This window comes from Dermacentor variabilis, chromosome 9, assembly GCF_050947875.1.
Source record: "Dermacentor variabilis isolate Ectoservices chromosome 9, ASM5094787v1, whole genome shotgun sequence".
NCBI lineage: Eukaryota > Metazoa > Arthropoda > Arachnida > Ixodida > Ixodidae > Dermacentor > Dermacentor variabilis.
In genome coordinates, this window is record NC_134576.1 from 67,047,466 (window position 1) to 67,108,413 (window position 60,948).

The 60,948-nt window shown below is 45.8% G+C and overlaps 1 protein-coding gene across 1 annotated transcript; it reads left to right on the forward strand.

Moving 5' to 3' along the window:
- The first annotated feature begins 19,713 nt into the window (after positions 1–19,713).
- Positions 19,714–57,477, forward strand: LOC142592774 (P protein-like). The gene is made up of 17 exons (XM_075704440.1): positions 19,714–20,034; positions 25,254–25,527; positions 27,276–27,357; positions 32,574–32,820; positions 33,203–33,362; positions 35,497–35,568; positions 36,490–36,612; positions 40,662–40,786; positions 41,865–42,003; positions 43,217–43,352; positions 45,027–45,246; positions 49,674–49,828; positions 50,847–50,974; positions 52,405–52,569; positions 55,292–55,382; positions 56,314–56,407; positions 56,898–57,477. The coding sequence occupies exons 1-17, from the start codon at positions 19,745–19,747 to the stop codon at positions 56,983–56,985; spliced, it is 2,589 nt and encodes an 862-aa protein (XP_075560555.1). The 5' UTR covers positions 19,714–19,744; the 3' UTR covers positions 56,986–57,477.
- The last annotated feature ends 3,471 nt before the right edge of the window (positions 57,478–60,948 follow it).

Sequence of the window (60,948 nt, forward strand, 5' to 3'; positions counted from 1 at the left end):
ACGTTCTCTATAAAAAGAACTTTTCACCTAGTGGCAGCAGCTACCTACTCGTTATTCCCGCACCTCTTCGCGACGAAGTCCTACATGTCTGTCACAACGAGCCGACCACTGGTCTCTTGGGCAACACCCGCACATTGGCAAGAATTAGGCTAAAGTACTATAGGCCAAGACTTGCGTCGAGCGTGAAACGTTACATACAGACATGCCTGGATTGCCAGCGCCGCAAAGCCCTACCCGGTACGCCAGCTGGACTGCTGCATCCTGTTAAGATACCACAAGCACCATTCGAACAAATTGGCACGGACCTTTTGGGTCCGTTTCGTCTGTCTACTGCCGGAAATAGATTATTAATCGTCGTCATGGATCGTCACGGATTACCTTACTCGATACCCTGAAACAGGTGCTATCCAGCGTGGAACAGCAGCTGAAGCAGCGCAATTTTTCGTCGATACCGTCATCCTAAGGCATGGCGCTCCCGCAGTGGTCTTAACAGACAGAGGATCTGCGTTCAGGGCTGCGCTTCTGGATACCGTTTTGCGACTAAGTGGTACCACTCACCGAAAGACCACGGCTTATCATCCCCAAACCAATGGGCTGACAGAACGTTTGAATAAGACTCTGGCAGATATGATGAGTATGTACATCGACGTCGACCACAAGAACTGGAAACAAATTTTATCATCTGTTACATTTGCGTATAACACAGCTCGCCAAGAGACAACACGCGTGACGCCTTTCAACCTCATTTACGGACGGGAAGTGACAACAATGTTGGACGCAGTGCTGCCACACGAGTGCGGTGACGACGAGACTGGTGCCGAGGAGTTTACGCAACGTGCAGAGGAAGCCAGGCAGCTTGCGCTTTTGCGAATCAACGATCAACAGGAATACGATGCCCGACACTACAATCTTCGACACAGACCCGATACAACGTCGGTTACCAGGTATGGATCTGGACTCCGATTCGTCGGCTAGGGGGTGTCTGAAAAGCTCAGACGAAGATACTTCGGCCCGTACACAGTTCTGCGCCGCATCAGCGATGTGAATTATGAAGTTGTCCCTGACAGCCAAAACTGCTCCAAACGCCGGCGGCATCTGCCCCATGTTGATCACGTGCTTCGTATGAAGCCATACTTTTCCTCATGATCTCAACTTTGTACCGTCTGTGCACAGCCTTCGGGGGCTAATGCATCGTGACGATGCCATTATTTTAAAGGAGGGGCAAATACCACATCCTATATGGTCACCGCGGGTATGTGCCAGGTGATAAAAACGACGCTGAACTAGCGCGCGAGTAGAAAAACAAAGACGACAACGACGTCGCGTTCACTGCTCTGATAAAGTACTTTCACACGTCCTCTGCGCCGGCTTTCCCATCTCCTACTAGAGTGTGACAATATGTCCTAAAATATGGCACACAAGAAAGTTTCTTCCACGATTTATCTACATTGCCGTCCCCATGCTTAGCAGCTCATCTGGTAACCACTACCATATAAGTGCATGCGTTTTGTGCCAGATATGCATTTGCTGGCCAGTAATGTGGCGAATATTTCTCTTCGATCATAGTGTCAATGATTGTGAGTTTGCACACGTTTGTCGTATGTTTAACTTTCCATTGTGTACTTTGTTTTTGAAAAGAATATGCCAATTGAAATTAAAGGATATTTCTACACTGTAATACTGATGAAACTTTAGAGAATATACTTATGTTTTATTCAAAATGTGTTCTTATGTTCATGGGCACCATTGTAATCTGATTTTATGTGCGTGTCAGTATGTTCCTCAAAATATTATTAAATTTGTCTTGTGAGTGATCAATAAAAATTTTGACCTTTGAAGAGAAAAAATGTTTCATTTGAGTAACTCGGCGACTGCAGATTACATCCCGTTCACCAAGCATAATTGCAGGAGCTATTTATGAAGGAATCAAATATTCCCTACATGTAAGTATTGCGAAGCCCTTCTAACGCGACCATGGATCTACATCGTGCTTTCACAATGTTGGAAGAGTACTAGCACTCTGTTCCTAAGGAGTACTAGCACTCTGTTTGGGGGAGTAGAAACACCCGGCTTGGAGGAGTAGCACTCGATTTGCAGGAGTAGAAGCACTCGGTCTGTGCGAGCACCTTTACCCCTGTGGGGAAGAGTATTAGCACTCCGCGGAAAAATACTAGCACTCCCTTGCGGTGCAGTAACAAAGCTCTGTCAGGAGGAGTTATTCTACTCTCTCTCAAAGAGGGTCGATCTACTCTCGAAAAGAGAGTGAAATATGAGACGAGCAGATACTCCCCCAGAGAGAGTGCCCAGAACTCTGTTTTTGGAGTGTAGGCCGAGTGCTAACATGGTGTCCGCATCGTCCTAATAAAATCCACAGGCGGAAGGAAATTAGTCGGGGCGCGTACGTCGGGCTCAGGAAATGAACGGCAGCTCATCGCTGTCATCGAAGCAATGACTGTACAGTATATTCGTGCTGCTGGGAGTAAATTACCGGACACAATTTTTCAACGCACAAATTCAGACAGAACCCATTCCGCGAAGACTGTTCAACGTTCGTGCGATTAGCATTGAATCAACGCAGCAACACCGTACTGCCGATGCCGAAACGTGGATGCAACCGGGCTCTTGGCCAACTTGCGTTGCCGCCGCGAAGGTTCGGCCGAGTACTGGAGAAACTAAACGGGCACTTTTTGTCGTTGAAGATCGGCACACAGCTGGTGCCACTGAGTGCTCTGAATTGGCATAAAAGATGTTTATTGAGCATCAACACATACCCAGTGCCGCGTACCGAGTGACACGAGTTAGTCTGACCGTTGGTTTCGAACCTCGTACCACCGGCACCGCACCCAGACACGCTGCCCAATAGACCACGGAACACGCACTGCCATGTGATCCCATTCGGCAGGAAAACAGTTAGAGGCACAGATAAATAAGCAGCACCTGGAAAATACGGTGAATACCCTAAGAATCTAGATCACATTAAAATAACCCACAAAGTTAGTTAAGTGTCCCAAGAAGGAAATCGCAATAATGAAGTAGAATAACAAGATACATCGGTAATCTGCCGTGTCAGAACATCTAGACAATGTTGAGCCACACATTTCCTTGATTGGGTTTCGAGCTTCGATCTCCGCTATTTCCCTACCTTCTAAATTATCTTTCGTAATTCCACGGCGTTGTGTTTATGTGGATGCTTGCTGGTGGAGTCTACCCTTGAATTTAGTGAAGGAATTACGAAATCTCCTGTCGGAAACCCGCCATTTCGGACAAACATAATAAATGTTGTATATTTCCAAGTAGCATAGTACACTACGTCAGTTTCCTCAGAACTGACTCAACAAATAGCTTTAGCGTGCCCGTAAACGTATTATCGCTTCCTCCAGTGCCCGGCTACCGGATAGGTGTACAGCAGCGACAACGCTGGTAGCGACTTCTCGGGACGAAGTAAGCTACCATATTCTAATAAACTGCTCATGTAAAGCTGTATGAACGAGAAAATTTGTAACGTGCAGTCTGTTTACGATTTTACTTCGACGAGAACATTCGTGGGGGACAAAATTTATTCAAGCGCATTGTAGTTGAAATAAAAGTCACAAGGTGTCGCTAGAAGCTTTGCGAGTGCCATCCGCAGCTATGGTATACTGGTAACCCGTAAATGGCAAGAAGTTTGCGGAGAAACAAAAACTCTCTACCGAGTGGAGCAAGAAAAAGAGGGCATTTTTTAAATTGTGCAACTCATGCACATGTTTTCGAAACCAAATTTAAAAAATATATTGACGTTGCTGATACTATTATCAACACAAAATTATCTGAGGCCTTTCAAATTTGTCCACCTAGATGTGCTTAGTTGGCATATTGTTATTTTACTGGTGTATCTTTCTTAAAGGACCCCTCACCAGATTTGGGCATTTCAAACAAACAAGCTCGTTGCGTAGATCCCGTGATGCAATTCGTGTCTGAGGAGTACCAAACGGCTGCCCACCGCTAAACAGCTGGAAATCATAACAAAAGTCACCAGTCCCCTCTAGAGAGCCACGCTTGCAGCCATAGTCAAGGTCGCACGCCTACGTCAGGCACAATGCTTGCAATGCCACCAATCATAGAGCTTGACTTCGGTAAATCGCCCAAAGCAAAATGCACACTGCCACCCTGGAAGTGCATCACACAACAAGAACCGCAGAGGAAAAAAAAACCGGAGGCAGAGCTTTTCACGTAAGCTGACAAGGTTTCTTGGCTGCGGTACGGGGATACGGCGCAACCCAGCGATATATATGTCGCTTGCTGACCCGAGTCGAGATAAAAGGGGAGAGTGCTTAGGTTAGCACTAAAGCTCGCCTCACGGCAGCCCCCATGTCCACATCATATTTCAATTTCTTCCCCCCCTCCATCTGCGTTCTCTTACAATTACCCAATAAAAATTGTAGTAAGGCGCTCCCTAAACGAGGCTTTACAATTTATTGTCTATAACAGGAAGTCCTGTGGGGCCTGGTGAGGGACACTTTAAATCCAAGGCTCACGTAGAAGTGTTTATTTTTACGGCGCTAGGTTTCCCGCTTCTGTTTATATGCATCATACCTTCGGTCGATCACACCGATATCAAATGATGGTCAATCATGTGGCTCCCGCCGTTTCAAATGAATACCGTTCCTGCCAACCGTCTTTCGGAATGCAAGAGTCACCAAAAGGCAGGAGGTCACCCCCACCAGCTCGCTCCTTCGCCCCTTTTAATCCTTTCATTGTCCAACAGAAGCAAGACACGAGAAAAGCTTGCCCACTGTTACGGATGGCGTGTAGCATCCCGTGCAAAAAGGATGATCGAGAGACAATGCCTAATCGAAACGGAGGATGAATCCCTAATTTGCTATGGGTGTCTCCAGTGTACGCCGGTCTGGCGGGCGCCTCACACTAAGTACGGGCCCCTTTGTGTGTGTGCGCGTGACGGGAGGCCGGGCCGCGTTCCGCGAACTGTGCGACTCAAGGGGAGACTCCTTTCCACGAACCAAACTGGACCCACGGGTTGCTGCCAGCGGAGGCAAGCACGTGAAACGTCGCCTAGGAGATAGGAAGCAGCGGCCCATCACCAACCAGAGTCAGTAGAAGTCACGTGACCTTGACATGAGCAAAAACCCGCCTACAATTTTAGCGGGCCTACTCAAGCGGCCCCGCAATTATTTTCCTTATTATTCTCTTTTTTTATATCCTTCACCTACCATGGAATCAACAGAGCAAGTTTCGCAGTAGAAATCGTCTCGCCCCGGGCTGGTCGCCGTGGTCTACTGGACGCCTGCAGCCTGCCGACAACGCCACGCTACCCAGTAGTAACGCCGGTCGAGGTTCGAGCAACCAGCGTCGCAACACCACATACGCTGTACACATTTCTTACCACAGAAAATCAGAAAAGCTACATTATTTATCTAATAAAATAATTTTCTTCTCCAACATCCGCGTGTCATACCTCTCATTGTGGGATTCGAGCTATAGTCGCCAATTAAATGAAGAAATGAAAAATATATGCAGTTGTGATTTAAACGTGTATACGAATGAAATGTGTTAGCATTATGTCGCTTCCATTTAATATTAAGATATACATATATATTATATATATGTGGGTGTGTATGTGTGTGTGTCTGTGCGTGCGTGCGTGCGTGTGTGAGTGTGTGTGTGTGTGCATGTGTGTGCGTGCGTGCGTGCGTGTACGCGTGTGTGTGTGTGTGTGTTCCTTCAAGGACGGTACGAGTACAAACGAACAGGCAATGCGAGGCACAGTCTCAAACGACACCAGCGACCAGCGGCGCGAGTAATAATAATAATAATAATAATAATAATACTTTTATTGCCAATAATCAAATCAGTACATTCATACAGGCCTGCCAAAGCCTTTGAAGGCTTGAGCGGCAGTGCCTGGCAGGCAGCAAAACCATACACGGTACATTGATATACCAGTTATAAGCAGCGAACTCAAGTATAGAACACCAAAAAAGGTTATTAGAATTTATACAGCGTCTATGAAAAGAAATTTCATTGAGCATAATGAAACACAGAAGTACAGCAATGCGTGTCAACAAAAATTACCGTGAGATGATGCATAACCATATACCAGACTGACCGTCATGGTGTAAAGGAATGGCACAACCACATGCACAAAACACAAGCAGTAACGGTAAATAAATGGAACAAGTACGCCTTTACGAACAGACACGCCTTAGCAGTCTCTATAACTTACATTTCCTTTTTGCACAAAATGTGCTGTGCGGTAATTTATTGAAGTAGGCGGGCACATAATGGTGGGCCCACAACCATTATAACAGTAGGTGGGCAAACATAGTAGAGTGAACCGATAGCGTTGGCAATGCTGCTGGACGTAGGCGCACCTTCTTCTCCATCGTCCCCCGCAGAAAGATAGCCATCCGGGCGACCTAAGAGGTTGGAGGCAGGGGTTTGTGGTAGGGCTTGAGAAGCGCCGCGTGGTCGAGGTCACGTCCACGCCGGCGCATGTCATCATAGGGGTAAGTGGCTCGGCGAGAAAATTCACCGGGGATGTTCGCTCCAAGACCCGCTAGGGCCCTTCGTACTTTGGGAAGAGCTTTGAGGAAAGCCGAGGACATCGCAGGTTAGTGCAAAGAACCCATTTCATTATACGCATTGCTATTAGTCGCTTGTCGCTGCTGCCAAGTGTTTCGCCAACTTTTGCTATTTTGTTCGCCAACTTATTGAGTGTGTTTCTTTGGCTGTAGGGGGAGGGGACACAAGTTCTAAAATGACTGGCAAGGAAGTGGCAAAAATGAAAGAGGATTTCAAAGCTGATTTCGCAAAGTTCAAAGAAGAAACCAAAGCTGAAATCAAGCTATTTCATGAAAGGATGGAGCGGGAAATGCGAAATGAAATTCGAGAACTAAAGAGTGAAAAGCAAGGCTTAGTTAAAAGCCTCGAGTTTGCACATGACTCAATTAAAGAGCTTGAGGGAAAACTAAACGTTGAAATCGCTAAGAGCAACAACCTTGCTGCTGAAAATGAGACGCTTCAATCAATGCACACCAGTCTGGAAAGAAAGGTGCTCGATTTGGACAAGCGACTTGTTCTGTCCGAGCAATATTCAAGAAGGGCGAACCTTGAAATACAAGGAGTCGTCAAAAGTGACAGCGAATCTATGGTTGACATAGTCTCAAAGATAGGAAATGCAATCAGTGAGTCAATTCAAGAATGTGACATTGAATCCTGTCATCGGGTACCAACACGAAAAGCAGATAAGTCAAATATTATAGTTCAGTTCCGGTCTCGAGCCAAACGTGATACTGTCCTGCAGAAAGCCAAGAAGATAAGGCTGAAAAACGCTGACATTGGACTGGAAAATTCTGAACCTGTGTACGTCAATGAGCACCTCTGCCCGGCACAAAAGAAACTGCTTGCTTTCGCTGTTAAAAAAAAAGTATGAGCATCACTGGAAGTCTGTGTGGTCACAGAATGGAAAGAATTTCATGAGACAATCCGATGGCTCAGCGGTTGTGCCGATAGCCAGCGAGAGAGACCTTGTCAAGCTCTTCTCGCTGGAAAGCAGTCGTGCTGAGCCAGTAATAGGTGATGATCATAGCTCACCTGGCAATTGAAATATGTCGTCGTTCTGCTCTTTGATCACAAAACAAACAAACAAAAATGACTTATCACGAATTAGCCCTACCACAACAAGTGAAGCTAATAGACCCAAACTGTGAAACCGCTTTGCACATTAACGCCCGCTCGGTAGGCAACAAGCAAGAAGAAATCGTTCTACTTCTAAAACAATTCTCTTTCGAATTCACGGTTTTTATGATCACCGAAACGTGGTATCAATCTGATAGCAAGATGCTACAGCTGCCTGGTTACGAAATGTTTTTCCTTAACAGATCTAACAAACGCGGTGGCGGTGTTGCTATCTATACTCTCGCGTGCAAACGGTGCCATATTCTGCCTAACCTTAGTGACGTTACCGATGATTATGAAGTTCTAACAATACAAAATCGAAATCAAATCATTTCAGTTGTATACCGCCCCCCAAATGGTAACATGAAACATTTTACGGATTATTTTGACCAAATTCTAGAATATGCGTCACTAAACAAATGTTCGTTTTTGTGCAGCGGTGATTTTAATATTAATATTCTAGACCATAACGCTACTGTACACGATTTCAACACGAAGATTCTCTCCTGTGGTTTTGTCAACTTAATAGAAACAGCAACACGTGTCACATGCGCTACTGCGTCGGCACTAGATCTAATAATCACGAACATTGAAACGAGTGTGCTCTCTGCTGGTACAATCGCTTCTGATGTGAGCGATCACTGTCCGGTATTCGTCGTTTTTCGGCATGAGCATGCTAAGCGAAATACTGTTAAAGAATCTGTTACTGTGCAGCGCATAACTGATGCCTCTTTGGAAGCCTTTAAGCACGACATTATGAACTTCGACTGGTCCTGTGTGCTGCAGAAAAGTGATGCCAATGATGCGTACGACCTTTTTTTTCACCATTTCCTTCGTTTCTATTCCAAGCACTTTCCACTCGAAACGTACACGAAAAATACAAAAAAGATAAGAAAACCATGGGTAACAAGAGAACTTTTCAAAATGATAAAGGACAAAAATCGTCTCTATCAAACGTTCCTTCGAACACGTGCAGGGGATACACTCCTTCACTTTAAAAAATTCAGAAACCGATTAAACTGTGAGCTACGGAAAGCGAAGACATCATATTATCAGGAGCTCTTTTGTAACGTCAGTTCAAGGAGACCAGATATTGCCTGGAAAGTTTTAAACGATGTCCTAGGTCGCCGTGCGAATAACTCTGTCACAAAATCTATGCTAGTAAATGGCAACAAAATAAAAGGGAGGGCACTTGCAGAATACTTTAACAAGCATTTTCTTAATAACGTTTCATCTCATGACCTCAGCGACATTACAATTACCACTTATCCTAGTCAGCTTAGTGACACTATATTTTTCGAGCCTACTGATGCAAATGAAGTTTATAACGTGTACATGGGAATTAGTAACAGTAAAGCCTTAGATATCAACAATATGCAGATGAAACCATTGAAATATGTGCTACCCATAATTTGTCCCTTGATTTCACACATCTACAATCTTGCATTTGAGTGCGGGGTTTTTCCCAACGCAATGAAAACTGCAAAAGTATCAGTCATTTTTAAAGGGGGCGACCAAAACATACCAACAAATTATAGACCGATTTCAGTACTCCCTGTGTTTTCCAAAGGTCTGGAAAAAGACATTTCTTCAAGAATAAGTAAGTTTTTTGACAAACATAAAGTAATATCTGAGTCACAATTTGGTTTCAGAACTGGTAAATCTACAGAAACAGCGTTATTAACAATGAAGGAAATAATTTTGAACAATATTAATAAGAATTTGTATACGCTGGGCCTTTTCCTTGATTTTAGTAAAGCTTTTGACTGCTTAAATCACACTATTCTTGTTAACAAACTTGAAATGTACGGAATCCGTGGTAGACCACTCACATTGCTTGAAGGATATCTCCAAAACAGAAGCCAGTCGGTGTCTTTAGATAATGAACTTTCATCTCTTTTGCCTATCAGTTGTGGTGCCCCACAAGGGAGCATATTGGGACCCCTTTTGTTCAATACGTACATAAATGATATTGTAAGCATAGATCCTTCCACTGATTTTGTAATATACGCGGATGATAGCACACTACTTCTTTCGGGCCCTAACCTTAATGATTTAATGGTGAAATGTAATGACCTACTGATGAAATTGTCTAGGTGGTCAAGGATGAATAAATTAAGAATTAATCCTACAAAATCCAAGGCTATAATATTTCGCGCAAGAAACAAACCGATAGTACCGCATTGCACGCTTCACTTAGAAGATCACCAGGTAGAAATAGTTGAAGTGCACAAAATACTTGGAGTACATTTTTCCTGCTATTTAAACTGGGATGCCCACACTGACTTTGTCTGCAAGAAACTTTCTTCCGTCTGCGGGGTTCTATCGCGATGTCGTGAAACTCTACCTTTAACATGTAAATTACAAGTTTACTACGCACTTTTCTTTTCTCACCTTAACTACTGCAATTTAGTATGGGCCACAATGACCAAAACTAACATAAATAAGATTCTCGCACTGCAGAAGAAAATTGTTCGAATAATCGCCAATATTGATAATACAACTACCTCCAAGTATGCTTTTGAAACACATAACATTGTCCGGGTCAACCATTTGTATCATTTTAAGTTGTTACAAAAAATGTATTTTTCGACGGCATCCATTGCCGATTTTTATTCGACTCTGGCATCTTTGGACATGCGTCATGCTAACATACACACAAGAACTATTAATACTTGGAATATACCACGTTTTCGTACTAACTATAAATTACAAATGTTGTCTTACAACTTGCCCCATGTTCTAAACACATATAAACACACAATAGGATATACTAAAGCTGAACTGCGGAAATATTTTGTTGAAATGTGATTTTATGTCATTTATGTTTTGCTTGATTATTCCTGTTTTACTCTGAACATTTGTATGACCATTTGAGCGTCTCTATTTTCGATTTTATTGTTTAATTTTATTTTTTTTCAATGGATTGTTACACTCTGTATGTATAACTGGTGAATGCTTTCTCTTTATTGACTGTAACTATTGTATGTGTGTCAGATTTCTGTACCACTCGTGTGCTACTGCTTGTAGGGGTTTTCTGGACATAGTCAAGCTGCTCATGCAGCTTTTTGCCAGAAAGCCCTCCAGTTGAACCTGGAAAATAAAATTACTTACTTACTTACTTACTTACTTACTAACCGCCAGCCATACAAGACACCCTGGAAAATAGGTACGACTTCGAAGCGAGTCGGCGCGGCTTTCCTTCTGGCGCTGTTTTTCTTGATATGTGAAGGTGCGCGCGAGCTGGCGGCACTCTTCGGCTTGTCGGGCAGCTTCATGCGCAGGTGAGCGCTCGAAAGCATCAGGACGGTATGGAAGGAGAGTGTCAATGGCATGCGAAGGCTCACGTCCATACCGCAGGAAGAAAGGTGAAAATCACGCAGTAGCTTGTATGGTGGTGTTGTATGCGAATGGAAAGACGGATGGATACAACTTTATTGAACGTTCCGCAAGGTTTAACGCTGCCCGGGCTTAGATCTCTCAAGGAGGTGCGTCAAAGCCCTGCCTCAATGCCACCACATGGGCTTGCTGGACTGCCCACATCTCTATGCCGAGGTCTGAGTTTCGCAGTGCGAATGCTATGGGAATGTTACAAAAGGAAGAACACAGTCCCAGTTATCATAATCAGATGCAACGTATATCACGAGCATGCCACCGAAAGTGCGGTTAAACCGTCTTGTGAGCCCGGTAGTCTGGGAATGGTATGCCGTGATCGCATGATGACGAATGCGGCATTCTGAAAGCAGAGAAGAAACTAAGGGGTTCTCGAGGTGTGCCATGTCGATAGAAGAAGCGATGTCGGATGAAAGAGGCTGCATCACGCACTGTATAGCATTTGGTAAAGCATCAGTGTCGGCGCAGTGTGCCCTATGGTCTGGAGCAACTATGATCCACCGTTTTCCGTCAGGTGTCATTGGAAGCGGGCCGCAGAGGTCACGCCGATGCTGATCGAAGGGTTTGGAAGGGCACGGAAGCTTCTGAAAGCGCCAGACACGCGTAAAGGCGGTGATTTGCGGCGTGGACAGTCAGTACAGCACTGAACAAATGTTAGAACAAAAGCATACATTACGCGTTAGTAGTACCGATGGCCAATACATTCGTATTTCCTAAACACTCCGGCATGGCCACATTGTGGATCGTCTTGAAAGGACGCACAGATTTGTGTTCTTAAGGTGCGGGGAATGACCAGTAGCCATCAACGGCTTTCTTGAGCTTAGTTGCGTCAGTGGAGCAGCCGATCGCGAATGCACAATGGAACAGCATGGCGTTGGAGGGATCGGGATACAGGCATGGTCGATGATCCAGAGAGATAGGCGAAAATAGAAGCTATCGACGCAGGGGTCACGGCGTTGTTTGGTGCCAATAGAGTCAAGGTCGGGAGATGACATGAAGTGTGTGAAAATGGTTCCGCAGGCCGGGTCGTCAAGTAGAGGTGAACGGTCTGAGCCAAGAGCGGTTGCGTCCGCAGCGGTAGACGATGTGAACATCGTACTCCAGGATACGGAATGGCCAGCTACCTAGGGGGCCAGAAGGATCTTTCAACGCGGCGAGCCAACAAAGCGCATGATAATCAATTACTAGGTCGAATGGGCGGCGGTGTAAGCATGAGCGGAACCTACCGAGTGCCCATAGTAGAGCAAGCACTCTTTTTCAGTCATGCTGTATTTGACTTCTGCTTTTGTCAGCGTGCGACTCGCATAGGCGACAAGGTATTATGAGTAGCCGGGCTTTCGCTGCGCGAAGACAGCGCCAAGAACGACACCACTGGCGTCCGTACGTATTTGAGTTGCAGCTGTCGCGTCGAAATAGCAAAGAATAGGTGATAGCCACGATAAGTATTCAGCTCCTTGAAGGCTGTTAAGGACAGCGTCAATGCGCGCCAAAGACCAGGAGGAGAAGTCAGCGCCACCGCGTAGAAGCTGGGTGAAGGGCGACATGGTCGATACAAAATTTTGAGCAAGCCACCGGAAATATGAGCATAGGCCCGCCAAACTGAGAAGTTCTTTGATATCAGTAGGCTTCGGGAACTCAACTACTGCGCGACATTTCGCATGGTCGGATAGAACAGCGTGCCTGGACACGGTGTCGCCTAAGATGGTCAGCTATCGCGCAGCAAAGCGACACTTGTTCAGGTTGAGTTGCAGGCAAGCGTTGGTGAGACATGTCAAAACATGTATACTGAGAAGGAAAATCAGAAGAGAAAACTACATCGTCGAGGTAACGTAGACACATAGGCCACTTGAGTACGCCAAAGTATGGTTCATGAATCGTTCAAACGTGGCAGGCGTGGTGCGAAATCTAAATCACATCAAATTGAATTCATATGGGCCGTCAGGAGCAGTAAATGCAGTTTTCTGGGGATCCGCTTCCGCCATCGAAACCTGCCAATAGCCAGAATACAAGTCTAGCCACGACAAGTATTCAGCTCTTTGAAGGCTGTTAAGGACAGCATCAATGCGCGCCAAATAGACGCCTTTGCGCGTTACCTTACTTATTCGACGGTAGTCAACGTAAACACAAGTAGACCCGCCCTTCTTGCAAATGAGAGTGGCAGGAGATGCTCAGGGACTGTGGGATGGTGGAATAGCGCCACGGTGTAGCATATCTTCGACTTGGTCCTTAATGAGGCGACGCTCTTCGGCAGAGACGCGGTGCAGTCTTTGACGCAACGGCTTGTCTAACCCGGTGTTAGTGCAGTGCGTGACTTCCAACGGCTGAGAAACATCGAACGAGCTTGCAAAGTGGTGTAGAAGCTCGGAGTGTTCGGCTGAGGTTAGCGTGTCGGTGATGGATCTGTAGAACATGTCACTCGACGACCCTTCAAGAGTTTAAAGCGCATGTGGTTCATTGGAGTCAATGTGGCAATATTCGTCTTGCACTTTGACGAAGAATGAAGAGTCGAGGTGTTCCATGCGACCGACACATTCACCGACAAAGAACGTAACAGATGCAGAAAGGGGATTGCGCAGAAAAATATTGCAGAAGCGGTGGCTATGTGAAGAGTTGCGAAAGGCAGTGGAACGGCCTTGCGACTCATAGACATGCCAGACGGTGTGAAGAAGACCGCACCATCGGTGACGGCACCGGAGAAGAATGAGACAAGTCAAAAGAGCAAGGCGTAATTAATGTCGCTATCCCCGCGCACAACCAGTTTAGGCGGCCAATCAACAGCTTCGTGGGATGGCGCTTCACGCAGTGGTGAAAATTCAACTTCAGCGCATGCGAAGTGGAGTACGGCTACTTGACCGCTCCAACCCACAGTCCCTGGGCAACTCCTGTCAGCGTTCTCCAAGGGCGAAAACACTGACAACCCTTGAATAACTGTAAAAATGGAAAGCCTCGTTAAGTATTTCTGAAGACTATGTACTAACCTACGATATGTAAGTCAGGCCACAAGCTCACGTATATTTCTGTCATGACTTCTGTCATGCAACTAGCTCATCGAGATGATCATCGCGTGCGTTTCACATGGCGTAGCACGGGCGCACGCCAGTTTACTTTACGCCAAGGAGGCCGCAATAAAATCTGAAAATATATATTTCAGCTTCATTTCGCATAGATTTCAATATGCGCGTTGTATCTGCGCAATTTTATCGGTGTATTTATATAGGTATTTCTCACTACGTACCATTAGCATTCTCATAGTGGGAAAAAGTGTAAGTGAATATATATATATATATATATATATATATATATATATATATATATATATATATATATATATGTGTGTGTGTGTGTGTGTGTGTGTGTGTGTGTGTGTGTGTGTGTGTGTGTGTGTGTGTCTGTGTATAGCTTCACCGTTTTCTCACACTTCATTCACTTGCACCTTTTTACACTTTGGGAATGCTAATTATCAGCAGCAGCAGCAGCAGCCTGGCTACGCCCACTGCTGGACACAGGCTTCCCCCTTACTTTTCCAACTACCTCGGTCATGTGCCAATTGTGGCCATGTTGTTCCTGCAAACTTCTTTATCTCAGCCTGCCACCTAACTTTCTGTTGCCCCCTGCTACACTTCCCTTCTAGTGGAATCCAGTCCATAACCCTCAATGACCATCGTTTATCTTCCTTCCTCATTACATGGCCTGCGCATGCCTATTTCTTTTTCTTGATTTCAACTGAGATGTCATTCACTCGCGTTTGTTCCCTCACCCAATCTGCTCTTTTCTTATCCCTTAACGTTACACCCATCATTCTTCTTTCCATAGCTCGTTGCATCGTCCTCAATTTAGGTAGAACCCTTTTCGTAAGCCTCCAGGTTTCTGCCCCGTAGTTGAGTACTGGCAAGACACAGCTATTATGCACTTTTCTGTTGAGGGATAATGGCAGACTGCTGTTCATGATGTGAGAATGCTCTTGTTGAGTAGCCTTTACGAAGTCCTGCCTGGTCCCAAGGTTGACAGAAGTCTAAGGTGCTCCTGATTCTATTTGCGATTACCTTAGTAAATACTTTGTAGGCAACCGGCAATAAGCTGATCGGTATATAATTTTTCGAAGTCATGAGGCATAGCGTACACAGGGTGGCCAGTTCCTCTAGAACAATCTGCCCACCATTCTTTAACAAATCAGCTGTTTTTTGATCCTCCCCAGCTCCCTTCCCCCCTTGCATAGTTCCCGAGGCTTCCTTTACTTCCTGCGGCGTTACTTGGGGAATTTAATATTCCTCTAGACTATTCCCTCTTCCATTATTGTCGTAAGTGCCACTGGTACTGTATAAATCTCTAAAGAACTCCTCAGCCACTTGAACTATCTTATCAATATTAATAATGATATTACCGGCTTTGCCACTTAGCGCAGACATCTGATTCTTGCCTACTCCTAGTATTTCTTCACTGCTTTTAGGCTTCCTCCGTTCTTGAGAGCATGTTCAATTCTACCCAATTCTACAACCGCCTCGCGTGCAAAAGGAACTTGGTTCGAATCCCGGTTGCGCGCAATTTTCCACCCGATTAAAAAAAAAAGAATATAATCCGCGTGCTGATAAAACTGCAGTAACAGTCCTTAAGTGCGGCCTGATCACGGTGACGAGAACCGGTAACGCACTCCCTCACCAGAGCAGGATTGGCCACCCTGTTGCAGTACTTGGCCACAACCTCCTATATGAATACAACTATCAAACCCCGGCCCTCAGTCCCCAGCAGCTGCGAAGCAACTGACCACGGTGGCGGTCAGACCTGCGACGCAGCAGAGGGTACTAAGAATCCCTGGTTCCGGACAGGCCGCCATTAGAATTTGAACCTGGCAACGTTTAACGCTAGAGCGTTATCTAGTGAGGCGAGTCTAGCAGTGCTATTGCAGGAATTAGCAGGACAAATGAAGCATATACAGTGCTTAAAAGCGTGCACATCCTGTACTACCGAGGCTTAGCGGAGATACGAGAAGTGTGAGTCGGATTCCTGAATAAGGATACAGCTGGTAACATACAGGAATTCCATAGCGTTAACGAGAGTGGGGCAAGTCTCGTTGTGAAACTTAATTAGAGGCAGAAATTGAAGGTCGTACAGGTCTGAACGCCTACATTAAGTCATGATGACCAGTAAGTTGAAAGCTTCTATGAAGACGTGGAATCGGTGAGAATGGTAATGCTAACACAATCATATATATATATATATATATATATATATATATATATATATATATATATATATATATATATATATGTTAAGAAAAAGACGCGCCTCCGGACAGCAGCATCGCCAACGCTGGCTCGCTCTGTTGCTGGTATCTCCGCCCCAGTCCATCATCTGCACCAGAATTCCCCGGCAACGTGATCCGAAAGTCTTCAGTAGTACAAATGACACTGACCTGCAGCGCTGGCTTACATCTTACGACGTGATTCATAGAGGTGTTTTACACGAGGAGTTGCACCATGGAGCCTCGTACGCGAGCGCTTCCGCCCTTCATGACCGACAACACAGACCCGCTGGTGCCTTCAGCTCTGTCCGTCATCTGCACCTGGGTTCCCCGAAGGTCTTCAGTGATACAAATGACACCGACGTGGAGGAGTGACTTACTTTCTTGCAGCGTAAGCTGAACAAGGACCACGGAAAGTCACATCTGACACACACAACGCTAGTTCGCGAGTTAGCGCTGTGTGTCAGATGTGCCTTTCTGTTGTCCTTATTCAGCTTACGCTACAACAAAAGGACATATGCTGTACCAACAAGCCCCTATAGCTATCCTCGTGGAGGACTGTTGTGCATCTTACGGGTGAGTCAGCACACATATGAGGTGGGACGACGCCGCGATGTTGATCACTGTCATATTTTATCTTACTAGCGTTGCCCAACTCTGGTTCTATAGCAAAGAAAGCGACACCCCGACATGGTCAACTTGGAAAATGTTATTTAGTGAAGTGTTTGGTCGACCTGCTGTCCGCAAACTGCGCGCCGAGCAGCGCTTGCGCGCCCAAGCACTGCAGGCTGCAGAAACGTTTACAAGTTACATTCAAGAAGCCGTTGACCTTTGTAAACGTGCCAACGCCGCCACGGCCGAATTCGATAAAGTTTAGCGCATTCTCAAAGGAATTGATGACGGCGCGATCAAGATGCTTCTGGCCAGGTGTCGGCGCACCGTTTCTGAAGTCGTCACCTTATGTTAGAGCTACGATGAGTTGCAACAGTTGAGGAGCAACGTACCTCGACACGGCAACCCCATTGCTTCTGAAGACCAAACACTTTTTGCACGAGGAAGTTTCCCATCAACTTTCCTTTGTCCTCTTCACTCAGGTGCCGCGCTCTCGTATGCCACTAATGCTCCACCGTGTCATTGTCGTAGAGGTCGCTCAAGCTCTTCCCGTTACCCTCCACCAGAATTCTGTGGCTGCGCATCGTAGGTATGCGGAGGTGGTGGGTAGGTCTCCTTTGCCGCCTTTCTCGACCCTACAGCAATCGCTCCTACTGCTCTGGGACTGGGCCGCGAGTCAGCAATCCTTGGAGGACACGTGGCAATCGTCCCATTTGTTATGCTTGCTACACTCCAAGACACGCCGGTCGCTACTGACGCTTTCACCTTCCAGCTTTCAGCGACGCTGCTCGGCCTTATCATATGGCAATCAGCCCATGCGCTAATCTGCTCCTAGTCCCTCACAGCGGTATGGTTAACCTGACCTTCTTGAATTTCCGTCAGGGTCCCCTCCTGCTCCCTTCCTATTCCTAATATTTATTGACGACCTGTCTGATTGCGGCTCTTGTAACATTCATTTACTTGCTGATGACTGCGTAATTTTCCGTCAAATTGCCAAAAATATAACGGCACTAACGCCCTTCAAACTGATGTTGAGGCCATATGTAACGGGTGTGACACATCGCTTATGCAACTAAATCCAAACAAATGCAAAGTTGTGCGTGTAAATCTAACCTTATCTACCTCCTCCTGTTGTTTCCTCAATTATGTTATCTGAGAGTCTGTTGCTTCCTACCGTTATCTCGGCGTGAACATAACATCAACTATAAACTGGACTCTGCACATCATTATCAAAATTAACAATGCTAACCCCATACTAAGTTACCTCCGTCGAAATTTCTCTGCTCCTTCCTCCCTCAAACTACTTCTCTACAAAACACTACTCAGAACAAAACTTGAGTCCAGAATAACACCGCTAGGTTTATCCCTACCTACTGTCCTCGCACAGTTGGTAGGGATAGGGATTTCACTGAAATGAAAACACTCGAACTCCCTCCACTTGCTTCTCGCCGCAAGCATTTTAGCCTGTATTTGTTTCACGTTTATTATCAAATTCCACAACTACGTTCTCACCTAATGCCCCAACCATCCTGCATGCCTTCACACATCTAGCATGGTAAGAAGGTCGGTATGGCACCTTGCCCTGCGAAAACATGCCTTGGCTCTTTCATACTGCGTACTTATAAGGAATGGAATTGCCTTCCCGGATCAATCACCTGCATTCAAGGCCCTGTTTGCTTTCGAGCACTTGCAGCCAAATCTCTGTCATAAATACTTTTTACTTGAGCTGTTACTTTGACATTGTGTTTATACTTTCCTAATGTACCCTACTAGCTATCTCTGTATATTAAAAACTTATATTTGGTCTCCGTTTTGTTTCCCATCTAATTTACTATGTGATCACGTACCACTTTCCTCTGTGTCTCCTAGCCTTTAGGCTACTAATAAATAAATAGAAAACTGTTAAGATACATACATAGGTATTAGTTTTCGACATCAGATAACAATGAAATAGCTTCCCTGAATCACATACGCGAAGGCCGTCTGCCCGGACCGCAATGATATCGCACCATACGGGAGCGCCATATGCACTGAAGGCCTGTTACCATAATCATGTCAAAAGGAACTTTATCATCATTATCAATAGCTGGGTACTTTAACCCGTGGGGTTCAACAGAAATTATATAAACCTCTATTATGGTGTACGTGTATGTGATGTCGAACTCTGAAAATAAAAAAAAGATATTACTGCCTGTCTCTTATTTCACTGGATTGCTATGCTGGTAGACGGATGTTCAATCCCACCATCAGTGACACATCGTAAGCTTTTAATTATTATATTATGTACCAGCTAATCAGCCTGACAGCATCAGTACTTAATGTTCATGTTCAGTAAAGTACAGGGGTGTTCGCAAAGAATGCATCGCTTTGATAAATTAAAAAATCTATTTCTAGCGATTGTTCCATAAAGTTGATGCTTGCTTCGTTTGAGCCTCATCGGGCCGCACTGCTCCAATGATGTACCTTTGCGTGTTCATTTAATGAGCCAGCCTAGTCTCAAGCGTTATTCTTGAAGATCTGATTTGCACACTATACATGTCCCTTCTACGCAGCACCGATCATTACTTTATCGCAACAACGAAATAGAACGTAGGTTCTTCGCATTTTGTTCCTTCGCGCTTGGCCTCAAAAACACCATTGCACGGCGATTACGCCGCTCCAACGCCTTTAGCTGCTTTAGCAGCGCAAGCGATGAACTGCGATAATAGCGTAATCGCGCACGTCCCAGACTTTGCGCATGCGTAGTTCTCGCGTGCCGTTTTCCGCGGGATGCTCCGCGTGGCCGGATCGGCTGTCAGTGCACCCTCCGGCGGCTGAACGCATCGAATGGCAGGAGCACGGCAAGAGTTGGGGAACGACCCTAGCTACTACAACAAGCACGCCATTGCAGCTGCAATGGCGGCTCCTGCCGGGACGTCCTTCTGGTCCCTCAAGCGCAGCCTCGCACGTCTGGACAGCGACAGCGGGAACAAGCAGTGCGTGGACGTTGCGATGTCCAGAAGCGTGGCCGCACTGTCCTCGGGCGTCAGCGCCCCGACGGTCGACTACGGCAGCGCGGCTTCGACCGCCGTACCCACCAGGAAGAAGAGGGGGCGGTCCGTCCACAGGGTCGACAGGTCAGTCGTGGCTTCTTGTATAGTGTGCCATGCTTTCGCCCGCCCGTGGTCTCGCGTTCTAATTCGCGGTCTTCTTCTAGTTCACTGCAACGTTATCACCATGTTGAAGGGTCTATAGGGGCAACTGTTCAGCCGGCCGAGGAAGCTCCGTGGTCGTGGCACGGCGCTGGCGAGCAAAAAGTCTGCGGTTCGATCCCCGGCTGCTTAGGGCACATTTTCTTACGACGTCGATACGTAGAAGCAACCAGCCGCGATGCATTTGTGGCCATGACATTGCGCTGCTGAACTCCAGGTCGTGGGTTCGGTTTTGACACCGGCGACTGCATTTCAATGGGGAGCATGTCCGAGAAACGCTCTCGTATTTAAATCTATACGTGCACGTTAAAGAACCCAACGCTGATTTTTTTTCCGTAGCCCCCCAGTACTATGCGCCTCATTATAAGGTGGGGGTTTTTTGGCGCGTAAGTGCACCAGCATATAAAATCTGTGAATGCTCGCGTATTTAGATTTTAGATCAACGCGCAGGTTACGAAACCGTACGAGGGGAGGATTACTCTGGATTCTTCCGCTACGGCCTCCAAAGTAACCCGCCATCAGGTTTCTAGACGTTAAATGGCTCCATTCAGAGTAATTTACCAGTTTGTCAAAAAACAACACAAACGCCGGTGTGTTTTTTACAGTACACAATTATCGCACAATGGTGCATGCTAATCAGCGGGCAGTGGTGACAAACGCTCGGAGAAGGCAGTTGTTCGTCACCCGTATACTGTGACCAGCATTTATTAGTGGCTCTTTGTAAAGGCGAGCACGGTTATAGCGGGACCTTCGGCAGGCTTTGTCAAAACGCAGTATGTTACTTCAGTCATTAGTAGATTCAATAGCAGTGAAATGCTACCACTTAAATAGAGAAATGTGTTCTGGCTGCGGAGCCGCGCTCACAAGTATCTCATTTGACATTTTGTTCCATTGATAGGTCAAGCTTGATAAACATAGGTTCTGCTGCGGTTATGAGCATTGCCAATTTGGAGGCAAATTTTCACATGTGCGGAAATCTTGAAAATATTGCCGGTGTCACTTGACCGCTACTACAATTCAAGAGGGCCCTAAACCACCACTGACAGTCAAAGTTAGAGCATGATTAAAGCCCCCCTTTGCTGAAAGTCAGTGCTTTGCTGAAAAAGTCGGATTTCAATATGGAACGGCGTCACTGTGCAGGGCGCACTATCGCTTCGCTCCTCGTGTGATAAGAGTGCGTGGAGCGTGGGGCTGCTGAATTTTTTCGATGCACCTTCGGGATCGCCTAGCATTTTCTATACTGTCCTATAGCTTAAAGAATGACACACAAAAAGGCCAGAAACCCAGATATCCCATGCGGAAAACTGTAGGTAACTTGCTGAGGAAGGAAGTGTAATTTAAGGTAACTTGCTAAGGAAAGAAATTGTGTAATTTTCTCCTCCTCCTCTTCTGGCTTTTCTGGTCCCTTCTACGCGTGTCGCTACGTCAAGACGTCGCGTAAACACGGTCGGAGCTGTCGAATGTTCAGTACGAGTGACAACAGTTTCGAGCCGCCTGCCAGCGCGCCTTTGTCACGTGGTGGCACGACCACTATTCCTCCTCGTGTCATTTTCGTGTTTTGCGCAGTCAACTGATTTCATCTCGTGCAGCTTGTCTTGCGCTCCACGTGGGGAAGCAGCAGCGTGTAACGGAAGAGCTCCAAATCCCGATAAGCGGAAGGCATTGGTGTTATCTAACGAGATAAGCGCACACACGTACAATATTGACTTTTGTTCATGTTAACGTGCATTATCAAATAGTTACTATAGGGAATGCTCGCTTTCTGCAGTTAGGTTCTGCTTATTTGACTGTTCTTGATATTACACTCATTAAAATGTACAGGTACTGACAAAAGTAATTACAAAACGGAAGCTCTGACCACATCATATCCCATTGCGTGCCTTTTAAGAGCCTCAAGGGGAAGCTGCAAATTGGATTACTCATTCGCGCCAGCGGGGGCTCACCACCACTTATCACCATTCTTTTCCTTTTACCTGCCCATTTGCAGTTCTAATGCTGAACACTCGCTATCGGGAAGGCACTGATAGCATAGCTACACTAGCTGCACTCGTCTGTGTCAGGGAGGTGTGTGTAACGCGTGCGACCGGCAGAAACGTCAACGCTGTCAGTCATACTATGCTAAAGCAACTGTTCAACACCAGAAGCTGCGTACGGCGCTTCGATACAGGAATAAAAAGAACACGGTAGAGATCAGTGATCAGGCGGCGAGCGTCGGCCTGGGAAGATACACGGTTTGTTTTCCCAGCCTGATTGAAGGCACACTGATCTATTCGGCCACAGTTCCAGGTTTCCCATTCTTTTTTTTCTCGCACCTGTACATATATCTCTAAGTACTGTGAACTTGCCTTCTTCCATATTTCGCTATACCCTTTCACCTGTGCAGGGTAGCCAACCGAGCTTCGATATGTTGCCCTTTCTACTTTTCCTTAATCACCTCTATCTCTCTCTCTCTCTGCTTGCTCGAAAAAAATTATGGCGTGTGCGCTTTCTCGGCCTTTCCATCATCGCCAAAGCTCAAAGCTCAGCCGTTGCTGGCAGGTTGCAAACTACGCGAAATGGCAATTTGCGAATGCAGCAAAGCACTACAGTAGCGAAGCGACCCCGCTTGTGGTGCTGAGTCCAGCTTGCTAGACTATTTAACGTGCTCTGTGGGTGCACCAATGCTCGTAAACGCAGTCGCTGTGGCCCTAGTTTAGTGGCACGTATGCCTACTGGATAGTGCATAGCATAGTGAATATGCATAGTGGCACATAGTAAGGACGGACTCGTCGCGGTGACTTGGTGCCTGTTGCGTTTCGCAGCTGACCAGGAGGTCGCGTGTTCCATCCCAGCCATCGAAACCGCATTCAGATTGGGGCGGAAAGCGAAACCCTAGTGTACTGTGCCTTTTTTTTTTCAGGGCGTGATTTTTGCAGCATGATGCACTGATCGGCAAAAGGAAGGGTTATCAAAAGAACGAACCCTTCCTTCTTTTTTATATTGTCGCAAAAATCACACCGTCACCTTAGACTAACTCGTCCAATTCACTGTTCTTTGCATAGACTTCGTAAAAGCCCACGTGGTAAAAATTAACCCACAACCTTCCATTACAGCGTCGCTCATGCACTGTGCAGGTTTGAAATAAATCGATAGATTTCGAATGTGCTAAAACCCCTGCGATTTTTTTTAATATCGCGCGAGCACCCACCGGAGAGCCGATCAGCATCTTTTGACGTAGGCCATCGTTGAAACGGTCGAAAGTGCGCCCTTAGTGCGCTCGACTAGGCCGCTCAGCGATAGGCGAAATTTCTTCAGGACTTTCCGCCGCGTTCTCTATTATTGCTTAAAGCGACGTGGAGTGTTACAGTACATGCCATGACATACATAATTGACAGTTGACTATGGTCAATGTGTGGCTACGGCTCCTGTCTGAAGAAATCCTTGGGGCCGTAGCTAATAAGAGCAGTGCAAGAGGGCGCCTTAAGGCAACTCCCGCGATTTCTCGATGTCTACTGATATTTATAAAATTTTGAGTATATGTTCCCTTTTGCACTCTGATTATATGTGCCAGAATATACGGCTGCAAGTCATTTAGTTTTCCTGAAACTGAATTTTAGATTGATTGCGTTCCCGACTCATGACTTTCCATTGGCCACCTTGTATTTGTGACATGAGAGACTACACCACCACTGCTACTGAAATCGTCGCCGTCTAGTTCGGAAACTCTGTAAAAGCTCCTTGTGTCGTTAGGAGACTTCATCAGCTTTGTTTCTTCGGCGTCAGCGCCACGTGTACTGCGTGTTTACATTATTGTAGTGTAGGATCAGACGTCATCAACTCATCGTGCCGTCATCGTGCCGAATGAGCTAGTGCTTTCGGTCTCTGCATCTCGTTTATTGGTTTATTTAATGTTATTGATGAATTTGTCATGAAATTTAATTACCTTACCGGTGAAAGGACTGTCAATGGCATTGGAAAATGACGATTTCCTAATATGGTTAACAGCGCCGGAGTTTCCCTTTAATGCTACAGTTGTGAGCCGAATGACCTCGGGCCCAACTCGAACGCGGCCTGTTGAAATGCATGTGGAACGCAGGAACGCGTGTCTGTGGTGACCACTCGGCCGATCTTAATGAAATGTATTGGATTTGTGAGAAAATGTTAACTTCTAGTGACTGTTGGAAGCGGAATTGTGGTGTAGAGAATATAGAAGCACAACATTTACAAATTGGTCACTGTCTACTAAGTACCGGTATCGTAATTCTGTGAACTGCTTCCGTTAGAGCATGCAAAGCGGATACTCGTGATTGATCAATTTATAGCGTAAGTGAGTGTGTTGCATTGTTAACGATGCTTATGCAAGAGTCGTACTCCCTTATTGGTGCATTCGAGAGCAATGTGTAATACTTGAATTTTGTTCGCTTTACGTTTAGTGTTACATGCAATTTACAAAATGGTTATATTGTTTTTCATTGCTAAGTTAGTTGTAAGCCTAGCTCAGCTTCCTGAAGATTGCGGCTTTTAAAATCTCGTAAAAACGGTCACCAAGTTTCACCTTTTTATTTCTAATGCTACAAATCTAATCAAATTTGGTGCGGCGGTTGCCGAAGAAAGCGATTTCTACTTTGTCATGTATTTAGATAAGAGCCCCCGAGTTAAAGCTCATTCTTAATAGCGCTAAAGAATTTCTCGATGTCGGTGACTTTATTGGGCGTTAATCAAGCATGGAAATTGTTTCATTTATTAGAGCACTCGTTATTTTTACTGTCAGGTAGCATGTGTGATATTATTGCCGTTATCACCGTTGCTTGAGCGTTTCTTATTTACGTGATAATGTTGTTCGCATTATTGCTTTAATTGTGACTGTGTAATCTGGCGGTATTTTCGACTTCTATGTCGTAACGCAACTTCGGCCTGACTGCATTTTGCATATTTATATGTTGTAAGGTTTGAACTCTGTGTTCTATGTACCAAGCATTCAAGAACCCAGCCCGCGCCGTACTCGCGCGCCAACCTCTCTTTACAGTGTCTCAGTAAAGAAGGAAACGTTAACATGGGTGCACCGCAATGCAAAGTCTGTTATTGCTGTTTGGGGTTAGCGCTTCGTTACTACACCACCGATGGTTGGTTGCGAAAGTGAGGCCCTGCCTACTATCAACGCGCAGCGCGAGCCCAGAGGGTCCGGATGGCGGCTGCTTTACGTCGTCGGACGAGAAGACCCCGCTGACCCGTGGCGTTCCATCATCGATGCGACGGCGCCTTCCCAGCGGCTCGCCTTCATCGTGCCTCAGCGACGACGAGCTATTAGACCCGTTCTGCCCGCCGTCGAAGAAAGGTGCCGCTGGCTCTTCGTGCGGCCTCGGTGGCATCGAGCGACTCAAGCAAGCGGGACACGTGGTCAAGAAGTCCTTCCTCGTGGTCGCCCTGCTGGCTGCTGTGGTGAGATGGTTGGCAGAGAGAGTTTACTAGTTCTCAATGTATTGCAAGCTGTGCTAGTCGGAAGGAATTCATTTGCAACTAATGCTCGCCCTCGTGCCCTTTGCACATCAGTTACAAAGAATTTTTTAAATTTCCATGCCCCCTTGAAGGCAGAGTTCTGCGTGTGTTTGCTTGTGAGCCAGAAAATGAGATAATATTGAATGTAGAGAAGGTACAGTAACAAACAGTTCGAAACCAGATGAACAAGCCACATACAAATTCTTCTGCTACAAATTCTCATTTAGTTAACGAACGTCCTCCGACAGCTACTTTTCAGTCGGGAACGTCATGGCTCAGACGCTAGTGGTGTTGCTGACAAAGTACGGAGCAAAAGTTGCAAGAAAGGATGCATACTCGAGATCGTCTTAAACCATTTATAGAAATCAAACTTGCATAACCTTAACTACGGTCACGCAGAAGTAGTGAAAGCAATTGCACATATATCACAGTGGCTTTTAAATGGTTAAAATTTACTGGTCAGTGGTCGGAAGCAGCCAGAAAAAAAGAAACCTAAACCCGTATCGTCGGACAAAAAGAGGATAGCTCCTTTGTTAATCTGAAACTGACATCGTGTTTATTAGCCGGGGGTCAAGTCGACACGCACTTATCATTTGCAAGGAATGCTCAGGCAGTAACTCTGCACTGCCAACTTGCAGAACTGGGCTATTTGCCGCAGAGACATGCCTCAGCGGCACAACCATTTATTCTATTGGAAAATTTTTTCCGCTCGCGTAGAAAACTACACAAATTTTACCTCTTAATATTCTAAAGCATGCGGGGTTAGGACACTGGCACGTCCTGCAGTACGGTGAAGGGCTGGATGACTCATTAAAAGTGAACCGCAGTGGCAAACAAACGCAAAAAAACAAAGAACAATGGAAGAAAGAGAATATCGGAAGTATAGTGTCACGTAAATCAAGCATGGTCAATATTGCTCGTGTTAGTTATTTATGCACAGTTAGAGTGCGTTATACGTGCCACACGGGGGCGTACAGTTACTGCGCAGTGCGAGATGATCCGCATCTAGTCTCCTCTCGACATGCACTGCTAGGATATTAGTCGGGCTCAACAATTTATGTGGACGACAAGTATCGGAAATGATTAATTTTAGGTGAACGACAAGTATTGCAAATTATTCATTATGCAATAAAATCTACCGTCCACTTCAGTTGGCAAGCTCAGAGGGCAACTTTCATTAAAACAATATCAATTTTGTGCTAGGTGCAAGACGTGGTTTCGCGCATAACTGAGAGCACGACGTATTCTGAGCCCGATTGAAACGTTACTTTTCACAATCGGAGCTGATAACGTTTACTGCTAACTTTTTCAGACCATGCTATGAAAATAAAGCTGCAGAATGTCTGCGCCATACTTTTGCATCTTCTATAACCACGCGCAGCATGCATTGATTCCCTGAGCGCTGATGGGTATTGCCACGCGATGACACTCCACAGTTCTTCAATCACACAGGTGTAGGATGACTGGAGTATAGACAAGCTAATTCCGAGTAAATTAAGGCTCAAATGTTGAACATGCAATTGCCCACAATTCAGCCGATAGGTCCGTAAATAACAATTTGTCAATGCGGCAGCTTCAGTGCGTGAAGCGGCGCAAATGCTCAGCCAATCTTACTGAGAAATAATGATGGTGACTGGGCGATATTTGGATGAGCGAAACAGAATGGTATTTAAACGGCCTGTAATTTGCAGGTCCTAATGGGCATATTTCCCGAAGCCGGCGAACATACCAAGACCTACCAGTTCAACGTCAGCAGTGGCCGTGGATCGCACCGTATCCTTTGGACCAACACTCGCGAATTTCTCACCTTGCGCCTTCATACGTCTAGGAGCTTGTCGCTCTTGTTATTGCTAGGAGCCAAAACTGCCTCTTCAAGGCATTGGCTTAGCATGATAAAGCTTGCTGTCAACCTCGGAAATTCGCAGAACATGCACAGAAGGCTTCTTAGTGCTTAGTTTAGCGTCAATGTTGGTTCATTGTACAAAATTCAACAATCTATACCTAGGAACTGCGAAATCTCAATCGAATAGCGGGACTTGCTTTATGTTCACCAGCCTAGGCATTTTTTCGGGTTCCATAAATCCCCAAATCGGCAGGTGTTATCGTAAAAGTTGCAATAACTGAGTAGTTGCGATGGCGAGGTTGAATACATGCTGACATCTACGGCTACTCTACGTGAAGGGTTATGCCAGGTGTTTTGTTTTTAGCTGCACCAGATACTTCGAAAATTGCCTTTGCCAATACCACAACGCTCACCCTTGAGCAAGCTCAATGAGGTGGCCGTCACTTCATGAAATGAAAATGCATAATTTATTAACCAAATTGTACTGAATTATTTTTAAGAAGTTATTCTACTGCACATTGCCATTTATGAATTGTAACTGGAGAGTTCCCAAGCTGTACCCACTTGGAACGAATTTTGAGGATTGCACCAGTTTCTAGATTAATTTTCGAGCTGTCCGACGAAATACATTGGCGTTCAAGTTACTTGTTGGCTTCAATACATAAGGCTGCGTTTTTCTGAAATCAACATAAGTGAAACAGCGCATTTTAAAATAGTCTGACGCCGCATATCTTGTGACCAGTGCCATTCTAATTTTTCCAAATCGATATGACTTCGTCACTAGCTACAAATACTAGACTAAAATGGATACGGTAATGTGATTAAAAAGATCATTAGTGCACTTACCTTAATCAATCAAATTGAAAATTATACCAGATGTAATGGCTGCCTAATCGAATAATGCAGTTCAAGGGCTAGAATTACGCTATCTGCCACAGGTGCTTTTTTTATCTTGGTGCTGCTAAGAGAACACCCTATATAAGGGTTGGCACTTATTGCGTTCGGAGTTGGGCCAGGGAGTTACTGTCGGAATCGTGCTCCGTGACGCAGCTGCGATGGCATGAGAACAGCGTGGATGTCAGGAACACTGCGAGCATCAGCGGCAGCCTATTTTTGTCAACCGCAGGATGGAGGCCTCTCTTTGCGATCTCCAATCACCGCTGCCTTTCATTAGAGTATTCCGAAATGCGCCTGCAAATTTCCGAATTTCATCACCCCACCTAGTTTTCTGGCGTCCTCGGCTGCACTTCCCTTCCCTTGCACCCATTCTGTAGCTGTATTGGTACACCGGTTATCTACCCTACGTATGTCACGGCTCGCCCAGCTCAATTTTCCTCTTAATGTCAATTAAAATACCATGGCATCGCTGTTTGCTCTATGATCCACGCCGCTATCTTTCTGTCTCTTAACGGTACGCCTATAAATTCTTCGTTCCATCGCTCTTTGCGCGGTCCTTAACTGATTCTCGGGCTGCTTAGATAACCTCCAAGTTTCTGCCGATTATATTAGCATCGGTATAATGCAATTATTTTACTTTTCAAGAAATGTGGTAAGCTCCCATTCAGTATTTGATAATGCCTGCCGTATGCACTGCAACCAATTTTTCTTCTTCTATTTCCTTCTCATGGCCAGAGTGGCCTGTGAGTGATTGACCTCTATAAACGTGCTCTTGTACACACGCTATAGGATGACTGGCGATCATGAATTCTTGTTTCCTTGCCAGCCTATTGAACATTATCTTTGTCTTCACCATAATATTCAACCCCATCCTTGCTCTTTACGGTTAAGGTCTTCACTCATTTGTGGTAATTCATCTCCAATTTTGCTGACCGACACTGTCATCTGAAACCAAAAGTTGCTGAGATACTTTGTTTATCCACAATCTTAAGCCTTTCTAGTCTAATACCTTGAATACTTTTTTTAAGCGTGCAGTATATAGCATTGCAGAGATTCTTCTTACATGACCCTTTCCTTGATAGAAAACTTCCTACTTTTCTCGTGGTCAATCAGGGTAGCAGTGGAATATTTGTGGGTATTTCCCAAGATATTCTTGCATGCCTTCTGTACTTACTGATTATGCAATGCCTCTGACTGCTGGTATCTCAACCGACTCAAATGCGTATTTATAATCTATGAAAGCCATACATAGGTTGACTGTACACCGCAGGATTTCTCTATTATCGGTTTGATGACATGGATGTAATAAACTGTAGAATATCTCTTCCTGTAGCCAGCCTGCTCCCTTAGTTTAAGGGAAGTGTTGCCCTTGTTCTATTTAAAGCTAAGTTTGTGAATGTTACCGGATACTGAAAGCAAACGAATGGGTCTATAATTAAATTATTTAACGTCTCCCTTATGGATTCGTAGAACGTTGGCCTACTTGCAGTTCTCAGGAACTCTTGAAGTCTTGACATTGTGTATAAAGGGCCGCACGCTTTTCAAGCATGTCTCCTCCTTTTTGATGGAGTCGGCTATTCCATGTTCTCCTGCCTCCTTTCCCTGGGTAATTTCATGCGAGGTCCTTCTCACTTCATCACTAGATATAAAAGGAGCCTCTGCATCCTGTTCATCACTACTTCGAATGAAGGTAGCGTGGCTGTTCTGTGTACTGTACAGGTCAGCGTAAAATTCTGCAATAATTATAATATTGACTGTTTATGGCATTACCCTGCTCATCTTTCAGTCCATACATCTTGCCTTGTCCTATGCAAAGCTTTCTTCTCACTGATCTTATGCTGCGGCCATTTCTCACTGTTTGCTCAATCTCTCCCACCTTATAATTTCAAATATCGATTACTCTTATTTATTTAGCTGATCAGTTTTGATAGTTCAGAGAACTGCTCTCTTGAGTTGGACACTTTCATGGTTCGTCGTATCTTTATGACGTCATTTGTTACTTGAGACAGCTTACCTACTAGTTGCCTTGATATCTTACCTCGCACTTCAATTCTCCTTCCGCATACAGCTTAGTTATGATTTGATTCATTACATATGTCATCTTCCTTATCTAACGCTGCATATTTGTTTTAGAGAACCAGCTTGACTTCATCTGCTTTTTCCTTTACTGCGTCTGCGTTGGGCCATTTCTTTTAAAAAATTTTGTTCTCTTCCAATTTAGAGAAATCCTAGACGTCACTAACCTATGGTCACTGCACTTCACCGCACCTAGTCTTCTACATCCTGTACTATGCTTGGTTGAGCAGAGGGTATCAAATCTATTTCAGTTCTTGCTTCTCCATTAGGGCTTTTCGACATCCACTTGCTGCTACTGCGCTTGCTGAAGAAATTGATTATTCGGAGCCTATCACTCTTCACGAATTGTACCTACATTTCTCCTTCAGTGTTCATAGAATAGATGCAGTAGTTGGCAATTGTTCGTTCCCCATCCGGCCTTTTTCACCCTTTCACATTGAAGCATACCGGCTATTTTGCATTGAAGTGGCCCATGACTACAGTATAATGCGTTTGCAACTTTCTCATCGCTAATTGAACATCTTCATAAAACTGTGCTATTTCTTCATCATCGTTACTGAGTGTTGGAACGTAGGATAGTGCTATCTTTATTCTATACCTCCTGTTCATCATTATTACGAAGACCGCTACCCTCTCATTAATGCTGTAGAGTTCGTCAATGTTGTCCGCTATGTCCTTAGGGATCCGAGATCCTACCCCGTAGTCTGTTACCTGGAATACCTTTGTAGAAGAGAACGTGGCCGTTATTGCCTGATAATGCAATGCCTGATAATTCCTTAAAAAGGCCTGCTAAGCTGGCCTCACTCTATTGGTTCCGCGTGCTGAACGTTGCCAGGTTTCATTTCTAGTGGCGGCGTTTCCCGATCTAGAAATTGTTAGGACCCTCTGTCGCATCGCAGGTCTGACCATTGCCTAGATGAGGTGCTCCGCATCTACTGGTGTCTGAAGGCTACGCGTTAATGGCAAGTCTTGAGGCAGGTAGTGCACCAGGAAGGCCAATTCTTGTCCTTGTTAGGGAGTGTCTCTTGAAACGTAGTGGCCCTTCCCAATTTGGTTGCACCTGGTTCAGTATAGCCCTACTGGCTCTCGGAAATCTATTTGTCGGTGCCAGGCGCCACTCTAAGCCTGAAATTGTAATGGACTGGAGGAGGACTTCAACTTACTACCTTGAAATGAGAGACCTGGTTTTCTGCCCCTGCTCCACGTTACCACCTCAAACTGCAAGCCAAGTTTGTGAAACATTACTGGCAATATGTTTAGCGCAACCATCATTTGACTATTAAGGGAACCATGAGTACCACGTCGATATGTGCAATATCCGTGCTAGCTTAGACTTTCGTGAGACGTTATTTTCTTGCGTTTTAATGTTTCAAGCGATCATAACTTTATAGACACGAGAGCAATGAGTACTTGAGCTCAGTCATTGCGAAATCTTTTATTAAGTACGCAATGCTTCCTTTAAAATCAGTTTGCAAAGTTTCAAAGGAGCTCGAAGCCTTAAGGATAAGTTTCAGGCAAATGGGTGTACTGGTCGTCATTGCCCGGAGAAGCATCAGTTGTAGCTCCCAGAGACACTAACGTCAGAGTTCCCCCTAGTAACCTTTGTAGGAAACTCTCGCTACAACTAATTGGCGTATACACCATTCTTGCTTCTCTCTTGATAGACAATGTTTCATTAGGACAGTAGAGGCGCTTAGTACAAGACTTTTCTAGTGCATTTCCTTGGACCTCGACGTTATTTAAACGTACGATATTTGGATGTAATGGCGTTTAGCTGCAGCTGGGTACTTTTCACACAGAACAAATATATGCTAAATAATAATTAACAGCGATGCGCTGAACAAACTAAAGCTAATTAGAACCAGTCATTTCGGGCAAGTTCATGCACAAAAACAGTTCACAACAGGAATCGCAACACATTTGACGATATGTTTGTCATGAATCCACAGAAGGCAACTCGCAAAACTGTTGACGTGGGACACATTCGAACATGAAGCCGCCTCACGTAAACAAAAGACAAATCAAAACATACGTCACATACGGTGCACTAGAACGTAAAGTTAGCTCTCATAGATAGCCTATACTTGAACAAACCGCCTCGAGTTCATGTGGGTTTCAGAAACGTGCGGAAGGTTGTCTTGACTAGGATCCATCACTTGCTCGGCTGCAACAGGAATTCATCTGGACGACTGGCACTCACCCGTTATATTCGCCTTGAGAGGGCCCTTCCTGCATCGCTCCCTCGCGAATGTTACTCACGTTTTCACAACTGTAACGCTGGTGACTTACGGCAACACCACTTCTGAGGGGTCACCGTCGAGACTGTCGCAAATTATGCGCATTCCAACGGTGGCGACTGTAGACGCCATCGCCGAGACCAGCTTCGTCGTGAAAGACCAGTTTACCGTGAGACAATACCAGTGAGTAGAGAAGTACCCAATATTTCGATTTATTGGTGTCTTGACCGTGTGAAAGATGTACGGTGAACCGGTGCTTTAAAAACCTTTCCTACGGAAGATTGTTCATAGGAATATTGTAGATTTTTATTGTTTTTATTCTGTAACTCTGTAGTGTAGCAAAATATATTAGCCCATTTGGTAGGAGGCTCTGTGGTGTATTTTTTGCCTAGGCCGAAATTGTTCCGTCGGCAAAAAGCAAAGGTGAGTTAAAGACAATTCAGCTTTGAGAGCCGCTACGTCATCCTGTTCTGAATAAGACGAACAAATATGCCTAACCGCTTAGTTAAATATTTCAAAGGCGTTTGAATAACGGGTATTCACTGACAGCACTCAATTTTCTTAGTGGAAAGAATCTTGATCTCCTCATCGAGGCTCATGGTAGCCCGTCCGAAGTTTCCTACCCGCTTCAGAGCCTGCTGGAGCCTTCCGAGGTCGAGTTCGGCTTGAGCGTCCTCCTGGCGGCTTCGGTGCTGACAGTCCTGTATTTACTTATCGTGTTCGAGGTGAGCTCCTTCTGTTCAAGCGTTTAATAACCTTTATTTTTCTGCCATAAAGGGCACCACTAACTTGACCCCACCACGAGGGATGAGTTAAACCGAAAAGGGCATCGCCTTCTGCGATTACTGTGAAAACAGCGAACGCCTTCCTCTGCATCATGCTTGGCACATGAATGCTGAGTGTGCGATCTGTTGCAAGATCAACGAGAGGACTTAATTCACCTCTCTCCAGCCTCTAATCCTGGGCTGTACAGAAACCTGAGCGTTTCTTTTTATTTCATAAAAAGAAAATATTGTTGTTACTGCTGCCTTGTTTAATGTCGCAGCGTGATTGCATATAGTGCGGATTGTTCGATAATTAAGGGGTGCGGTAATATGCGAAACTTACAGCTATAAGCCGATGATTGTTGCATTTCCTTCTGTCCTCCAATGGAATGGTTGTTATTCCAAAATCTGGATGTTTATCGAGTAGTTAAAAACTTCACAGCGTCAACTGCGCACTACTAAATATCTAATTTAAGCAAAACTGCGATAACAATCATCCCCTCCACAGTGAACAACACATCATAAGGCATATACTGCTTCAGGAGCCGGCTGCACCCCAATAAATGCAGTCAAAATGCGTCACTATGAATCTTGCATTCATCGTATACTATAACTCATCGACTGGGTGTCACCACCACCCACTCGTTTCAAAAAGCTTTGAAAGTCGTGCGCTTCGACTTTCGCGTTTTAATCTCACATTACTGTACACGATTCGCGATCTTTCCGAAAAAATATATTGGCATTTGCTTCTCACACCATTTGGTTCGTCTTTAGTTCGGTCTTCAGAGGTAAAAGTACAACCCTGTTCAATATAACATTTGTCCCGATTACCTGCCTCGTTATTCAACGAAAAATGTAAATAAATCTTCGCTCGCGCCCCCCGTGATGTCCGCAGTGCGTCTTGCGGTTCAGCGACCATGTCAAAGCAAAGAAAACGAGATACTAACAGTCTATTAACATTCCAATTCACCCCTTTCATTCGGTGGTGGGCACATTTCAAGGATGACCCGCGTGGTTGTTTAGTGGCTATGGTGTTCGGCTACTCACCACGAGATCGCGGGAACGGATCCTTGCCACGGCGGCCCCATTTCGGTACGGGCGAAATGCGGAAACACCCGTGTACTTAGGTTTAGGTGTCTGTTAAAGAACCCCTGGTGGTCCAAGTTGTGCCACGCCCACTACGGCGTGCCTCATAATCAGATCGTGGTTTTGGCACGTAACACCCAAAACCCCATAATTTAATTTTTAATTTGAAGAATGATTCGTTGAGTGACGCCAGCAGACTGTATACCGTCGAACGTGGAAACAGACCCAAATGGAAGCGCACGCAATCGTAAAGCATACATTATTTTCAGATCAGTTCTTTGTATCGTAAGCGTCTGTGACATTGTCATGAAAGAGGCGTACACCGGCAGTATGCGGCTATAAATAGAACTTCCACCTCTGAATCTCTTTAAATCGTGAGTTATAGGCGCCCTTGCCCTCGCGCTCTACGCGGTAACACCCTCTCTGCCTTTGAATTTTTTAAATTTTTCCTGACCCTAACGAAGGTCGAGCTTTCAAGGTCTTTGATTGTTTGGGTAGTTCACGGATGGATCAATATAAATATCGGATCCGTTGACCGCCACCGCACTTTACATTTTGCACCAGCTTTTGCTTGTAAACTTGTATGCTTTACTCGAACTCTGAATTATGGATAAACGATCTGCATTTACATGACGTGGGCCCTGAATTATCTCCGCGCTCAGGCTCTCTCAACATACGCCGCGAAATTGTCACGGCAATATATATTTACGTAAATATATCTCCTATCGATTGTGCGTAAATTAGTTGCCAATAAACTTCTAACCCACCCTCGTTGATTAGAGGCTATGGTGCTGGGCTGCTGAGCACGAGGTCGCGGGATCTAATACCGGCCACGGCGGCCACATTTCAATGGGGACTGAATGCGAAAACACCCACGTACTTAGAGTTAGGTTAGCCTCATAATTTCATTCGATTCAATAATTTTCTATCCGGAGCCAAAGCAATTCTGCATGTCAATCTCTAAAGCCAGGTATTGTGTACTCATTTATTCGTGCTCGCATCTTGGCAGTTGGTCCACCGGACTTTGGCTGCGCTCATTGGGGCCACAATGGCGGTCGGTTCCCTCTGCGTCGTAGGCGAGGTACGTATCTTCTCGCACCTTGTACCTATTTTTCTGTCCGCTTGCCAACTGGGCATGACATTACTCTTCCTTCCTGCGGTTCATCTTTTCTTAACCGTGCCCTCTCTTACGGCATCAAAAGTAACAAATCGATAGTGGTATAGATTTAAGGTTATTTCTTGCTTACGTATGGCACCTAAAATTGGTACTGCAAAAACATGTCATTGCCGCAGAGAATGTCTGCCTTGGGTTTGTCGGAAGGCCGTGTAATTAGCACAATGACACGCACATAGTTTTCTCCCGTGCATTTTACTATGTGTACGCGCACGCCACCACTGCCACTAGGGTTGTACGCACAACATTAAACAAGCGTTCATTTCTCTCAAGAATGGCCAACAGCGCGACGAGCTACTCGCATGTGATGAAACTGTAGAGCACATTCCTCGTTGTGCAATGTAAGAATCGCAAGGTTACGATCTGCATACGTGTCTCAGCTGGTTAGACGCCAGCCCATTCTCGAAAGCAGAGGTCCTCAGACCTTCGGCACAGACATGAAGTACGCACAAGGTCACCAGAGCGCAACTGCGCTTATTGAAGGCGACTGGAGTTGACAAGCGCGTGACATTCAAATGGGAGAGGACAGTCATATGCTGGTGTGCGCAACAGTCTCCTCTCTTGTCTTTCTTGCCCCCCTTTTTTTCCCTTCCCAAGTGTAGCATCGCCAACATAACGCAACCTTGGCTAACCTCCGGTCCTTTTCTTATTTCTCTATCTTCGTACGCGCTGCAACCCGCTAGTACATCACTACAATCAGCCTTGTACCATCAGGATCAGGTAAACCGGTAGCTTTACTAATCCCAATATGGCTGAAATGCCAGTCCGCGTGGAAATCACGACCTCGTATAATGGAGGGCTCGAAAACTCTTATCGTGTTGTCTGCAGCGTCCGAGCCTGACGCAAGTGGTCTCGTGGCTGGACGTGGAGACTCTGTGTCTACTCTTCGGCATGATGATCTTGGTCGGCGTCCTCTGCGAAACGGGCTTCTTCGATTACGCTGCTGTGCTGGTGAGATGCGCTATAGTTCCCTCATTTCTTTTTTTTTCTTGTTCACCTCGAATCGTGTGGGCTGCATCGACCGTGCAGACATATCTTATGAGTAGTATATTTCGCTCTAAAAGGACACATAAGACGGTAGGAAGGAAGGAAATCAACTTTATTCGAGGTCTTGCAGGCCACGAGAGCTTTGGGCTCTCATGGAGTGGGTGTCTCCCACGACGGAACCGGGAGCTTGAGTTTCCTGGCGGCGTCGTGGACCTACTGGATGGCCCAGAGTTTGGGGAGCGAGTTCTTCGCTCCGGATTGCTTCTTCAAACTTGCGCTTGTCATGTTCGCAGTTTATGTGAGCTTGCGAGCACCGCCAGAGTAAATGGTAGACGTTAAGGGATGTATTGTAATTGGTGCAATAAGACTTGTCGTAGAGCTCAGGCATGTAATGGTGTAGTCTATATTGCGTGGGGTATGTGTCTGTTTGTAGCATTCTGAGTGTAACCGCTTCAGCTCGAATGAGCTCGTGTCAATCACCTTCTACCTTTTGTCACTTTAGCGGCGTCTATCTTTTAGCAAATTCAACCTAGGCCAAGAAACAGTTCTTGCATTTGAACAAAGATGCAATCAAACTAGATCGCGTTCGGGCTGGCCTTTTGCAGCGAAGCTGTGTATGGCTTGGGTTCCGTGCATTATCGTGTCCGTCAACAAATCTGTGAAAGCAAAAACTATGATCAGCTATGGCTCGTGCCACTGATGATGATGATGATGATGATGATGATGATGATGATGATGACTTAATATTGTGGCTCATACCCACACTGGGGGATTCGCCAAGAATTGCGTGCTGAAACGATTACCTATTTTGAAGTGCTACTTATTCGATGAGAAAAAAAATAAGAGAGATAACGAAACATACAAAAACAAATTACAACACAGAAATTAGTTATTCATTTTGTTAACAGTAGGTAACCGCAAACGGCATCAAGTAAGTCCCTGTGGCTGACCCCTATAACTGACTCACCGAAACATCGTATGATTTCTGATAAAATTAACCATAATTTAGCAAGCGGAAGTTCTCGATGTCTTTTTCTTACCCGCCGTGGTTGCTCAGTGGCTATGGTGTTGGGCTGCTGAGCACGAGGTCGCGGGATCGAATCCCGGCCACGGCGGCCGCATTTCGATGGGGGCGAAATGCGAAAACACCCGTGTGCTTAGATTTAGGTGCACGTTAAAGAACCCCAGGTGGTCAAAATTTCCGGAGTCCTCCACTACGGCGTGCCTCATAATCAGAAAGTGGTTTTGGCACGTAAAACCCCAAATATTATTATATTATTATTCTTTTTCTTAACAATTTGTATCGTCGACATACCAAAAAACAATGATCTAGTGATTGTGTTTCTTGGCAGTATAGACAGAGGCGATAGCGTCAGACCAGTCCTGTGTAAATATAGGTTTAATGGAGGGATATGGCAGCGTATTCTCGTGATCGCTACTTCTGATTGTCTTGATGGACACAACTGAATTTTCCACGGAAATTTGAGGTGCTGATGTTCTGTCCATGTTATTGATTCACTGACATCTCTATGAATTCAATATTTTCTACATCTGATTACTGTTATGTGCGACACCAAAGGAAGAACAAGCATTATAGGTGCACTCAGGGATGCTCGCGCTAATGAGCCTGCCATTTCATATTAATGTAAGCCACAATATCCAGGTATCCATAATAGTTTTAGAGAATTCAACTATGGATGAACTAATGTTAGAAACTTCTTCAGAGGTGGCGAATTAGATGAAGCTGTAAGCGAAGTGCAGACCGAAAGGCAACCTCTTCTAATGACCGCATTTATTAAGTTCGACGGGACTTTCCGAAGCGCTGAAATCACTGCTAGAAGTTCGGCTTCAAAAACGGGTGTGAAATCTGGCAGTCTCAAGGAGAACGACCAGCCAAGAGGAAGCAAGAAAATGCCTACGCCGGCCTTTTCGTTGTTCACTGAAGCGTCTGTAGCTATTATGTTATTTGTTTGCACGTGTGCAAGCTAATCTAGCAGCAGGTTATTTAAAAAAGTGCCTGAGTGAAACTAAGAGTTTGGGGGGGAAATGTCATCAAAATCTATCTTAATATTCTGATGTGACTCGGTTGACGGAGATTACCTCTCGAATGTTCACATTCAGGCTGTCTAATTGTTTTTGCACAAAATAATCTTTGGAGTGTGAGAACGTGGCCAATGCGCAAGGAAGAAGGAATTTTGATCATTCATAAAGGCGTATTCAGATCGTCTAAGCGGCAAGCTGTAAAATTTCAGAAAAGCTTCAATTGTTAAGATGCGAAATCTGCAGGGCAATGTACTGTTCGCTCGTTCGTCGTCTTATACAACAGCTGGCTCGTTGGCACCCTTCCGCGCGGGCGAGCTCGTCACTGCTCGCGCGTTAGTCGTCGTCGTCTTCTACAGCTGTCTCCGACAGCGCTCATCATGCCAGCGTTTCCCTACGCGGCTGTGCCCGGCGACGCGTCGGCTCAGTTTGGCACGAAATCTCGCGCGCCGAGCCTCGTGCGTGGTTGCGGACCGCTTGAACGAGGAGAAACGCGAGGAACCCTGCGGGACGTGTCACGAAATAGTCCTCGGGCATCGCTTGAGGCGTTGGACACTGCTACCACAGGCCAAGCAACTCAATAAAACGCAAGCGGTCGCGTTCAGTCGACTCCAAACAAACACATACCCACACCCAAAGTGCATCAACAAAAGCACAGGGCGCGAGTAAAGCGACCTATGTAGGCTGTGTTCACAAACAGGGACACTCCCGTACATAATGTGGGAATGCACCTCGCTGCCGTTTTCTCATCCCCCGGTCAGCAGCGAGACTGACTGGACCGCCTCGCTCACGTCCGGGGACGTCGACCGACAGCTTGAACTGGTAACTGGTGGACTGGGCGGAGAAGGCCAAGCAGGCCCAGGGCCCCACTTAAGCCCGATCCCTGAGCCCCCTCCCCCCTTTCCATAACGTCTACCCACTGCCATTCGGGGCGGTGATTTCGGTCTCAAATTTGTTGGTGTTGCGAGGAAACGAGTGGGCAGTGCCACTCCAAAAAGGGGTTTGTGTTTGAGTTTCCGCGTAACACAATTATGTTTTCTGGTATACTAAAAATAAACTCCTACGCTTTCATGTCTGTAGATTGTATTTAGGTCGTACTTTACGGTTTTTATGGTGTATTTTACTGTGAGGAATTCATTTAGTTCCGTAACGCCTCTGCGCCACGCGAAGGGCCTGCGTGGTTGCGGTTCGGAATGATTTTTCGCCAAGCGATGTCCAACGTCGGGTTTTTTGTTACATGGGGCCCTTAGCGCTGTCACGGTAATATTGTTCGATGGGAGGATTCGAACTCGCGACGTCTGGCACAGAAGCCCTAACCCATTACGCTACGGAGCCATGCGACGACAAGCGCGAAAGAACACCATTATAATTTCTCGCTCGCAAGCGAGCACCTTGGAACGTTTGGCAGGTTTTGATTTGGCCTTACCGAGGCCCGGAAAGAACGCATCCGAGAGCTTGCGCAGGAAAGAACGCGAGGAAAACCCCAGCAACCAGAGAATTGCGTCTGCAACGCCAGGGAGACTCTTCTGGAGGGCTCGCTGGAATGCAGGCGAGTGTCTCGGCGGGGAAGTTACGGGCCAAAGAAAAGCGCTGTAACAAGGTTTCTTCATTAATTTATGGAACACTAGAGTGGCGGTTAAAAACGAGCTTACTTTCGAATATCGTGATTGTGCGTGGTATTTCTTGGAGCCGCTTCTCTTTAAATACGGCAGTCTTGGTTCCAATGGCACAGTATAGGCTTCATAAGCACCAACTACGATGAATGTTACGCAATATATGACAATTCCCCAAGTGTGAGTTTCTTTCCTAATTGTTTTCGCTTAAACAAATCAACATAAAGCAGTCAGGCAGCTAGTGCTCGAGCCCGTTTTGACGTTGTTAATACATGTAACTCTAATCAATACAACGTAGATTATCGCCCCTTCAGCTGACCCAACTGAACCTCGGTACACATGCGAATGTTTTCTCTCCAGGCCTACCGACTGGCTCACGGTCGCATCTGGCCTATGGTGACGACGCTTTGCATCTTCACCGCCGTCATCTCCGCGTTCCTGGACAACGTCACCACGATCTTGCTCATGACACCTGTCACCATCAAGTAAGAAGTGAAGCAGCTGTGCGGCAACACTTTTACAAAGCATTGTCAAAACCTCTGCTGATGACAAGCTAAATGTGCGACGAATACATCTGTTCAGTTAATCGGCTTCACCTAAACACTTAAAGTGGGTGATCAGAAATCTGTAAGGGCTTCATTTGGAGATTTCTTTTAGTATCGAGTTGAGTAAAAGCGCTTACTTTTTATCAAAAGTTGTATTGCGGCTTCGTATCCGAAAATCAGCGTAGTAACGACTACCGCTGCACACATCTTGTCATTTTATTTCGCCCTGCATAGAGTACAAGGACCTGGCTCTCGAAGTGTAAAGCGCTGAAAGGGGACAAACTGGCTTCTGAAGATCTTAACAGCATAATGTTTTGTTAACTTGAGCTTTCGGTACTTCCTACCCAAAGCTTTATAGAGGCAAGTAATAACGAATTCACTGTTATTGGGGCCGTCTTGACTTTCTACTAACTCGCTCATGCCCGCTGCCATAGTCGAGCAGTTCTGGCTTCGTGTTACTGAGCTCGAGCTCTCGGGATTAAACCCTGCAGTGGTGGCCACATTACAATAGTGAGCGCAACGTAAAAATGCTCATGCATCGTTCATTGCGCGCACGTTAAATTATTCCAGGTGGCCAAAATTGATTCGGAACGGCCTACTAGGGTGTGCCTCAGGATCAGGCCGTGGTTTCAACTCGTTAATTCCACGATGTATTATTGCTCATTCACGTTCAAACTTATTGCAGACGTATCCACGTGTTGTGAAAGACTTGTGGCACAGTGCACTAAGTTATTTTTTAGAAGATATCGCATCATGAACAAAGTATTTCTTGCAATATGTGGTGCCACTATGTGGCCCTCGCAGGTTAAACACCACCAAATAATTTTGACCGTTAGTTCTCGCTGCAATACTGATTGCTAGCGTTCAGGTTACTTTTTATTGTACATCAGATAGCACTCATGCACCCGCGTTATAAGGGAAGTCTGGACATTTCTTCAAGTTGCCACTACACCCGAATATCTTGCCGTTTATCCCAGTTTGACGGGTGAACTTGCGTTTACCGCACTTACTCATGCAGGCTGTGTGAAGTCATGGACCTGGATCCAAAGCACGTGCTCATCATCCTCGTGGTGTTCTCCAATATCGGTGGTGCGGCCACGCCAGTGGGTGACCCTCCCAACGTGATCATCATATCGAACGCCAGTGTTCGCTCCCTGGTTAGTCGGCGCTTTCGACCAATTTTGTCGCTAAATGGAGATTTTTTTCTCTACTTTTAGCCGGAATAGTAAGGTGCGTAAGCACAGCGCACTATATGCGGTGTCTACAGCATATGGGTCATAATGTATTTACCGCTCCACTATCACTTCTCGCGCATGCAGCCCTCAAGAACAAGTTCTTCGAGATCTGTTTCTTAACTAATGTTTGCTGTAGCGTGGATTTGGACGCCACCTATATACGAAAAATACTCATGCGGAGACAACAGTAATCACTCGTCTCGTCTTCGTGGGTTGTCGAGATAGAGAAATAGTTGTTGGAGAAATTGCACTGAAACCTTAATTTCATTCATTACTGCCTCTGTTGACCGTATTGGGCTATAATGCTAGCCTTTACTGGGTTTTCTAAGACCCCCAACGCTTGCGTGCTCAACGTCCGAACTCACCTGTAGGCCCACGTTGTAGAGCCGAAGAAAAGGGACCGTATTTGGTTTGTGCACAATGTGCTTCGATGTAGTTCCAGTTCGCTTCCAGCAAGCGGAATAAAACTTTTGGGACTCAACTTGAGTTTACCTCTATGGTAATGGTGAAGCTCATTCATGATTCGAGAGAACGGGTGTGCGCATGAATATCGTCAACATGCTTGTGCACGTTGACGACTAGTCCATGAGCTCGAGCTTTAACTGAGCAGATGCAGCACCACTGATAGGAACGTCATGCCAAATGCTATAAGCCTTTTTAGCATGACGTATGCCCTTGAATCGAATCGTCGTGCCAGTTTCGGGTGCGTGTTAAAACTGCCCAGGTGGTAGAAATTATTCTGATGACCCCCACTGCCGCATGCCTTATATTAGTATCGCGTTTTTGGCACGTAAAACAAATGACTTTAATTTTTTTTCAAACGTTATCACACCAGTTTCATTTTGGTCGTCTTTTAATTACTCGGAATAATGACAACCGGATATGCCAGTGTTGATCAACGCTCCTGGTTAAAACAGATTTTGACCTTATAGCCTTACCTATTCGTATCGCAACAAGAATCTTACGTGGAGCCCGAAGGTAGGTTGTACTTAGTTTCTCAATCTGCCATGGGTATATTACGAGTACTCGATGTATCCGCCTATGAGTTTGTCATAAATACATCAGAACGCTGTCGTGGCGACCAATAGACGTCCATGAACAGACAAGCTGACTCACAATTCGGAACATTGCACAGGGTGTGTCCTTCACCACGTTCACGGCGCACATGGTTCCTGGCGTCCTGCTCTGCGCGCTGGGGGCATACATCTATTTGCGCGTCTTCTACCGAGACGTCAACAAGCTCCGTTCAGCTCACTGCTCCGACTACCTAGGTATGCCTGCCCTTGGAACAAGAAAAAAAAATGTCTCAGGTCTTCATGTCTGCCGCCGCATTAGTTCATGGCAACTGAAAGGAATCGTCCGGCAGCATTAAACCTCGAAACCATTTGCAGTTTGGTGAGAAGACGAAGGCACTGAACGACCCAATAGCGAGGTGTGGCATCGCGCTCTAGAACATCGTACGTCGTTCTAACCATACGCAGAGGCCACTCGTCGGGACGCAGCAGGCGAGACGACTGCTGATGCGCGACACGTGACGTGGCAGTCACGTGGCACGTGTCTTGTGCCTAGTAACTCCAATATTTGTCACGAAAGTGTAGCGATGATCATTGCGTCAGTGACCTTGAAGGCGTCGCGCACGAGTTTTGTACCTTAAAGCTCAGACTCTCAAGAAAAGGAAACCTGACTCAACTCTTATATATTACTTTGCGCTTTTGATATGTTGCGAGGAGTTTCACTTTACATTGCAGCAAAGTGATTACCTAAATAATTATAATGCTATCTAGGTTTCGCCTCAGATGCAATCTTTTCTGCTCAACCGCACTTTCCGGGGTCAGAAATAAGTGAGCAGGTCCTTCTAATTTTCTTAGGTATGGATATATTTGTGCATTAGAGTTAAAATAGGTAGTTCGGAGCTCGATATGCTATTCCTTGCTCTTTAAGAAGTGTTGTGTACGTGAGTGTGCTTTTTCCAGGCCTCTATGCTAAAATTACCGAAATGTGAGTGTCGTGCACTTCTTCGGTAGCGCTTGCTGGCATGATATTTCAATCCCATATGTGGCAGTGGGCATGTGGCCATGTGCTCTTGCTCACAGGCCGTTTGCAACCCAAATTACTAGGGATAGTTATATACAATGAATATGTATGCTTTCGCGCCGAGATTTACTGCCTTGCCATTTTTTGTAAAAATGGCACTGTCTGGAAGTTCAGCAAGATAAGGTGATCAGAAAGGGCTAAACTTTTAGGCACGACCATACGAAGAAACTCGCAAAGAAGCCACAGAAAGCACATAAGATCTTTGTTGAATGTATAAACAATTGGGCAAAGCGAAATGAAAGTGGACGGAAAGAAGTCACCGCAGTTTGACACTTGTGAGTGAACGCATATCCTCCAGATTAAGCTTGTGGTGCTTGCGATCAGATATATTAATGCCACAAGAACTTTTACCCCTCATTCCCACGGTATATAGCTGGAGGTAGTGATAACTCTTGTCCGTTTTGAAACGGGGCGATAAGTCACCTAACTTGCTTGAGTTACTGAGGTATGCTACACATGCTTCTCATTCTAGCATTTAAGTATACATCTCTCTAATCTTTTTTTTTTCTTTTCCTCAAAACTTCTCTATCTACCTTGTACCACTGCCTAGGCCTGTAACGAACCCTGTCTTATCAATATCTTCCCTACATTCTTTCCACTACTACTCTAAACGTTTCTTGCTATCTTGACCGCTGACCTGTTGATGCTTCCGTCCACTTTAAATCCAAGCGCTTCTGGAAGGCGTACGTGTCCTATGGGCCTCAGTGGGTGAATCCCTTCGCATTTCATTAGGATGTGCTGAGTGCGCTTCGGATTGCATCGCCGGAGCTCCCTCTAGTAATGTATGTGTAACATTCAATGAGTTCAGCATAACCTCCGAGATCTGGCGGCGTGCGCCATCACCCTCGCAGAGATGGCGCACGAGATCCAGGTGTGGCAGAAGGCAGTCTTCTCGTTGGCCGAGTACTCGCGCGACGAGACTCACGTGCGTCACGTGCTTCGCAAGAAGGTTCGCAAGCTGGTGCGTCAACAGAGCAAGCGCAGCCACTACGTCCGGTCCGCTACCCTGCCGCCGCCGCCGCCGCCCAGCGCTGGCCCCGACCCCGTCGGCGGAAAGACCGCCTCCTGCGTGTGAGTGGACCAGTGTGCTACGAACAGGGGACGTATTATGGCAAATCAGTCCTCCCAAAGCCCGAAGAGGGTGGAGGAAGGTACACGAGAGGGAAAAAAAATTGGGTTGATGACAATGTTTGCGTTTCAGCGGAGGTATGAGAGTTTAGAAGTAGGGTACCCAGACTGCATGCACTTCGAGCTTTGGATACGCTATTCACTGATCCACGATCTCCACTGTCGACCTTTCACCCTATTTCGTGCTCGCTATCTGTTCTACGCCCAGTGGTCTGCTTGCCGAACGCTTGGGTACCCTAACCTAAAACTCTATCAGAGATCGCAGAAGGCACACGGGCGTTCCTGACCATGCATGACGCTGCTAAGAACGCTGTCGCCGGTAGATGCCGACGCGTGCGGTGCTAGCAATGCGAAATCTCGCCAAAGTGGCTGTACCCTTGTAGATGATCACCAGAAAATGTCACTGAAGGTGGCTGTGGTGTTTTTACACATACGTTAAATAAGCAGTTGAGGAGTACATCAATAATCAATCAGTTAAACATAAGCATTATTAAACAAATAAAAAATGTTTTCAAATTTCTCGGGCCAATAACCTATCCGGGTAGTGCCTTGTCAAATACAAAAAAATTATAATAGGGTCAACTACACACCCGTTTGCCCAACGAAGTAAAAGTGGTTTAATTGAACAAACATTATTTGACTAAGGAAAAGGGGAGTCACTAGGCAATAGAAGGGCTTACAATCTCAGTGTTTCTGGTCAATTTTATTTTTAGAGGGAGATTCAACATTATCGCCCTAAGGAACCTAAATAATCGTTCGCTGTATACATTGCTGCAATCGGGAAGAGTTAAGGTGCAGTTAGCGGCTGGCCTGTCGACCACTCTGGATAAGTGTTTCCTACTTTACATACCAGGACGTGTCTTTTGCCTTCGACATCGCTAACAACGCTTTGACACGTTCAGAATTGGCGAAACGTCAGGTCGTTCTGCTGCCCTTTTCCACACTGCTGGCTGTCATTCAGGCGTCCGCAGACTGCGCTAGACAGTTACTGCGGTAAGCAGCAAATGGCACAGCTTACTTTTTACATGCTTATTTATTTCATTTGTTTCGTGTACCCTCACGGCCATTGGCATAGCATGCTCTTGATTTTTTACACGTTTATTCAATCCACAAAAAGGGAGATGTTAAAGAATTGAAAATAATAGGCCCATTAGCTTACTCCCAGTATCACAGGGTCTATTAGGACAGTAATGCCCATGAATATATGATGCCACTATCTATGTAAGCGCGGTAAAACCGGTAAGGAAATGTCGCGAGGGTTCCACCCTGCCAACGCAGCCGGGCGCCAGTTTAGTCCGGGCAGTGTGTAAATGCGCATGGTCTGCACGAAGCTTGTGCCGAAAGTGTTGACGGAAGATCATAAAGAACTTGGAGTCTTGGGCTGTCAAGAATTGTTGGATTTGATTCAAAATGAGCCAGACCTAACTCTGGCGTAACCGGAAACAAATCCTAGATGTTCTAGCAAGACCCAGAATCGACAAGGAAAAGCAGCGAGTGGCACTCAAAATCATCCCCCCACCCCAGGAAGGCGCGTATGAGCAAGTCTCGCATCAAAACGATGCTCATTGTCTTCGTTGACGCCCGAGGAATCGTCCATTTTGAGTCTTCTGTGCCTTGCCTTTACTAATTCAAGCACGAATCAACTAGCCCAAGCAAGAGTTTTACTTGAGCATATTTCTTCTACATTGGACCCTTTCTTTCAACAAAGCATTCGCACCGATCCTGCCATTTTGTGCGTCAACCTGATCGCCGTCTCAGCTTGCCAGTCTCGAGGGCGCCGGTCCGGTCGTTTGTGTTCTCCTTGAGTCCTGGTCTTGTGCGCCTTGCCTTTACTAATTCAAGCATGAACCAACTTGCTCAAGGAAGAGTTTTACTTGAGCAAATTGAACTGCGAAAGCATAGAAGTTCGGATCAACGACGAATATCTCGCCAACCTTCGGTTCGCCGATGACATTGTTGTATTCAGCGATGCGGCAGACGAGTTCAAATGATTGAGGACCTTAACAGAGACTGCAAAAGTGGGGTTGAAGATTATTATGTAGAAGGCAAATATCTGTGGAGTACGGTTACCTAGGGCAATTAATCACAGGACACCCTGATCATGATAAGGAAATTCATAGAAAAAAGGGTTCGATCGCATACGGCAGCGATTGTCAGCTCCTGAGTGGAAGCTTACCATTATGATTGAAAAAGGTGCACAATCAGTGCATTTACCCGGTGCTGACATATGGAGCAGAGACTTGGAGACTCTCAAAGAAGCTTGAGAACAAGTTAAGTACCGAGCAAGGAGCGATGGAACGAATGCTGCTAGGCATAACGTTAAGAGACGGAAAGTGAGCGGTTTGGATGAAAGAGCAAACGGGTTCTAATTCTAATTGACATTAAGCGAAAAAAAATGGAGCTGGGTGGGTCATGTAATGCGCAGGTTAGAAAGCCGTTGGACAATTCGGGTTAAAGAATAGGTACTAAGAGAAGGGACGCGCAGTCGAGGACGGCAGAAGACTAGGTGGGGCGATGAGACTGGGAAATCCGCGGGCGCTAGCTGAAATCGGTTAGCGCAGGACAGGGGTAATTGGAGATCGTAGGCAGAAGCCTTCGCACTGCAGTGCACATAAAATAGGCTGATGATGATGATTTCAATAAACCACCCTTTAGTACTGCGAGGGCGTTTCTGGTGTGGGATTGGAACACCTAGTGTCGTTCTGCAGACTGTTGTAGCAACGTGACGGAGCTGTTAGTGTTCCGACGCATCGACTCACAAGGGAGACAATAAGCGGGGGTGAGCTCCGGCAGGGGCAAGTCGAGATCCGCATGTACAAAGGCGACGAGAAGGGCCATTCGAATGACTAGGTTTATTAACTTGGCATTTACTTCAGATTTACACTGTACCCATATTTACATACAAAACGATGTCATACCCGTCGTCGACGGCCTACCTGAACGGCCTGGTCTCCTGTGGTGAAGTGGCGCCGTGTGCTGCTGTCTCCTTGCTCTCTTCAAGAATACTCAGACCAGTCATTAAATGAGTGTCTGCAGCATTTAAGGGTCCCGCGGACCGGCGGTAGGTGCAAGCTTCTCCACCAATGGGTCACCTCGATGAAGCAGGCAGAACAATTGGATCCAATCAGGTCCAGTGTTTAATAGGCCAAAATTGGTCATGAAAACACTCCGCATACAAAATCAATTTGCCCATAACTAATCATTTTTTTTCACGCCCAGTACAGCCGGGTCTGGGAAGAGTGCGCGACACATTTACGTAGTGACTGTCAGGTGCGACGTCGTCGGCCGGCCGGGAGCAGATGCCCGAGGCGCCGTCGCTGTCATTTCTGCACAAAGGCTTCCCCCGCATCGAGGAACCCTCAAGATTCGCGGAAAGAAAAGGGGCCCGCGGTAAACTGCTTTTTGCGACAGTATACTTTTCGACGGTTAGCAAAAATGTAAGTTTCACATTCTTGCCGATTATTTCTGGCAGCATATAACTGTGCGCGTCACTGTTGGAAAATTTCACTTGAAGATTTCGCTCCCTCGGAAATACTCGTTTTTCCCATGACTCCCATCCTACCTTCGCCGCCATAAACATTCCGTTATACACAATAGCGGGTTCGAACTGCTTACGCGGCTATAGCTGAAACCTGATTTTTAATGCTGAACGCTTGAGGTGCACCGAACTATCTGGTACGAGATGGTGGTAGTTGCTAAAGTTTATTTCATGCAGATTGTCTCTTGCCGCTATCGTCGTTCTTTACTTCACCGTAGTAGTCGTGAAAAATGAAGACATTTAATTTTAATCGACGGCATAGGATGAGGGCGTTCGCCATGGACCTAACCAGGCACCCACTATATACCCATAATGGCGTCAAAATAGCGCTTACAGGGTTACGCTGCTAAAATCGAGGTCGCGGGATCCATCCCTGCGCTGACGGCCAAATTTCGATTGAAGGAAACTCAAACGCCCGTAAATTTCCATTCCTAAAGCAATGAACGGTGCTAGTTGGTGGAGGTACATGATTGTATTGTGCTTAGTGTTAGATTGATAGAACTAATGGACGAACATAATGACCGAAACATGGAAGTACGTCGTGCCACGTAGGTCCCCGTTTTGTTCCTTATGTTCGCTCAATAGTTCCGTCAATGTAACACTAAGCGCAGTACAATAATGAGCGTATATTTTGATTTAAGACCACTCTGAAAAACCTTACGTGGTGAAAATTTTTCCTGTAGTACTCCCCCCCCCCCCCCCCCCAATACTTCGCCTCATGATCAGGTCATGGTTTCGGCACTAAAAAGGCGGCATTTTTTCTTGACTGCGTACGGAATCATTGTCACGTGGAAAGATGACACAATTGGCACCAATGTGGTGCGTAATGCAGGCTGGCCGAAGTTGAGTTCCGGGAGAATCTCCGGGTATTGAGCGAGAAGTACCGGATTCGTGAACCGGCACTCCTGGTGAAGTCGACCATTGTTCTTGCCTCTGTCATCGTTCTCTTCTTCCTCCAGAGCATACCAGCGATTCACCTGACACTCGGTGAGTGTGGTGTGTTAGTGCACTCCTGATATGCTCGTCAAAAAGTGCTTATGCCTCGCTGATTACGTCTATGGAATACGAGCACTCTGCGCTTTGTGAGCCATCTCCTCTACAAAGGATAAAGTTAGGTACACAATAGAGGTGCTAACCACAATAAACGTGGTTTCTATGTTTTTAATGCGCGTACCGAAAAACACAAGAAAACGATAAAGGGTGCGTTTACATGGCCGCATAAAAAAGCGGCAAACTGCAAGTACATTACCAAGCTTCTGGTTGTGTTCTTTCTTACTTTCCTGCCTTCTTTTTCTCCCTTTTTTTCACGTAAAAGTTCCACTGCCTTCATCCGCCTTATGCAACTTTAACAAAGGAACTTCTATTCCAGTACATGTAGAGTGAAAATTAATTATCCGGCATTTAGAAAACCAAATGACGTGAAGTTTTCTGCGCTTGAAATAAAAAGCGCAGTACTACCGTGTATCTTGGATCACAAATTTGATTTGTATCACGAGTTAAGAAAAAAATCCAACTATACATAACAAACATTCACAGAAACGGAGCCACTTATGTCCAGAACTTTCCATTAAATGAATACGTGGCAATTCCTAAATCTACGTCGGACGGCACATATAATGCGCACAAAATTGGTATATGATACAGAGCCCTAAAATACTCATTTATTACAAATTTCGCAGAACTCGCGTGTCCGACGCCGTTTCAGGCAATCTGCTACCTAATCCATGTTTATAGACGCTTTAAATGATATAACATAGAGTACAGTATTTTTCGTGTGTCTACGTCGAGAAAGCTGAACGACTTCTTTGTTTCTTACTAGCGACATGGAATAATTCATGTAAAAATAAAAGGGCTTGCCTATGGGGTACTTGCAATAGGCGAAAGAATTTCCTTCGTAAAATGCAACAAATATTAAACCAATCTTCTCCGCCGTTGTCTAACGAGAGCATGTTTTTCACGTGTTTATCTCTGTATTGAACTATCCACGCAATTTCTGTGCCCGCAGGCTGGATCGCAATCTTGGGAGCCGTGATGCTCATGGTGCTAGCTGACACGCGTGAATTGGACGCCGTCATCGCTCGCGTGGAGTGGACCACGCTGATATTTTTTGGCGCCCTCTTTGTCGTCATGGAGGTCAGTGAACCGTAAATTCCTAGCCTACGACATACTACCGTGTACTCCTCGCCTCAGTCAGTCTGTCCCCCCCCCCCTCCCGCTATTCCCTGTTAGCTGTTCTTGACGCAACGTTCTTTCGGGCCGCAAAAGCAGCTTTTCAGGCTGCTTAGCCGCCATTATACTTACCTCCCCTCCTCCCAGGGCTACACTGGCTAATGAAGACGGCTGCTTTGGCTGTCACGTGGTCGCCATAGATGGTGATGACGGCGGTGGTACCCGCGAAGTTAACGTGGCAGGCATTGCTGGCAACTTCCACTGCTCGAGCATCTTCCACGTCAAATCTGTCACCATTAGTCGATCAGCTCCCCGCAAAAATGTCGGCTGCACTACTTCCACTTGCACTTTCTGAAACGCAGCAGGCGATGCAGAACACTTGATCTAGTCCTTCAAGCTCTTCCGTTCTGAAAGAAAGACGCCACTAGACAACATGAAAGGAGAATCTTTTCTCACGAGCGTCGGAAACATATTGGTCTTAAGCCTTAAAGAGGAAAAGAACCGTGACTTCCGACGTAAGACCTACCGCTCCTCCTGCCCACTTCTTCGTCTTTCGTCCCGTCTGAAGTCGCGGTTCAGTTCCTCGTTAAACATGTCGGACAAACTGGCCCAAAGCTCCCCCCTCTTAACCTTAAGGCGTTTAACATTTTTCAGAACTGCGAATTCTTGTGAGTGAAATAGTTTTCATTGGCCGATCCCAAAGATAGTGCTCTAACAAGGCGATAAAATCCGCCCAGTGATAGCATACTACCGGTACTGGTATTATCACTATCTATGGTAACATTGGTATTACCACCACCACTGGTAGGGCAGGTAGCACGGGTGAGTCCGTCCGGGTACCACGCGATGGCAAGGGGAGTGTTCTCACATTCTTCACCCGGGACAACTAGCTTTTCGAGACTGTCGTTCAGACGCTGCGCGTCTGGTCAAATACGCAGATACTATAGTTTGAGATCTTGCGCAGCAGCGTCTGCGACTAGACGCAGTTTTCTTACTGCGTGTTTTTACCCCTCTTATGCCACTCTCTTTTCAACAGCTTTAGAACATATTCACAAACAGAATTCTTTTGCGTAAAATTTGCTGCAACATTCGAAAAATCATTGAATGAACCGGAATTCTCGAACCATGCAAAAAAAAGAAAATTCGAGTCAGCTGGTATTCGTCACGCTCCCCGAGTGCGCGAGCAGTAATATATATATATATATATATATATATATATATATATATATATATATATATATATATATACATTTCATGGAGTGCCCCTATTTTTTTCGCTCTACAACTCGAGTAGGCAAGTTTTGCGCTGGTGCTCCCGCCTAATTCTACAGACTCATTGTGCCATTCACTTTTTTCTTGATTTATAATTCCATGGAATGCCTTTTTCGTTCCAGGCTCTAGTCGAGTTGAAGCTTCTGCTCTACGTAGGTCACCTGACGCAGAACTGGATACGCAGCGTGCACCATGACTCGCGGCTCATCGTCTCCATTATGATCATAACCTGGGTCTCCGCCCTGGCCTCCTCCTTTGTGGACAACATTCCCTTCACTACAGTCATGGTCTGGCGTCCTTGCAGCATTTGCCTGAACGATAATTATTTCTATCGTATGAAGACAAATATTTTGGCGTAGCGTACCTAAGCCACCTCTCTCTCCAATGCAAAAACCCTAACTTGTAGGCCCTTTGCCTTGCTTTGTGCTCGTGTTAGTTTTTTTTTTTTTTTTTTGAACACCGCATCGCTTTTGTTCCGTAACTCTTGGATGCCCTAATCTAAGGCTCTCTAAAGATTACAGAAAGCACAGGTGATAATAATTAGGATATTATTGAACTTTAGAAATTTCACAAAACTTCTATAAAGGGCGTCAAATGTAATGTTTTCATAGGTAGGCTATAATTATTATTCGGCGCGTATGGGATCACAGCTGAAAGACCTGAATGCTAGTACAGTTGATCCTTGGTACAACGGCGCTATTATAAAAAGCGCCGGCAGCGGGGAGCGAATGCTTCTTCCGCCTCTCCCTGCAATGGGGCACCAAAACTCGACATTACGCAACCTCCAATACAAAACTTCGCGGCAAGACGGCTTACATGATGCCTCGCCATCTCGGCACGCCCACTCTTTGCGCACGCGGCAGATTATCTCTAAATCAGGGTGCGTGGCTGCGTATGCGCTCAGCCGCGCTTACAGCCAACAGCAGAAAAGGCCGGAAAGCTCGCCAAAAATCTAGACGTGTCCAAACTTACGCCCCCTTAGGCTTGAGCGCAAAAACTTACGCTTGAGCGAGCTGTCTCCTCAACACCTCTCCCCCTTTGCTTGCGCGGGAAGGCTATGCTTTTTGTCTCACGATCGCACACTTACATTCGCACCGAAAGCACTCAGCGCGCGAGGCGCGATAGTACCTCATCGCAGTTGGACTTAATACGGAACACGACACGGCTCCACTTCGGTGGTCTTGCTGCGCGAGGCATAGGATTTCAGAGGTGCGTTTTCAAGCAGCCACTTCTAATTCAATTTGACCATCTGAGTCCGCCGAAATTTCAATTTATTGTCTTCACATTGTTTGCGGCGGCAGTGAAATTTCGTTATATAGAAATTGCACACAAACGCACTTCGTTATATTGAGGTTGTAAACGCATGGTCTTCAATAAACAAGAGGTTAAGAAAAGTAAAAATACTTCGTTATATCTAGAATTTCGTTATGTTGGTTTTTTATACCGAGATTTACCTTTATTCAAATTATAGCCCAGTAACGTCCAACATTTGTCGTGTATAAAGAAGAAAAGCCGTAGATATGATCCCGGTGAATGACGCGTGCAACTGCAGATATTCATACATTGTTTACACCGACTCGCCCCCACCTCACTCACCGCAATGCCATGTTGATTCTAACGATTCCAGTATGTAGTTGTCGCGTTTTACAAGTCGCGTACAAATTTAAATTTAGCCGCATTATGGGTCTCATGTGTAGCAGACACACACGCTGCCCAAGGCTGCATGCGTTACGCTTTTATTCTACAAGTACTCGTGTTACATCCATTTGTGCAACGTCTGCACGGACGTGCTTATACAAGCAAAAACTTTTTTTTTACAATCCGTCACACTGAAAGAGCTGCTAGTTCGTCGTGTGACACTGGTTCGGTAATTTAGCCGCGAAAAAAAAATCTACGCACACGTATCTTTCGGCCAGCAACATCGAGTAAAAAGAACAATAACAATGCCTCGATCAATTGCGCTCGGTTGGACGCTTCCTGCGCAGCGTTGGCATGGCCCACGAAGTGTTGGCGTCTCCGCAACGCAGTGGAATCCGTTTTGACCATGTGCCACTAGAATGCCTGGCTGGCGGAGGCGGCACGAGCGGCGAGCGAGACATATGGTGCAACTCTTGTTCCCAATGCGGAGCCTATACAGTAACTCCAGAGTTCGGGACGCAGATCAGCTTGGCGGAGAAGGCGGAAGAGCGGAAAGCAACCTGCCGCGCGAGTGCGTCACTCGAGCCTTAGACGCATGTATTTTGAAGAATCCGTAAGCACTTCGAGCTAACAGGCCCAATGTCTATCATTAGCGTCAAGAGAGCGACAAAAAAATTCCAATCGAGGGGCGCATTAGTGTCATACGTTCAAAAAAAAAAAAAGGTTCAACGAAGCCTTAATGCTAAACGAGACAATGCTGACGTAATTACACTTCAAATACAATACGAATATGATAAATATGAGTAAATATTGAGCATAGAGAAGCTACAGAGGTATCGTATACAAGAGATATAGTGATATAAATGTATTGAACATTTATTCATCGAATTATCTGAACAACTAGGTACGCAGACTTCTTTAGCCTCGACACTTGGTCGACCCATCTCTTCTTTCTTAATTTTTTTGACATAATGCCCTAAGGTATTCAAAAAGAAAGTTAAAGTTGACGTAGGAAATGCATACTCAGCATACGAGAACTGCGAAGGCCTCGGTACCAAAAGTGTGGCGAACACGCCCTACTATGACCACCTCGATCCCTGCCACTGCAAGTTCGCCCTTTCATTAAGTTTTGAGTTTATCGAAAGTAACGTCCGTGCTGTTGCAGTTCACGTTTACAGCAGGTGATGCTCCATACGCACTGAGCAAGGGCCAGTGTCCTTACATGGAACACTTATACGCTCTGACGCAGACTGTTAGTGTACGCTGCTTGCATCTGTCAGTGCCCGAGCTCAGCAGTACGCCTAAGGGACAAGGAACAGCGCCGGTACTACGTTCAACCTATTTAAAATGGGGCAATCTTGTCTTTTCCAGATTAAAATTGTGACCGCTCTTGCTGAAAGCGACTTGGGCCTCAAGCTGGGGCCACTAATCTACGCACTTGCTTTTGGAGCCTGCCTCGGAGGTGAGAACGCTTCGTATTCCTGCCTCTCTTTATTTCCCCCTCCTCCTCGCTCCTTCATATTCGTGCCATTTGATATTTTGCTTGCATTGACAAAACTGTTGAAAAGCTATACCTTAGGCCGCTGCACTGCTACAAAAGGCACACGGCAGTCATTCTGCGCTTACAAAGGACTCGATCGTCCGAGAATTTTTTTTCTGGGTGTGCTTGAGAAGCACAATACAATAAGCAGATTCAATGCCATGAAATAATGCTTTCAGGTATGACGCTTATCGCCGCCTACTGAAGCTGTATACATGCGCAAGCATCAATACGAAAAAGAAATTGTCATCCACTCGACTGTAGCCCGAAGCTGCAAAGGAAATGTCTAGATTTTGCAGAAGGAGGCTTCGCAGTCGAAAAATATGGTCCGGTCGGGGACTTGCTCAGTAACCTTTTTCCACCTTCCGAGCTTCAGTAAAGCTGATTTTTGTGAGCTTCCGCAAAGCTGATTCGCTCTCGCACTGCCATCCGCTAGACTCCTAGTTCTCTGAGATGGGAGAGCGACCGTCCCAAAAAGGCGTTGGTTCCAGATTCGCGTCCCTCACCAAAAAAACGTTTCTTCATAGGCGAAGGCGTTCTGAGAAATCCGTACGATTTTTTTTGTAGAAGTCGAGTGTATGACAATTTTGCACCTTCATTAATCTTCCTCCAACCTTGCGGGCTTACGCAGAACTGGTTTGTTGAAAGTTCTTTTGTAATTCTTTTCAGTCGGTTGCACGCAAAGTTTACACAATTATATATTTATTGCTCAATTGTGTGTTCGTTTGTATCCTGCACTCCTGTGTTATTTGTATCGCGTTCGCTCTCCTACTTTGATAAAAATAAGGCTCATAGTATTTTTTAAATGAATAAAGAAGTAAATACGCACGTAACCATTTGCCGTTATTTACAGGCAATGGAACCCTTATTGGAGCATCAGCGAACGTTGTCTGCGCTGGAGTTGCGGAGCAACATGGCTACAAGTTCAGCTTCTTCGAGTTTTTCAGGTAAATGACGCTGATTCGGTGTTAGACTACTACGTGTCCCTCTTCCTGTTCATGCTGCTAAAGTGAGGCTAATAAGAAAAGCAAAAGCACGGAGGTTAACAAATGTTAGGTACCTTGCACGAGGGAATATAGGACTTAAAAGCGATGAAAGAAAGAGAATGCCAAATGGAAATTCACGCACATGATTTTGTAGTGTCACAGGTCACTGTCCCATTCTACCTGGCAGGCCGGTATACAGCAGAAAGCGAGCTACTGATGTAGCTGCCTTTAGCGCACAGGTTTCTTCTTTTTTTTTTTGACACCACGGCCCAAGTATTTTTCCTTTGACAGTGCCGGCTGTACAGTGTGTGTAACACAGTGCACATCATCTGCGTTCCTGTAGTATAGCTGCATACTCTCTCGTGAAAAGTTCGTGCAAAATTGTTCGGCTCGCGACACTTCGAAACCTAAGGCACCACAAAGTTCTACCCTTGTGTTCTTCTCTTTTTAGGATTGGATTCCCGCTAATGGTGCTTACAACGGCTTTGTCAACCACGTGGCTCCTTGTCTGCCACGTCGCCATGCACTGGGATATATAAGTGCCCCATTGACCAATGGTGTCTAGGAAAAAGAATGCGTGCACGTTTTCTCGCTAAGCGAGCTATTCGATTTTATGTGGCGTTGTACTTTTATCTGTGGAATTCGTTCCGGTGTAAACTTTTAGCTGAAGTGTAGTTCCAGTATCGAATGGACGTTTACTTTTTAGCTGTTGCGTTGTTTTTTTTTTCTTAGGCTTTTTGTCAACAAACGGTCATTTTTGTTATTTCTTGCAGGTTTGTACCGCTTTTTGCGTAGCATGTTCAAGCTGGTATTTCAAAACAGTTACACTTATTATACACAAAATTATTTAACGGCGGATGTTCGTAAAATTTTTCTTGTAAGGCTGTCAGAATGTTGTAAGCAAGCAACGCCCAGTGCCTCCCGAGTGACTGCTTCAACGAGTCTTGTGTATGGGTTGTTGGTCGCTGTACCTTCCCGCTAGAAATGTTTTGCAGATGTTGTAAAATAAATTTTTATTGTGAATATGTGAATTCGGCTCTTCGTGTTCTTCTGGCACATAAAAAATGCTTCTTTGCCTGCCTGTCGTAGTAGCCAAGTGTTAATGGAGTGCTGCTACTAAGCTGCAGGCCTTTCGTTCGATATCGCCCAGGTCGTTCACATTTCGATGTGTCACACTTGTGTGTCTAAATTTAGATGCGCGTCAAAGGACCAGACGTGGTCAATATTCAGGAGTCCCTCGGTATGCGGCATGCCTCATAATCAGATCGCAGTTTCGACGCGTTATTTTTATTCTTGTCAACCTCTTCTTTTGGGCAGTTACCATGTGGAGAAGAAAAAAATGGCTTGTGGTTCTAGGGAGTAGGAGGTATTAAAAGTAGTGAATCATTATCAGAAACAATCGCAATTGCGCATAACTACGCAGCCATGATTCACACGGTTGTGGAAACACTTAGAACACACGCCAGGCACTGTGCTCACGCCCGTTTCTACTATCTCGCCTCACTGCCAGAAGACTGGTCACGCGCCTCCTTTTGTCAGAAAATGTACTGCCTTATTGTGTACTCATTGCATCAGATTACAAAGCTGTAACGAGTTTCTTTGTTTTCCCCTTTGGTGCTTGGCTCAGCCACAAGTTCAACTGACAATACCAGGAATTCGAACGAGGGCGCAACTCTCATCACTAGATATCAAGCAACTTTCGCTGCTCATGTTCTACAAAAAATGAAACAATCGTACACGACTACACACTGATGGTTCAACTACCGTGGACGATTCTGCAGAATCGGTGATTTCTCCTGCGAAAGTCTCCTTGCAGTTCACTACATCACACCGAACAACGACAGCCACGGAGCTTGCTGAACTTCGTAGCGCACCTCGCATAACTAGAAAGGAACCACTTCAAAAATGAGTCTTCCATGACTCCAAGGCGGTTCTACATTGCTTGTTTTCCGCCTTACACCGGAGGACCCTACGAACAAATAGTTCTTGAAATACAAGAGCTTTCATTGCCTCTTCAAGCAAAGAGATTTCAGTGGCTGCCTCGACATTCTGGCGTGATTCGCAACGACCATGCCGATGGAGCTGCTCGGTCTGCTTATGATGGTGGCATGCAGGATCCAATTCCGCCGTCTAGAATAGATACAGCAGCGAAACTTTGACTCCATATAATCGTTCTTGAACACATCTACTATCCAGCGCACATGTCTGCACAGACTTGACCCCTGTCTGGAACGTCGTCCTCCAGCTGGACTTCGAGACTTCCTCACCGTTCCGAGAGAATGGTCCTTTACCCATAGTAGCTTGGGGTAGCTTTTACAAAATCCTTTGCTTCCGCATCAAAAGGTAAGATAGTGCTGCATGTGCCCAGTACACGAACGCGGAAGCCATCGAACACGTTCTTTTCCGTTGTCCCCGACATGGCGCGCACAGGCAGTCACTCGCGACCACGCTGGCGCGTCTTGGCGACCGATGGCTTTCAGAGCAGACAGTCCTGCTGCGCTGACCTCTGCTGACGTCACCCTTCAAGGCAGTCAATTTTTTTCCGTCCGTGTGGCCTACAACAGACTCGTTCTGAGGGATGCTCTCAAGCTCTTCTATTTACTTGCCTTTGCTGTTTCTTGACGCTATTTTATTATTCTACTTACCCGGTGCTGGCTAACAAAAAAAACCTCTTCAGATTGACCTTCCTGCCTTTCCCAACCCCTTATATGTATATATATCTCTCAGGCTTCACAATTATTGTTTTGTGGTTCTCAGTCAAAAAATGTGAATAAATATGATTTACGTCTCGACGCAAACTCACTTACAATGTATTGAGTAACTCGGCACATCAGCCACGTAGATGCCTGAGAAATATGGAAATAAAGTGAAAACGTATGCTACGTGGCCGGGTGTGCTTAGCCGGCTGTGGAACTATTAATCAAGGGCGAAGTTAGTGCCACAGTTGCAAACGCATTGTTTTAATACTCGCAGCGAAACCAGCGTGAAGTGGCAGTATACCCGACTGTCCTTGACTTGCCACTAGGCAAAAATCCGCATTGGGTAAGTGCATACCACGTATACACTTTCATTGGTAAGGTGGTGGTGGCCCACGGCAGTACCCGTCTATTTTGACGTGGCGACAGCCAGCGAACCTTGCACGTCGTGCCACCGCATCTCTTTCCACCACGTGAAGATCGTCTTGAAACTTTGCTCCATGTGGCTTACTCCTAACGAAAAAAATATTCGTAGGAAAGACGCTGATACACATTCGGTTCGAGTCAACCGGAAGTAGGCGAAACTTCTTTCACCGCACGAAGGAGATGGGACATCGCGGTGACCGCATAATGTGCAAGCTGAGGGGAAACGCCGCGGTTTGAGAGGAGGGTAATATTAAACCACTCGTAACTTTATTATAGCGCGCCTACAAGAAATTCTTCTTCCCCTGCGTGTCTGGCGTACGACAAAAATATTCCAGTGCTGTTCCAATCCTGACGTCGACGGGGAAACGTACAGCTTTGAGGAGACTGCATTAAAGTACCAACGCTGCTGCCTAATTTGCTGTCTAACGGGCAGACTATTTCGACGAGGGCTGTTACGGGAAGAAGCTCAATGTAGTAAACTCTCCTGAGCTTGATTAACGTGTCTTGCAGTTGTGTCCGTAAACGTTTCTAGTGAGAGAAACAGTAATGCCCGTGTCATAAGGGCAAGCTTAAATGCACTTTGAGCGAGCGCACTTTGCCGCTAGTGTCATTCGCGGGCTGTCACACGGGAACGCTTAGTGACACTCACTGCAGAGCGCACTCCTCGGCAAGTGCGTTGAGCGAGGAGTGTGTTACACACTTCGATGCGCTGAAGAGTGTAGCCTAGTTGGCAATGAGTGAAAAATAAGTAAGGTTGAAAGCAGAGCAGGGAGTATATTTAACATTTTTTTAATTGCTAACGTTACAAGGTAATAAAATTTACCAGCCTAATAAAAACAGCAAAAGCTACTCTCGCTGTCGGTCTATCTACAAATATATGCTTTGGCTTCCGACTTCCTATCATCATCGCCACCAATTTGAAAGAAAGCTGTTCTTTCACGTGTAGCAGCGCTTCCCCAAAATGACTTTTAGCACGGTGAAGCCCACTTGCTCGAAGTGCAATATACTTTGCCCGCGTGACAGGCATGTAAGCGTCAGTTCTATTCAGTCATTTACGAAGAACATTAGCCTGCAAGCCACACACGACTAGTTTCGTTATTGAGTAGCGAATTTCTGGCTACATTTCTGCAGCCAGGACTGAGTGACACACATGAGGCATCATGCGTTGGGTTAAACAAGTTGCACAGGACGAAGAAAAAAGGGTGGCAAGCGCGTCACTTTAATTATAAATCACGGTCAGAGGAAACATACCATTCGAAGGTTCGTGGCTCCATTGATATCGTACAGGCAATGTAAAGCAAATGCAATGTATACATTCGTTTCACCTCCATCGAGAACTGTGTGTAAAAGTTCCAAACAGTTAAGTGGCTTTGGATGAAG

Coding starts and splice junctions, on each gene's coding strand:
- LOC142592774 (XM_075704440.1), top strand. CDS start 19,745: ATGGCAGGAGCACGGCAAGAGTTGGGGAACGACCCTAGCTACTACAAC. Junction 40,787..41,864: donor ATGACACCTGTCACCATCAA/GTAAGAAGTGAA, acceptor TTACTCATGCAG/GCTGTGTGAAGTCATGGACC. Junction 50,975..52,404: donor CCCTCTTTGTCGTCATGGAG/GTCAGTGAACCG, acceptor TTTTCGTTCCAG/GCTCTAGTCGAGTTGAAGCT.